This window comes from Salvia splendens, chromosome 1 (assembly GCF_004379255.2).
Source record: "Salvia splendens isolate huo1 chromosome 1, SspV2, whole genome shotgun sequence".
NCBI lineage: Eukaryota > Viridiplantae > Streptophyta > Magnoliopsida > Lamiales > Lamiaceae > Salvia > Salvia splendens.
The window spans coordinates 20,096,247-20,168,335 of record NC_056032.1 but is presented as its reverse complement, the minus strand read 5'-3'; the positions used below and the strand labels follow the sequence as shown (position 1 = coordinate 20,168,335).

General features: G+C 39.4%; 2 protein-coding genes and 1 long non-coding RNA gene across 3 annotated transcripts; 1 reads left to right on the top strand and 2 right to left on the bottom strand.

Moving 5' to 3' along the window:
* Positions 1–29,317: 29,317 nt before the first annotated feature.
* Positions 29,318–30,887, top strand: LOC121804335. The gene is made up of 3 exons (XR_006051122.1): positions 29,318–29,554; positions 30,664–30,727; positions 30,849–30,887. It is a non-coding gene; the product is annotated as an uncharacterized LOC121804335 (long non-coding RNA).
* A 17,641-nt stretch (positions 30,888–48,528) lies between these two features.
* Positions 48,529–51,777, bottom strand: LOC121745600 (myb-related protein 2-like). Its single transcript, XM_042139602.1, has 6 exons — positions 51,540–51,777; positions 51,173–51,249; positions 50,992–51,055; positions 50,524–50,605; positions 49,732–49,783; positions 48,529–48,771 (listed from the first exon to the last, which is right to left on the bottom strand). Exons 1-6 carry the CDS (start codon positions 51,775–51,777, stop codon positions 48,529–48,531), a joined length of 756 nt encoding a protein of 251 aa, XP_041995536.1.
* Positions 51,778–55,527: 3,750 nt separating this feature from the next.
* On the bottom strand, positions 55,528–56,016 carry LOC121745513 (uncharacterized mitochondrial protein AtMg00810-like). Its single transcript, XM_042139493.1, has one exon. It carries the CDS (start codon positions 56,014–56,016, stop codon positions 55,528–55,530), a length of 489 nt encoding a protein of 162 aa, XP_041995427.1.
* Positions 56,017–72,089: the final 16,073 nt, after the last annotated feature.

Here is a 72,089-nt window from a genome sequence, read left to right as displayed (position 1 = left end):
CACCACCACTCGTCCCCGCCCAACCACGAAGAATGAGGTAACAAATATGTTGATCGATTTTGATATGAACTGTGAAATATTTGGGAATATCGATGGGAATATTACTCTTGCATGCGTGAAAATACTCCTATGGGATCTTTAAAAAAATTATGTGGCACTGTTGAAAATATTTGCTGAAATATGAATTGTTGGATATGAGATTAGGTATTTGCGCTTATGCCGGGATGGTAAATGTTGTGATGAAAATGAACTTGTTGCTCGAATATATGTTAAACCTAAGAGTTGGGTGAAATTATATGATGACGCATACGCGATTACATTGTGACATGATATCGATAGTGGTGAATTTTAGCATGCTACTTTTATGTGATGAATGTAAACTTTATGAAAATAATAAACTGTGGAGATGCGAAATACTTAGTGCAAGGCGAGTAGCCTATGGGGAAGTCGACATGCTACGACTCGACGAAACACGAAAACTGCACGAACCAACGACTTTAGAACATTCAAAACTTTGACATGATGCTTAAACCTTTCGATATATATATAGCCATCTTCATAGGCATCATGATCTCAGCATCACTTTTTAGAAACGTAAACCCGTTGTTTCCCTCTATCCTTGGACTGATGCTGAGTTTTCTTTGTTTCCTTTTAGATGGCCCATCATTACTATGGCCCGATGCGTAATCGCTATTCCAGCAATAGGGACCATCCTGTTGAGCGTTATCAAGACTATAGGTGGAATGGGAGGCAGTTCCTTATGTCCTACGTCACCGGATTTTATGATAAATGGATGAACGCTTATGCGTATGGGGGAGCCACCCACCACGAAGGGATCCAAAGGCTCATCCATACTTTACCACCGCCTTGGGACGAGTGGACCACTCAGGCATCTCGGTTTTTCATATGGTATAGCCCACCTGATTACGATGCGCGGGACGATTTTGTTGGCCTTATGAAGGTGTTACTTTCAGCCATGACGGCTGCTGCTAACGGACCGCCACGTAGTCCGCCCCCACCTATCTACCCGCCGAGTCAAGCCCGCCAGCGAAGATATCGCTACGACGAGGAACCGCATGTCTCCCGTGTTCCCAAGAGGGCGAGACTCGAGTTGCGTGTCCCGGCACCACCAAGAATCGGCGAGGAAGTCGATGGGATGCCCAGAATATTACCTCCACCCGAGGGTGCCGAGGATGAAAGCGAGGGAGAGGATCCCGAGGAAGAGAATCCCGAAGAGGAGGATCCCGAGGAGGAGGATCCCGAAGAAGAAGACCCGCATGAGGATCCCGAGGAGGAGGACCCCGAAGAGGACCGAAATGCGGATCGGCAGGATTAGACACAATGGTTCTAGGACATTTTATTTCGAATTCCCACAGTTTTTGATACCTATCATTTTGCTTGACTCTAGTTTTCTCTTTCCGGCGTTGATTCACTCTTTTGTTTTGATGTTGATGGGACAAAGACCTCTTGGAGGCGACGTTTGATAATTCTATGGGAATTTTTGTCTTTAACTATCTTATTGTGCAATAACTTGACATCCCTTCTTATTACTCAAATGTGCAATTGTCTTTTGCTACGCTATATTGTAAATGTCTCTTCTTGATTGCACAACTACTCTTGACATACTATTGCACAACAGTCTTTGCTACTCGATTACCCAATTGCTCCTTGCCACGATTTGAAATCATCTTAACTAATTCATTATGCAACTGCCTTTTGTTGTCCTATTGCACAATCATATCCTACTATCGTTGTCTTTTATCTTTCTATTGGATATCTATGGTTGCCACTCCATTGTACCACTTGCCTTCTATCCTCTATCTTGTTGAGCAATCACCCTTTCTCAATTGTTTCTTGCTATACTTTCCTATGATTGCTCCTTTACTATCGTTTGTGCAGCTATATTTCGATATCTTGTTTTGCAAAAGCTCCTTGTTATGCTATGATATAATTGTCCCATGGTTTGATTCTCCTCGCATACCACACAACTATTTTGGGATTTCGAATAAATGTAGTAATATTAGTTCTTGTGATAAATCAGAATGCCGCCAAGATGCAACGTAAGACGTGCGAACCCGGAACCTACCCCTCAGACGGTAGAAGAAAGTGTGACACAACCCAATCATCCACCTTCTCCGCCACCACCTCCTCCACCTCAGGTTGACCGCGAGATCATAAAGTTGTTCTTAAGTCAGAAACCTCCCATCTTTGACGGAATGGGGGAGCCAAGCCACGGACGAATCTTGGATACGCTCTTTGGAGCGCATTTTCAAAATCTTAGGGTGCAACGATAGGGAACGAATGACTTGCGTGACCTATCAACTTACCGAGGCCGCCGACTTTTGGTGGGATACACGAATGAAGACAATGCCCCGAGAGCAAGCAGCGAGGATGACATGGGAGGGTTTCAAGACGGAGATATACAACAAGTATGTCCCCAAAAGCTATCGGAAGGCGAAGGCGTCTGAATTCTACAATCTAACCCAGGGACGCATGACTGTGACCGAGTATGATCGTGCGCTTAGCAGTATGACTCGATACGCACCGGATCAGGCCGACACTGACGAGAAACTGGCCGAGAAGTTCCGTGGGGGACTAAGGCCTGAGATAAGAATGTCATTGGCTAGTCGTGGGAAGCTACCCTACGTAGAGGCTTTGGCCCTTGCACTTGACATCGAGGCAGCTATGCCCCAGGAGAGGGCGAAGGATAACACCGCATTAGCACCACCTCCACCACACCACTCCCGAGAGAAGAGGAAGTGGGAGGGAAACAGAATTCCATATGACAACAAGAGGTATCAGCACACCTCGAACCACCCGCCGTATGGGAGAGGTCAAAACTCATCCAACCAGAGAGGCGACTTTCGACCCAAGCCACCTCAATGCAACGTGTGCTTCAAGTACCACTTTAGAGAGTGTAGGATGCAGGGCACCACTAAGTGCTTTAACTGCGGGGGAAGCAGCCACTTCTCTAGAGAGTGCCCAAGTAAGAGGATGACAATGGAGTCGAGGCAGAACACTCAAGGACCCCGCATGCAGCCAAGGGCGCCGCAGATAGAATGAAGGGGAAATCGCGACCAACCTCGGCAACCCTACCGCCAAGGACTTCCCTCTCAGGCTAGAGCATATGCCTTGAGTCGGAAACAACCCAAGATCGAGCAGGGGAAACAGGAAAACGGAAATTTGGCAGGTATGGGTAAAATACTCGACACTCCTATCGTTGTGTTGTTTGATACGGGCGCATCGCATTCATTCATTTCTGACTTGTGTGTGGATACTTTGAGCTTGCCTGTTAACAAATCTGAACATAAGATGGTAGTGTCTTCACCAGTGGGTGGGACAATAGAGATCTCATGAACATGTCCGAACGTAGAAATTGTTATGGGAGACCTTAAGATAGTCGCTCGTGATCTGCAAGTTATGGCGATCGGAGACATCGACGTAATTTTAGGAATGGACTGGTTAACTTTGAATTTTGCGACGATTCGTTGCAAGGAGAGACAGATATCTCTACAAGCCCCGGGAAAGGAACCCATCGTATACCATGGAATCTCGATGAACCGGCGAACCTCTATCATTTTCCGCGCTTCAAGCTAGTGCGATGGTGAGGAAGGGACGACCTGCTTATCTCGTATATCTATAAGGATAAGAGAAAGGAGAAAGGAAATTGGAAGACGTAGCCGTCGTACGAGAATTTCCAGACATTTTTCCCGAAGCTTTGCCTGGGCCGCCGCCAGATCGGCAATTGGAGTTCGCAATCGACCTAGCACCAGGGTCGGCACCTGTGTCCAAGGCACCATACAGAATGGCGCCTAAAGAGTTAGAAGAGCTCAAGATACAGCTGCAAGAGCTTATGGACCTAGGTTTCATTAGACCTAGTGTTTCACCGTGGGGCGCGCCGGTGCTTTTTGTAAAGAAGAAGGATGGATCGATGAGAATGTGTATCGATTATAGGGAGCTAAACAAGATGACTCTCAAGAACAAATATCCACTGCCAAGGATAGATGACCTATTCGATCAGCTTCAAGGAGCCGGGGTGTTCTCGAAGATGGACTTGAGGTCCGGGTACCATCAGTTGAGAGTTCGACGAGAGGATATACCAAAGACAGCCTTTCGGACGAGATATGGTCACTATGAGTTCGTCGTGATGCCATTTGGTTTGACGAACGCACCTGCGGTATTCATGGACTTGATGAATCGAGTGTTTCATCAGCATTTGGATAAGTTCGTTTTGGTGTTCATAGATGACGTACTTGTTTATTCGAAGAATGAGAAGGAACACGAGGAACATCTGCGAATTACCTTGGAGACCTTGAGGAGAGAGAGATTGTACGCAAAATTCAGCAAGTGCGAGTTTTGGCTTAAGGAAGTAAATTTCCTTGGTCACATCGTGTCGGCAGAAGGAATTCGAGTAGATCCCGCTAAGGTTGAGGCGGTGCAACAGTGGAAGGCACCCTCAACACCAAACGAGATTCGGAGTTTCCTAGGTTTGGCGGGATACTACCGAAGATTCATAGAAGGGTTCTCCAAGATAGCGAGACCTATGACGCAACAACTCAAGAAGGGAGTGAAAGTAAATTGGACTTCCGAGTGTGAAGCAAGCTTTCAACTCTTGAAGGAGAAGCTAACTAGTGCACCGATCTTAGCTGTGCCAGAACCAGAGGTGAACTACGTAGTATACACGGACTCCTCAAAAGTAGGACTTGGCTGTGTGTTGATGCAAAACGACAAGGTGATTGCTTACGCATCCCGACAATTGAGGCCACACGAGTTGAACTATCCAACCCACGATTTGGAGTTAGCAGCAGTGGTACACGCCTTAAAAATTTGGAGACATCATCTCTACGGAGTTCGATGTGAGATCTTTACGGACCACAAAAGCCTGAAGTATTTCTTCGAGCAGAAGGATTTAAACATGCGACAACGAAGATGGCTTGAATTGGTGAAGGACTACGATTGTGGCATCAACTACCACCCCGGCAAGGCAAATGTAGTGGCAGATGCCTTGAGCCGGAGAGGTCATTCCCAACTGGCCACTTTTCTCACCAACGAAGAAAGCCTAGTCCGCGAGTTTAGTAAGATGCGATTGGAGGTAGTGAGAGCACCTGAAACGGTGGAAGCGCGAATCGCCACTTTAGTTGTTGAACCTGACCTAAGGTCAAGAATTGTAGAAGCTCAACGGAAGGATGCAAAATTGGAGGAAATTCGAGTCGAAGTAAGAACTGGCGAATCGGGGGATTTCCACGAGGAACCCGACAATGCCCTTACCTTCAAGGGAAGACTTTGCATACCAAGTGACGAAGAACTCAAGAACGAATTGATGAGTGAAGCACATGAGACTCCTTACACCGCCCACCCAGGGAGTACGAAGATGTACCAAGACTTGAAGAAGACCTTTTGGTGGAATGGTATGAAGAGAGATATAGTGACCTTTGTGGAGCGTTGCTTAGCCTGCCAACAAGTGAAGGCTCTACATCAACGACCATACGGGAAGTTGCAACCACTAGAAATACCCGAGTGGAAATGGGAGCACATCGCTATGGACTTCGTGACGGCATTGCCAAAGACGCAAAGGGGAAATACTGCCATATGGGTAATTGTAGATCGACTCACCAAGAGTGCACACTTCATACCGATACCCATAACTTATGGATCAAACAAGCTAGCTCAAGTGTATGTAAAAGAAATAGTGCGACTACATGGAGTCCCAGTGACGATCACGTCTGACCGCGACCCGAAGTTCACATCAAGATTTTGGATCAGCCTACAACGTGAGCTCGGCACTAGGTTGAATTTTAGCACCGCATTTCACCCGCAGACAGACGGGCAATCCGAGAGGACGATCCAAACCCTTAAGGATATGTTGAGAGCTGTAGTATTGGAAGTTGGGAGTCCGCATTACCTTTGATCGAGTTTGCCTACAACAACAGCTTCCAGGCAACGATAAACATGGCGCCGTATGAAGCTCTGTATGGGAGAAAGTGTAGATCCCCGCTCTATTGGGACGAAGTTGGCGAGAGAAGAGTACTTTGACCGATGCTGTGGAAGAAATGGTTGGAATCGTCCGACAAATTCACGAAAGGATAAAAGAAGCTCAAGACAGACAAAAGTCCTACGCGGATGTACGACGAACCGACATACAATTTCAAGCTGGCGACAAAGTTTTTCTCAAAGTATCCCCGTCGAAAGGGATAACGCGTTTTGGTGTCAAGGGAAAGCTGAAGCCGCGATTTATTCGGCCTTACGAAATCCTTGAAGGAGTTGGTCCTGTTGCTTACCGTTTAGCGTTACCCCCGAACCTTGGGAACGTACACAACGTCTTTCATGTGTCGCAATTACGGAAATATGTGTTCGACCCGAAGCACGTGATTCACTACGAGGAGGTCGCGTTGAATTCGGACCTGAGCTATGAGGAGAGACCCCAAACGATTTTAGACCGAAAAGTCCAGAACGTGAGAAATAAGCAAGTTGCCTACGTGAAAGTACATTGGAGGAACCACGGGCACGAGGAAGCCACGTGGGAGCTTGAGGACAAGATGATGGGGTTATACCCCGAACTTTTTCCATGAGAGTGCCAAAATTTCGGGACGAAATTTCTTTTAAGGGTGGTAGGATGTGACGCCCCAATTTTCGAAACCCTAATTTTCGAACCCTAGATCGATTTCATTTATTTTCTTTAATTGTCGAATTAATTGACGATTGAATATGTGATTGAATTGGTGACCTAGCTTTGAATTGACCGAGTCAATTGCGTTGAATTTTGTGACGTGGCTTTAATTAATTGATGTGAAATGAAATATATATCATGGTGAATTATATTTTATGGGGAGTGAGATTTAATTAGGATCATAAATAATTACCTTGCCCTTTTATTGAGGGAATTTTCGATTATTATTATTATTTGGAGAGGAATTATTTTTCTTGGATTTAATTATTTGTTTTGGGATAATTATCCAAATTAAATCCTAAAGCCCAATTATCTTATTTATTTCTTGATGAAAATCGGCCCTATTGTTTTTAGTTAAGGAGATTTCGAAATCTCCTATTTTGGGGGAGAAGGAAAATTATTCAATTCTTATTTTGATCCCTTAATTATTTCTTTCCATTTTTTAATTGGAATATCCTAGCAAATCTTGCCTTATCTTATTCTATTAAAGATTTAGAAATTATTCCTTGTGGGAATAATATTTCCACACGCCTACTACCATATTTTGTGGGAGGATTTTATTTATTTTCTTGCTCCGTATTATATTATTCTGCTCCGTGAAAATACCAAATTAAATTAGAGGCTAATTAAATAGCCTTAATTTTTGAAAAAATCCTCCTTATTTCTTCCCCCTATTTACGCCAACTCCATCCCCCTCAAATCTCTCAACCCTTATTTGAATTATTTCTCATATCTTGTAATTTAATTGTTGAATAATTATTTTTCTATCTCTATAAATAGAGATAACACTAAAACCTAACCCTAGCCACCTCTCCCTCACGCCTCTCTCCTCTCCCACTCGCCCCACCCCCTTTTTCATCTCTTCTCCCACTTGTTCATCCATTCCACTCAAGATCCTATCAATTTTCCAAGAGATTGTTGAAGAACCAAGGTTTTAATTGCTTCCTACCGATTATTTCGTCCAAGAAAAGGTAAATTCAAACCCATATTCTTCAATACTCTCCATCTAGACTTTCTTTGACTCCCTCATGCATGTAGAGAGTGTAGGGAATGAAGATCTAAGGGTTTAATCGGTGGGAATGTGAAATCATATGTGTGAGTGCGTTTTGATTGCAATTGCTTGTTGATTTATTGAATCCTCGGTGATTGATGTGCGATTTCATGAAAATATGTGTTTAAGGACTCTTTTGAGCATGATTGTATATCAAAACCATGAAAAGATTGATTTTGAATGAGTAGGGATAAACCCTAATTCGAATTGCTATCAGTATGAAAATCTGTGATTTCCGAACAGTGTGTTCTGATGTGTTTTTGACCAACCAAACGAACTCCGATTTGACCGATTCTTTTTCCTGTGTAAACTTCGTGATGTCTTATATATTGTGTGTAAATTTCGACCCATTTGGTTAAACTATGAATTTATGGTGAATTTTTAAAGTTGACTGCGCGATTCTGCCAAAAACGTGTTTTCTCGACCAGTAGGTTACGCCTTTGGTTTGCCCGACTTAAAAGTGGTATTTTGACATGAAATTTAAACTGAATGTTATTTGATGAGTCTACTGCCTTGTCATAGAGTTTTAGCCCCATCGGAGGTCGGATGATTTTTAAATAATTTTTATAAAAAGGTTGCGCAGAGCTGCCAGATCTCTACTTTGGTTAAACAACTATATTTGTATGCTTGAATGACATACATGAGTTTACATATGTGATGAGGTGATGTGATATGCAAAGATGTGTGATATGATGTGATTCCTATTGTTGATTGGGAAAGGGGAATGATCTAGGACATGCATGATTTTAGTCCATGTTAGTGACTAATCGGGGACACATTATCCAAAGGTGAAATTTCGTGCGAGACGCGTGATGTCAAAGGAAAAGCGAAACTTGAAAACTAAAGGATCGAGGTGGGCTCTCTTTTTAAATAAGGACCATGTCCTAATGTTTTATCAATGAGAATAAATGTGATTTCATGCCTTGTTTTGGTTTTTACGTGCCTATCTGATGTGGTTTTTGCCACTATTTATAAATCGAATTCGGGTCCTCGTAGGGCAGCAAACCCTACTTGGATTAGTGTACACCTATGGTAGACTGTGTGCTAGCGTACGGGCTGGCCGGTCTAGTGACCTGGTTTGCGGCCGCATTCCTTGTCATGTATTGGCAGATATGGCTAATGTCTATGGGAAAATGACTGATCAGTCGATGTTTGAAATGGAAAAATGATTTTGAGTGCCTCGGGCCTTTCTAAAGTAAAACCCCGATGGTTACTTACGTATGGCATGATATCATAAACTGTATTTAAAATGTTTTCGGGCATGAGCCACTGAGTATTATTTCATAGTACTCAGCCCTGCATATGTTTTTCCTATATGTAGGTTGAGCGGCGACGAGCGGTTGGCGGTGTTGAGCAGGAACTAATAATGAACTGTGGTTGTTTTGGTTTTGAAATTCCGAGTGTCGTTGTGTCTTCACACATGACGTCACTCTTCTCTTGGATGCTTCCGCTGTGATATTTTTCTTAAAATACTTTTCATTTAAATTCTGAAACTATTTTATGATGGGATGTTTGAAACTCGTTACACTTTTTGAATAAATGCTAAACCCTAGTCTTTATTTATTAAACCTAAATACTCTTGGTCGTATTATTTATTAGACTTAAATTTTTAGTCAAACTTTTATTGAAAACCCTAGCCTTCTTTGAATGTCCTTTGAAACCCCCTTTAATCACGATCACCCGCTTTCATTAACCCTAAGGGGCGGTCGTGACAAGAACACCAACTCACAACCTAACCTGGGAGATTACAGAAGCGATGGCGGGAGCAGCTGTGAAGCAAAAAAACAACTTTTAAAGGATCTTCTAGGAAGGGCAAAAATGACAAATCAACAAGGAAGAGTGCCCTAGAAATATGAGCCTCAACTATAAATAGAGACCACTATCATGACGAGAGGCAGCTCCATCTTAGGTTTTGCTCTTAGCTCATTCTCTTCACAATTCACCTCACAATTCTCTGCGCACTTAGCATAATGGGTTGATAATTTGGGGGCTTTTGGGTGGTTTAGTTTCATTCAGTAGTGCAACACCGTCCTCACGAAGGGCGAAGAAACAATCTATTTATATTTCTGTTGTTTTAGCCGTGAACTTCATTGCTTTGGAAGCTCGGCGCTAAATATTTTGTTAACTCTATATTTCTGATGTTATGCAATGTTCGGTTCATGTTTTTATCTGGTTATGATGTTTGATTGTTGGTTTTTACTGATTTGGATGCTTTTCGCAACTGATTGTTGATTTGGAGTTGAAATCGGGTTGATCGGAGTAGTATTGTGGTTGAATTTGTTGGATCTGAATTGTGGAGTTACGGATCTGAACGTAGCAGGGTTGGGATTGGTTTGATCTGAGTTGAATTATTGTTCGGAGTTATGGATCTGAGACGTGGTGTTCTAATTCTGCATGATTATGGATGTTTACTGTTGTTTCCTTAGTTTGCTCGACCTAGTAGTTTACATTTGGTAGTTTTATGCTTAATTGTCATGTTTGAAGTCGGATATGAGATTGCTTTATTTTGATATGTTTGATGCTCTGTCTCGTCTGTGTTTATTTAGTTTACTGAAGAAGATGAAGTCGGAAGTTAGTTAGAGTCTGATCTGTTGTCAGTTGTTTGGTTAGTTTTTGCAGCTTTTACTGTCACCGTAGCTAAATCAGGAAATTGGTTCCCACTGTTGTTTACGCGTTGTTTAGCTATTTTCGGGAAGTTGTCAATCTGACCCAGTAGTTTAGTTATTTGAATTTCTCTAGTTAAATTTCATTTCCCTTAGTCATGCATGCGTACGTATTTTTCCTGTTTCCTAGGTCCAGTAGATAGATTAGTTGTGTTTCAATTCCTCTGAGTCTATGATGAGGCTCGTTTCACGCATGTGTTCTGTCATAAAACTACATCAAATTCTGTGAACTAACGTCTAATTTTTAGCCATGTATGTATGAAAGTCCGCCATTTTCAGAAAACGAATTGATCAACTGGGCGGACGAATGGATCAGGAGAAGGAGTCAAATTTGATGCGCAAACGGATTAAGTTGGATAAAATGGCATGCAGCAGGAGCACCCAATTAGAAGACCGATGCGTCACACAAGATAGATCCCCAAGGGTAAAGGGTAAAACAGACTTTTCAGGGAACAAATGCCCCAAGGATCAAGACCTCACACCTTCCTATAAATGGAAATAGAGAATGAGGAAAAAAAGCTTCCAACCCGTGACGCTCATTAGTTTTCAGCTCTCTTCCAGAGCTGAAATGGGAGCTCCCAACACTTCATCTTCTTGAATTCCTTCACACACACACTTGGTTCCTGTTCTAGTTTAGTTTAGTATGGTTTGGTGTTGGTTTTATTCACTCTAAGCTTTTGGTTCTGTAATTCCGCTTTGAGAAGAGGCGATGAAACAATTTCAATTTTTTGTTTCTCTGTTTTCAGTTTATGCTTAATGTTGCAGACTATGGATGCTTTTTGATTTAGTAAATTTAGTGCTATGATTCGATCTTTGTTGAGGTATTTGTTTACCATGCATGAATGTTCTGATCTACTTTCGGTTTCAGTTTTATGATGCATATCTTAGCTCAAGTGTTTTGTTATGTTTTGGGTTTGGTCAGATCTATGTTTTTAAGTTATGTTTCATCATGTTGCAAAGAAAATTACGAATAAATTGTTTTAGGATGTTTAGATCTGATAGCTGTTTGCGGTTTCTGCATGGTTATGCCTCATGTTTTCTTAATTACGTAGGCGTAGTTTAAATCTCAGAAGTAGATTTAAGTTTACAAGTTCTTATGATGTTTTGTTGTTCATAATTGCTCAGATCTGCTTTTACTCTGCTTTTCATCTTGATTTAGTTAAAAAGATGAAGTTGTTAGAAAAGTTTTACTTTCTCGTATATTTTGCAGGAGACTGTTAATCGCCCACTTTATTCTATTTGTCCATTTCAGGAAAGTTTCAATATGAGTTGATCAAGTAGATTTTAGTTAAGCTTTAGCAAGTTGATCAGTTTAGTTAGTTTAGTCTCTCAAGTCAAGTAGCTTAACTTAACCCACCCCTTGGAAAGCGTGGCCGCATCCATTCCCATTCGTGTCCACAACAAATGTAAAACACATAATCTCTGTGGTATCGATCCTTACTTTCCTATACTAGTTAATAGTATTGTGGGTTAAGGTTTTGAAAACGCTCTCGAGTCCTTCCATACACCTCACTTAAGTCAAATCTAAGTCAAAACCAGCCTGAGTCCCCACTAGATCTACTCATCGACATTTTGTAGGTAGAAGGCACACATAGGCCAGTTGGATCAGTTTGACGATTCAACTTGAGCAGTTCACAATGATACAAAGAGGAGAAAAGAGACGAAAGACAACAGAGAAATGTCTTTTCAAATGGCGCCGTTGCCGGGGATGATAGCGTTTATCCTACATTTGTTGCAAGAGACCTTGGTGTAAATATTGTTAATATTTTATGCTTTTTTTCTTTTGATTTCAGTTGAGAGACAGCTTGGGGAGACAACAGTGCGAAATCAATGTCTTCATCTATGTGGATCAATTGCTTAACTCGCTGGCATGGACCAAGGGGACTATTGGAGCAAGAGAACACATAGATGGGCGGAGCGTCTCAGGTTTCGTTTAAAAAACTTAGTGTAAATCTTGTAAATAAACTTTTTATTATTTTTTGTTTTCCCTAGTTGGTGAACACCGAGTTCAAGAAGCAAACAGAAGAGGGGGTGGAGCCAAGCACTATCCAAGATGAATCACCTCCCACTTCACCAATTGACTCAGATGCTAGCAGCAAGGAGAGTGAGGGCATCACCCTTGTGAGTCCGCTGGAATCAGTGGCTACCCCAGGCAAGGAGGAAACCACCATGGCATGAGACCAAGGAGATGATCTGGAGATAGGGTCACTCTATGCCCACGTTGAGAACGAGTCAATCCATGTTATCCCCAACACCTCTGGGCAAGAAGCAATATATGTGAAACCAGATCTACTAACCATCTAACCTGTGTTTTTGGGAGCTAGTGCTGAAAGCCCAGTTGAATTCCTCTATGAGTTCAGTAAAATCTGCACAGTGCAGAAAACACCAAATGGGTCTAGTGAGGAGGATTTCAAGTTAAAAGCTATCCCCCTCTCTTTGAAAGGCGAAACTGATGCTTGGTTCGAGGATTGGAACCTAACACCATCAAGACATGGCCAGATTTCAAGGAGGAGTTCCTAAACCAATTCTTTCCAGCAGCAAAGACAAATGCACTTCGAAGGGAAATCAGAGAAGCTACCCAAGGGTATGATGAAAGCCTGAGAAAATTTTGGAAGTGGAAGTCTACTCGAGGTTCTATGAGGGAATGGATGCAAGGAGTAAGGATCTGGTGAACTCATCAAGTGGGGGAAGTTTCTCCAAACTCGGGTTGAGTAAGGCTAAGATTGTCATTGAGAAACTTCTAAGTGCAAAAAGAGAGTACGATGATACATCGATCACCACATCCCAAGGGAATGAGATGAATACCCTTACGATGGATGACAACAATCAGATGAAGAACCGGATCGACAAACTGGAGGAAGCGTTTAGTTCAGTGATTGAGTCAAGACATCTGCAAGTTCCTTCAATCAAACCCCACTTCCACACTGATCAAGTGAGTCATCGCCAGATACGGGAGAAATCTGGAGTTCAAACAGGAGTTGGAATCCTGGGGGGCAAGCAGAGGTGTACCAACATGAATAACCACACTGTGGAGAATGGTGCTGGTCAGAAGAGTACCCACCTTTCCCTTATCTACCCTTCCAAGATCAAATCTATCCACCATGGTCTTACGATGCTGAAGAACACTTACCAGCATGGCAAGGTGAAAACTGGCAAGCTCAGAATCCCCAGTTTCACTAAGGCCAAGTCCACCTCGATCAACATCAATACCACTCGCATCCCCAACAAAGCTTTGAACTACCTTTGGACAAGGAGTGGAATGCAAACTCTACAGAAGAAAGAATCAAGAGAGTGATTGTATCCCATACGATGCTTGAAATCAAATGATGAACTAACACTGGAAATGCAGCACACATTTGATGAGCAGAAATCCAGCATGGGCGAAATGATTAAGCAAGTCGCCCTACTGACTGATATTATAAAGGGGATACAAGAGGGCAGAGCTGAAGCCAGGGTGAATGAGAAAATGATAGATGAGGGAGATGCGGGTGAGTCCGAGGAAAAAGAACCATCAAATGCGGAGCAAAAGTCGGAGGGACCACTGGAGAAGTAAGGAGAGGTAGCAACTATTGAGGTAGAATCAACATAGGGAAAACTCCAAGCTGAAGAAGAGTCGACCGCAGTACTTCTCAAGGACGAAATGTTACAGAAAATTCAAGAGGAAACAAAGGATGAACCTCAGGAGAAAGAAAGGGATGCCATCAAGCGTAGTATGGAATTCAACAATTCACTATTCTACCTCCAGACAAGAAAGGTGCATGTGCTCGGTGAGAAGGTGGAGAAATTCGCAGCTGCGGTGGAACGAGAGAATGCACCTTCAGAGAGACTACCTCCAGTGATCGTCAAGCCTGGTGGGTGTTGCGAAGAAGAATGAAAGCCAGGACTGAAGGAGGAGAGACCCAAAAGAAGAGCTACAAGATTTATCTACAAGATGCAGCTACAACCATGGCCTGAGCCGTTTAAGGTAGAGAAGCCTCCTGACCCTGGACTACGTCCTTAAGAGAAGAAAAAGATTCAGGGGACTTACAAGAATCACAAGAAAAAGCGGGCAGACATGTTGGTGATGTATCTCCAGAAAAATCAATGGATAGAAAGAAGAAGAGTTAATTCAGGGGCTCTAGTCGATGATCATTCCCATAATGGTTTCCCTACTTCTGAACTGATCAAGTTGAAGGGGAATTCAAAACCTCTTAATGTTAATTGCAAAGGTGGCAACGGAAACCAGAGAATGGATGACTATGAGGAGGAAAGTAAGCTGCCAAACCAAAAGCACAAAGATGCTGAGATGATCAACTGGGCAGAAAGTACTACTTCTCAAGTCTCGGTGGAAATTGAAGCGAGTCAAACTCAGTTAGGGACTCAATTGATCCGCCACATCCAGAGAATTGAAAAGTTTCAGGGAGTATCCTGCTTTATAAGTTTCTCTTTGTTAATCCACATAAACAAAAGTGATAATAGTAAATAAATTGGCAGTATGTGTGGCATGGGAAATCCCACTACGCATATTCAGCCTGATCAAGTTAATAAATAGTCGTTGGACAGTCCTCGACGATTCACTTACTCAGCTCAGTTCAAATATAGGAGCAAAACACTTGATCAAGTGAACTTCGAGAATTCCCCACGACTTGTAATAAATGTTTTATTTTTGCATTTCAGCCTATTTTTAAGAAAATTTCCAAAACAAATTAATTTCAGAAAATATCAAAAATATTTTTAGAGCTTTGAATGTATCTGGAGGGGATTTTAATTTCAACGTAATACTTTTCAGAATCATGAAAACCCTCTGCTAGTACTCTAGAGAATCTTTTATTTTGTTTTTGGGTGCTTTATTTTAAAATAAGGATTTGACTGAATAGGTAAGAGAGAGAGAATTACTGTGATTTTGTTTTAAACCGAAAGAGGTAAAATGAGGGGGAAGCTGGAAAAGTTTAAAACTCAAAATCTGGCGCAGAAGTCGAACGGTCGCTGACATCATAGAAATCGTTCCCTCTTCCCCTTTACCTCTATTTATCAAAGTTCCTCCTCTCTCTCCTTTTCACATTTCAGCAAACCTTTAGCTTTCTCCAACCTCCGAAAATTCTTAATTTTTTGGCTCTCAGTTTCAGGCGAAGTAATCCCACACCATCACCTGTGGAAAAATCATCCGCATCCAGCCAAACCCAGAAGCCATCCACAGAGCGACGAGCATGGTTAATTCCGTCGACTCTCATCCCAGGAATCATGACACCGCCAACTCCCCAGTCAATGGAATCACCGACCTTCGGTACATCTCAGCCAACGAAGACGTCCGTGGGCAGCACGTACATTAAGATTCTTGAAGACGTAATGGGAAAGTTCAGCCCGAGCAGCAAAATGAGTGAAGTTTGCTCCAAGATGGCTGAGAAATTTAAGGAGGAAGAAGAACAACCAACACCTATTCCCATCAGATTTCCAATCGGAGAACTAGTCCCGATGGAACCAGCCGAGCAACCCCTCAGCGCACCAACTACCTCTCAGACTCATACCCTTGTGTCAAGAACCACCAGATCTGCCGATATTCTTGAACCAAATGAGAAGATCGAAGAGGGGGTGGAGTCTGGCGAGGAAGGAAACAACCGAGAAAACAATGAGACCGGTGGAGAAAAAGAAGAAGAGATTCGGAAGTCAGTTGGGTAAGAATCAACAAGGAGGGCACTAGAAGTGGTAAATGTGGAAGAAGGAGAGTCAGACGATGACAGGGAAACCCTAAATGAGAGAGAGATTAGGAGGAGCTTCCGTACATAGAGGGGGCTAGACAGAGAGGAACTCAAAAGCATGCGGGAAGAGGCTGCAGTCTTGGCAGCCGCAAAGAGAGAAGCAGGTGGCGACCCCAAGAAACAGTAGGAAATCAAGACCGGCATCACTAGAGGTAGTGATCCGAGAAGTTGCTACCAATCCTGCCCAAACAACCCACGATCAAGAAGAAGGGCAGATGACCGGGGCATTTGAGAGGATGGAGATTGACTTAGACCAGAAGCTGCTGGAGGCTATGGTTTATTTCGAAGACCCAAAGCTGAGAAAAAATTGTGCAGAGAGGATATCAACGACGAGACAAACACAATAGGGAGGAAGGAGCACTATCTGTCTCTGCGAATGATAGGAGTTAAAGGTCAATTCCTTAGATACATCAGGGCCATTGGTTTTGATTGGCTGCTGGAACACGCACCCTCTGAGGTGCCGTTGAATCTTGCGAATGAGTTCTTTACATCCTTCCATTTCGAGTACACTACTGATTTGGATAAAGAGTCCATCTATTTCAGAGTTTTCAATCAAGAGATGGCTATGAATCTCAGGGAGTGGTCGTTGAGATTGGGACTGTTAAGTCCCGAGGAGGATAGGAGAGGGGTTTGGTCCTTGAGGGAAATTGGCCAACCCAAATGTACTGAGGCTTTCAACGCTGAGGAGGCATGGAATTTGGTCGGAGCCATAGGTGCAGGCCCTTTCAAACCTAGTGTGTCAACAGGGGTGGAGATTGCAAACCCTGTTCTAAGGATGACATATTTCTTCGTGGCCTACAATCTTCTCGGTTAGTCAAACACCACAATTACCACAACCGAAATATATTTCATGTGGTGCATGATCAAGAATGTTAGGGTGCATTTAGGCTACTAGTTGGCTCATTCATGCCACAAAATAGCCCACTACCCTGTCCACCACCTATATGCCTGCCATCTTCTGGGAGTGATAGAAATCCATGGGTTCCATCTTAAAACCAATTGGTGATAAGAGGAGTGGCCCATGAGACTTATATAGTGGATTAAGCTCTTTGTGTACACCAATGTGAGATATTATTATATTCATTTTTATGTTTCAATTGTCAACACCCTCCCTCAAACCCTTCAAGGTGAATCTTGGAGGGGTTGGACTTTTTTATGATCGATTGGACAATCAGTCCAATTTTTTTTTTCATCGGTTGGACCACTGGCCCAAATTTTCAGCCCAGATATACTGCTGGATCAGTCATTTTTTCCGATTTCAGCCCAGATATACTGCCGGGTCAGTTAAATATCGGTTGGACCACTGGCCCAAATTTTCAGCCCAGTTATACTGCTGGGTCAGTCATTTTTTTTGGTTTCAGCCCAGATATACTGCTGGGTCAGTTAAATATGACCCACAGTCGGTGACCCGCTCTGATACCATGATAGAAATCCATGGGTTCCATCTTAAAACCAATTGGTGATAAGAGGAGAGGCCCATGAGACTTATATAGTGGATTAAGCTCTTTGTGTACACCGATGTGAGATATTATTATATTCATTTTTATGTTTCAATTGTCAACAGGGAGCATATCTAATCAGGAACATAATGCCAAGCATGAGGATTCCCAATCCTCTATTGTGATGTGTGAAGATCCAGAATGGTTGGATATAACCTATCTCATCAGCATGGGGATTATCAAGAAGAAGGGGGTGTAGTGGTATTTTGTGAGGCTTAGCAATCAGAAGAAGGAAATGAGGAAGGGGAGAGTAATGAGCATATCGAACTTGTGGAGGCGGAAAAAGAGAAGACTCTTTCAGAGGAGAAACCACCTCCTATCCAGACAAAGCCAGATATTCTTGAGTGAAAGCACACTCAACCGAGAAGAGGTCAGAAGGCACTGAAGAAAAATGGCAGTGGCTAATAGAGTTCGTGATGAACAAATTTAGCGAGGTCAATGAAAAGAAACAGGCGTTCCTCGAGCTTCAGAATGAGAACATGACCAAAGCCCTCCCTGTGATTGAGTGGATGACCACTCTGGCAGAGCAAAATAATAAAATGGCCCTTCAACTTCTATCTGCCATCTCTACCTCGAAAGGAAGCCAACCAAAAGAAGCCACTCCAGACACGAGCTCTACCAGAACATTAAGTAAAAGGAAGACCACCACCACCAGCAACCAACCACCCAATGAGATGCCTACCTCGTCATCTCGAAGTTGCTTCTTTCTGCTTGAGCATGCTTCTTTGAGCATGTTTTCAAGAAGGAGAACTACACTTTCTTCCTTGAGAACAACTTCAGGGATTGGAAAGTCGTGGACAACTTCGAGATGATCGAAAATAGTCGGATGCTTCTTATTTGGAATCCAAGCAAAGTGGAACTCGAGCCGATCATAGTGGAAGAACCAGCCATCTATGCCAAAATCAGGTGCTTGACTTCCAATAATACGTTCTATTTTGTTTTGGTCTATGGTTTGCATACTATACCGGATAGACGGCCACTTTGGGACTCGTTAGTTGAGCATGTGATGCAGGACGAGCCGACACTCGTTAGCGGTGACTTCTACAACGTGCTTGCCGAGGATGAGAGAGTAGGGGGCTCTATTCCAACAGAATATGAGATAAAGAATATGGTGGACACGTGTGCTTTGCTCGGGCTAGAAGATATCATGTCTACGGGATGCAAGTACACTTAGACGAACCATGCTATCTCGACCAAGATCGATAGGGCCATGATCAACGACTCTTGGTTCACTAAAGGGTACTTGGCTAGTACAAAGTTTCTACCATCGGTACCGTACACGGACCACTCTCCGGCCGTCACTACTCTCTTTGGTAACATTGTCTCGTACCCAAAGCCATTTAAATTCTTTAACTTTTGGCTCAAGCATGCAGGCTTCAATAAGCTCGTGGAGGATAATTGGGCCTCCAACATCCGAGGGAAGGCTCAATATGTGCTCGCCGAACGAGGGAAAGAATTCAAGAAGCATCTCAAGGAGTTCAACTTCAAGGAATTCAGTGAGCTCTCAAAGAGGGCCAAGGAGGCCGGGGAAAAGCTTGAGGCACTGCAAAAACAGGCGGACAGGGACACATCAGACCTTGCCCTTCGGGTCCAGATCATCAATCAGAAGAAGAAGACTGCCTACCTTAAGAATTCTGAAAGGGAGTATTATAAGATTAAAGCTAAATTCAAGCATTTACTCCTTAGTGACCGCAATACTTCTTTCTTCCACTCTCTTGTTAATAGGAACAACTCACGCAATTATATTGCATTCCTCTACAGGAGAGATGGCACAATCACAAGGGATCAGGAGGAAATAATCAGTGAGTTCGTGGAGTTCTACTCGACTCTCTTGGGTACCAAGAAGGTGCCGGAGCCTATCAACATGGACATCATTAGGCAAGGCCCTCTTGTGAGTGAAGAGGACAATAGGGACTTGGTGCAAGCCATCACGGTTGAGGAGATCAAAGAGGCCCTGTTTGACATCGGGAACGACAAGGCACCGGGGCCCGATGGCTACTCCTCGGCATTCTTCAAGAAGCAATGGGAGAGAGTCGGTAATGACGTGGTTGAGGCAGTTAAGGAATTCTTTGAAACGGGCCAACTATTGAAGAACTTCAACACGACGATTATTTCTCTTATTCCGAAGACGTCAATCAACCCAACAGTGGGTGACTACAGGCCTATCTCCTGCTGCAAAGTCTTCTACAAGATCATCACGAAGATCCTTTCGAGAAGGATGGCACTGCTACTGAACAAGCTCGTGGACAAGGCATAATCGGCGTTCATACCGGGGAGACACATCATGGACAACATGCACTCGCTCAAGAGCTCATGCGAGGGTATGCGGACAAGAAGAATGCTCCCAAGTGTACAGTCAAGATTGATCTCCGAAAGGCGTACGACACTGTGGACTGGGACTTCCTTAGATCCATCCTACATGGGCTGAACTTCCACCCGAAGTTCGTCTATTGGGTGATGTAGTGTGTCACGACGCTTAGGTTCTCGATCGAGATCAACGGGAGCCAGCACGGATTCTTCCCCGGCAAAACGGGACTTCAACAGGGAGATCCTATGTCTCCTACTCTTTTTATCTTTTGCATGGATTACTTATCTCGTTTGCTTGCAGCCCGAACGACGAATTCCAATTTTAATTTCCATGCAAAATGCGCAAGAGAGAAGATTACTCACCTAGCCTTCGCAGATGACCTTATGCTTTCTAGTAGGGGCGACTACATGTCCATGGAGATCTTGGCGGATGCTATGGAGGAATTCTCGAGCTGTTCGAGCTTGGAGATCAACAAGGATAAGTCTAACCTTTTTTCAGGAGGCAAGCTGCCAACCCGGGACTTGGTGGAGATCAAGAGCATTTTCGGATTCCCGTTGGGTTCCCTGCCGGTAAAGTACTTTGGAGTACCCCTCGCGTCGAGCAAGCTCAACATCATGCACTACTCGCCGTTGATTGACAAGATCGTTTCCCTCACCAAAAAATGGATAGGTAAGAACCTTTCATATGCCGGTAAATCTGAACTTGTGCGCTTTTTTTTGCAGGGAGTCGAGTGCTACTGTCTACAAGTCTCTTCCCTGCCAGCGAACGTGAGGGACCGGATCATCTCTATCAGCCGTGAGTTCCTTTAGGGTACAAAATACCCCCCCGGTGTCTTGGAAGGATCTCTGCCTACTAAAAGATGAAGGGGGACTTGGCTTTCGGGACCTTGGGGGCGTTGAACAAGGCTCTACTTGCACGGAACTTGTAGAACATTCACGTGAAGAAGGATTCACTGTGGATTAAATGGATCCATAGTGAGTTTCTCAAGAATCAGATGCTTTGGGAATGGAAGGCAAGATCGCGGGACTCACCACTCTTCAAGAGACTGCTCGAAATTCGAGACAAGTTACTGACCGACCGGCCAAGAAGAGAAGTGGAGAAGATGCTGGGACAGTGGTATAGGAGCAAGGGAGCGGTCGAGGCGTACGAGTGGTTCAAGCCGAAAGGTGAAAGGTGACTATGGCACCGGTTCGTGTGGAAGGACTTTGTCCCGCCAAAGTACTCCTTCACTACTTGGCAAGCTCTCAGAGGACGACTTCCAACAAGGGACAGACTGGGCTACAAGAACATCGACCAATGTTGCCTCCTGTGCATGGCACATACGGAGTCCGTGTACCACATTTTCTTCAAATGCCACAAGACTTTGGCAGTTTGGAAGGAGATCAAATCCTAGCTGGGACTGAGGAGGAACATCACTACTATCCCAAGCGCCATCAAGTGGATGCTCAAGGAAAGAAGCGGCGCGGCAGTTATGCGCAGGGCTAGAAGACTAGCCCTCATTGCAATGGCCAGCCTGATTTGGCGAGGCAGGAATGCCTTCATATTCGATGGATCAACATTTGAACCCAAGCACCTGGTGTTTGAAGTGAAGAAGGTAACATATGCAGTCTTATACTCCCTTTATCCGCATGATCAAGTGACCGAGCACTTGGGAGTCTAGCGTTGCTCTCGGCCACAGGGGGTTCTCTTTTTGTCCCTAGGGACTTTTTCTCACTGGGTTTTATCTCTAGAAAGTTTTAACGAGGCCCTGCCCCTACCTCCATTGGGGTAACGTGGACGGAAGTAACGAGTACAAGCACACATTCATGGAAGGAATTACCGGAGCATGTTGTGAGGATCCCATCGTGAAGACTTCTACCGATGTGAAGTGTCTATTTTTTATCTTACTCATGTGTTATCATTGTACGATTTCTAGATTGTAATACCGACTCTAAGGGTACGTTCTCCCTTGAGTTACTTCCCCCCCCATCGGCCTACATAGCTTCGGCTTCTAGGCATGTATCCCTCGGGTATGCCCGTGTCCTGCTTGTACTTTACTTTATGTCGTTTTATTCCATTCATTGATTCATCAAAAAAAACAAAGTTCACTTCTTCGGTGACCACACCAATGATGCTGCTTTAATCCTAGTCCTTGAAGTCCTTCTCAACGACATGGGCAGCCAGCTTCTTCCTTTTGCTGTGACTATCCTTGACAAAGTGGCCAGCTTTGCCACATTTGTTGAAGTCACCTTCAAACTTCCTTGCGGGCTGCTTCCCCTTCTCTTTGTCCTTTTCATTTGGATGAGTAGGGCGAGGGCGTTTGTTGGAGGGACCGCCCCACTCCAACAAGTTGGATTTTGCATCAAGTGGGCCATGGCCCTTTGTCTTTTGATCGATTTTGCGCACATCTGCTTCAGTGCGCGGTTTTATGATCAAGTCTTCAAGAGTCATTCTCTTTCGCTTGTACTTGAAGTAGCTCTTGATGTCCTTCCAACTAGGAGGAAGCTTCTCAATGATCATTCAAGTTGTTGTCTGGCAAGACCATCCCTCCAGCCACGAGTTCGTGGATGATCAGTTGAAACTCTTGAACTTGTTCCATGACAGGTCGAGAGTCGACCATTTTGTAGTCCAAGTATTTGGCTACTACAAAATTCTTCGTACCTACACTATCAGTATGGTACTTCTTCTCTAGGTTTTCCCACTTTTATTTATATATGATTACAATGGAGTACACATTGTACAAACTATCATCTAATGCACTTAGAATGAAATTTTATAAAGATAATCTCCTTTTCGCCAAGCTTCATAGTCGGCCATGATCACGATCATTGTCTCTTGATCACTTGGCGCAGGCGGCTCGTTTTCCGTGAGGAAATTAACAATGCCCAAAATTGTTAAGTAAAACGTCTTTTGGTGCCACCTCTTGAAGTCTGATCCTCCAAACTTTGGTGGGTTCACGGTGGGTGGCATCATTCTTGGTGCCATATGTCCCCAGCGTGGTCCATGAAATACCATTTCGTTGCCCCCGAAGGAGCCAACACTTTGGTTGGGCATAGAGTCCCCACCATACATGTTGGGCATAGTGCCCGCCATGTTTGTACCGACACCGAAGGAACCAGCACCCCTGTTGAACTTGAATGCCCCAACACTCAATCCAATAAAATATCCAATGGAATCACTAAAAGTGGAACCAACCGATCCACTAGAGGTGGATCTACCAGTGGGCCCAAAGGGGTTAACAAACTCCCAATGGGTTGTTGTTGAAGATGTAGTGAACACGGGTGGCATTATCGTCGGGATCGACGACGTGTTGACCGATGCCGAAGTGTACATGGTGGAAGGAGTTGCAGTGGCGGTGGTGGCAACATTGATGTTGAATTCAGTCGACATCTCCAAGCATAGGTTTTAGGTTTCGAAAATAAATAATTTCAGTTAAGTCCAAATCCCTTCAAAGGCAAGTTTTATCTCGTCTTGCGATTGTTGGTTTTGGATTACAAGAGATGAACCAAGCGTAATACGTCTCAAAAGAGGGAATACAAAATGCGAACTGAAACGAAATTACAATGACAAAAATGAAACGGTAAACCGTAAAAGTGGAAATAAGCCGAGTCGAGGACGTCCCTTTCCAAAAAATTAGATGCGCCCCAGTAGTGCTCTCGAATTGGCATGTCGTCCCCAATGATAAAACAACTTACGTCTCTGATGAAGCAGCACCACTATCAGCAGAACTCCGGCGAACTGGATGGAGGTAAGGGCAGAGCTTCGATAGAAAGACAATGTAGAAAAGGGAGAGAGCTTATGTTGGTGTCATCCCACTTGGCTCACTACCGTGGAAGCATTGGTGGTCTAAAAAGAGTTAGACTAGCCCCAGGTCAAGCCCAAGCATCGAGTCTAATGCCCAGGCCCAAAGAACAGTCCAAATACCACCCAAAGACCAATTGCCAATTCCAAATATATGGACACGAGCACGTGGCACGTGGCTTGCGGCGGCTGTGGGGCGGTGATGCACTTTTTATTAACACTAAATAAACCTGCAAGTATACAAAGTATATATAGTATAGCTAAAGGTCAGTACCGGATATTGAACACATGGAAAACAATCACAAATTGGCTACATTCTACTATGCTTCTTTCACTATTTGGAAAACCAAAGGATTTTGGAATTTTAAAACTAAAAACAGTTTGAGAGCAAATAAACAACTAGTTGCAAGTAATTAAAGAGGTAAAATTTGAGAGATAAAAGAATTCCAGGGATGTGCGTTCACAGTTATGGTTATACAAATTCCAACTACAATACCCTAGTACAGTTTATACTTCGATAGAACGACTCACATAGGTTTTGCCCATGCGGCACAAGCGTAGATTACTAACACTAGGGTTGTTAATCCTAGATTCGTAACTCCCAAAAGCTCCTTAGACCCTTATAAAGTCCTCACTCTCAATTAATAGTGTCGTTTTTAGGGAAGCTAATTGTAGTGTCTATTAAGTAGACCTAACTCACCAACCTCCTCTCACGATAATGTAGCAAGTTATATTAATTCGTCACAGAATGTATCACTCAAACGTGAAGCATTATCCAACAACTTAGGGAAAAAACGAAATAAAAACAAATCGGATATTAAATAAAAAACAAAATTGTATAACCGAAGTTGTTACTAACACATCCCTAGAATCTTATGGATTTAGTTACACATGATAAAATTATCTAAAAACATAGATTGTAGGGAAAACAAAATGAACATAAGTGCTAAAGAAAATAAAACCCAAAGGTTAAATCCTTTTAGCTCTCTGATGATCTCTTGATTCCCTCTTCAACTTCTTGCACTTTATGCTCTAGAATTAAATGGAAAAAAGAGGATCTATTTTTGATGAAGCTTAAGGGGGTATTTTTAGGCTTGAAAAAGATTTAAACACGGTAAAAGGTTTCCTCCAAGTAATAGGAAATATGGAATTTTCGTGTCTCATAGGTTAAGGAAAAGATTTGCTTAACAAGGTAATAGTTTCTTTCCTTCCTTAAATTCTCTCCAGCATTTGACAGCATTGTGCAGTATTCGTAGAATGGCCATAACTTTCACCACAAACTCCGATTGATATGATCTTGATACCAACGCGAAGCTCTTTCAAATACGGACAAAATGGTATGTAGTACGCCCTTATCGAACTACAGAACCACCAGATATTTGAACTGTGACTGCTGTGCGCGAACAGGTCCAGCGGCCGCTAGCATGGGTCCAGCGACCGCTGGACAGCTCCAAAACTCTCTGGACTCGTTTCCAGTGACCGCTACATAGTGTCTAGCAGACCGCTGGGTTGCGCTTCAGTTCCAGCTTCTAGAATTTTACGTTTTCATGCTCTTTTTCAGCTTTATTTTGCACATTTCTCACAAAACACGTCAAAATAACAAAATGGATAAAATATACAAAATATGGACATGAAATGTGATTTTGACATTAAAAACGGATCAAATAAAGGCCTTAAAATAGTGCAATATCCGAGCGTATCAACTCCCCCAAAACTTACATTTTTGTTTGTCCCCAAACAAAACAATAAAGACACAAAATAGACGCATGGAATGCATAAGGACTAGACGTCATAATTGCCTCAAAGTATGAAAAGATAGACTAAGCATAAATTAACGCAATCAAATCAAACATGGCTTATTAGTGCACTTTCATTACTAACTCGTGGAACACCTGGAAATCATGCGCTTTCATGTTGCAAACTTCCAAAGATGGGAGGTGATTTATCTCTTACTCTCAAAGTGTATAAAGGTAATGTATATAAGCACTCAAATCAAGCATCATGCAAAGCTTACCATAGGCTTGCTCAAAGTTTAATCTGTAACACCCGTACTTTTTAATTACTAAATTAATATATGTCATGAAATAATTAATAAAATTTAAGTCCAAATGTTTATATAAAATGGCTTTGGGCCACAACAAATAAAAGTCTAACCAATAAAGAATTATACAAGTGTGGGCTTTACAACTAATTGAGCCCAACACCATTTAATTAATTTAGAAGCCCAAATCTCTCCAAACAAATGGGAGGAAGCCAATAAACTCTCCTTCTTCTTCTTCTTCTTCTTCTTCTTCTTCTTCTTCTTCTTCTTCTTCTTCCTTCCTTCATGGTCGACGGTGCTTCACCAAGAGACCCTCCAATTTCCACTCCTTCACCTTCCCTCTTCCACCATCAATTCTCCCACCCAAGAGTCACACAAATTATTACTTTAACCCTTCAATCTCTTCCTCACATTACACTACACCAAAGAAAAAAAAAGAGAGAGTGAGAGAGAGACGAAGAGAGAGCCGAGAGAGAGCAAGAGGAGGAAATTCCCACCATTCTTGTCCATCCACCACCAAGTCCAACCATTCTTGAGGTATAATCCCTTTCCCAAAGCATGAAATTTTAGTAGCTAAATTTCATACGTTGATTTCATACATCCACTCTCATAAACAATTCAAACAATTTAACAACAAAGAACTAATCGAACATCGCCGAACTTGATCGAACACGCGAAAGAACTTAACTTTGTGATAAAAACGTATCCTGCGGGTTGAATCGGGGTTGTTCGGAGTGGTTTCGGGGAGGGGGAAGCTGCCAGCAGCGGCGGACAGCCGCACCCCGACAGCTGCCGGCGGCAGCAGCAACAGCCAGACACGGCGGCTGAGAGGCGGCGACATGCAGCAGCAGCAGTGTCACTTGCACCGCAGCGGCGGCATTTCGTCTTCCCGATGAGCAGCAGCAGCAGTCGAGGCGATTCGGCGCAGAATTTCGGTTCAAGAGCAGACCGGGGGTAACGGTGACTGCTCAGTAGCGGCGATGGCTGCTCGGAACAGCGACAACAGCGACGGAGGAACGATGTCGGAGATTTTAGAACTCCAGATTTGGGCGAGGGAGAAGAGAGAAAGAAGAAGATAGAGGGAGGGAGGGAGAGAGAAACGTGGGGTTAAGGAAAAATGGACTTGGGCCTCTTGTGTTTTCTTTGATTGGGCCTTTTTAATTTATTGGGAGGCTATTGTTTTTAAAGTTGGGCCTTTTTAACTATATGGGGCTTATAAATTTAATTGGAAGTAAGAGGTGAGGTAAATAATTAAGTCTTGGGCCGATGATTTAATCGTAAAGAATGATTTAATTTAATCGTGGGAAATTTTAATTAATTTCTGGAATATTTCAAATTATGAATAATTTATCCCAAGTCCGAAATAATATGATTTCGAAGAGAAATAATTGCGATAATTTAATTATGCGCTTAAATAATTTTTGGAAGTTTATTTCGACGTCGTGGAAAAATGCGAGGAGCCAACGGAGGAAAGAATTAGCGCAAGCGGCTGACCGGCGTCACGTGCGACGCCGTGGGCGGCCGCCGAATAATAAAAAATGCACGGAAAACCGAGAAAATGAAATAAAAGACGTTAATTAGAGTGCATGCATTCTAAATATCCTCGTTATTAAGATTGATGGGTACTTTATGTATTTTCCGTGGAGGTGGTTCGCACGGCCGCTAAAGACGGAACGAGAAGCTACTTAAGGAAAACTCTAAGCTTTTGTGGTGGGCTCTATTACTTAAACTCTTTTATTGCAATGATATGTAAATGGAGAGATAAGGGTGGTTTAAATGTTATGTCATGTCGTATTTTATGTTTTGAATTGCCTATCTGATTGTCTACTAGGATAATGTCCTACTAGACTTTGATGGTTACCGAATTCGGTTCTGACTAGGGAGTGAGTCCCTACTCAGACTAGTGCACTAATGGGGATCGTGAGCCGTCCTTTGTGGTCGGCCGGTCCAGTGATCGAGTTTGTAGCCACATTCTCGCTTCACATGATGGTTCAGATATGGTACACGATGGGGGATGATGATGATGATGGGCTGTACAGCCATGTTTTACGATGGAAATGATTTTAGTGTTTCTCGGTATTTTTTTAAAAGTAAAACCCGAGTTTCACTCAACGGTGGCTTGGCATAACTTTATTGATGAAATGTATTTTGGGCATGAGTTCACTGAGTGCATCAAGTACTCAGCCCCTGCATTTGTTTTCCCTATATGCATATTGAGCGTGGACGGGAGACGAAGGATGTTGAGCATTGGACCGAGACCATATTCAATAAACGTTCCGGTTGCTATTGTGTCTTCATACATAGTAGTATCCAACTCTCAAATGCTTCCGCTATGCCAAGTTTTAAAACTCTGATGTTTCTGTATTCTGTTGGACTATTTTCATATGAACTTGATACTTCGTGATTTCAACTATTAGCTGGTAATAAAGTTTCACCTTTTGATCTACATGTCGTACCCCTTGATTGTTTTCCCCTTTCTTCCCCGCTTCTTTATCCCTCCCCTAGTCGCGATCAACCGTGTTTTCTATCCTTAGAAAATGCGGTCGTGACAGAATGGTATCAGAGCAATTTTTCTTTCCGCTCTGGACCGATAGTCTTTTATTCAATCTAGTCTAGACTCATTTCGCTAGACTAAAAGATTATTCATTGAAGGCTCAACATTCCGTCTCGCCGCACTCAACAAAAGAGAAGGTAAAATGTTTTGAAATGAGAAATGTTTTTGCAATTGATGTTGGACGTGATAATGAATGGAGCATGATTGATAATATTACGAGATGTAGACTTCAAAGGCCTTAGATGTAGGCTAATCGTATACACGTAGACTATACTTTCTTTTAAGGCAATATATTTATCGATGGAATGAATGAGGCTTGAAAAAGAGCGAATTCCAGGGGATGATGAGACGACGAGACAATAGCGACCCTGTGAAGCACGACTTGTTCTATTTCAAGAGATTGACGAGATTGCAAGTTACTACGTTTCTTCATGACAGGGCGAAATGCTCGAAAGAAAATAACGCACGAAACATCTATCCTTAGATGATAACTTTAAAAGAAAGAATCATTTGGGTGAATGCAGAATTGAGACTAGGATGTGCTACAAATGTGGTGGAGTTGAACACTTTGCCAAAGAGTGCCCGAGCAACGACAATCCTGGTTATGAGGAGGCTACATGAGAACTCGAGGAAAAAAATGAAGGAGAAGTACTCGGAGTTGTTCGTTAGAAATGAGCAAATTTCAGGACGAAATTTCTGTTAAGGTGGATAGAATGTAACACCCGTACTTTTTATGTACTAAATTAATAAATGTCATGAAATAATTAATAAAAGTCCAAATGTTTATATAAAATGGCTTTCAGCCACAACAATTAAAAGTCTAACCAATAAAGAATTATACAAGTGTGGGCCTTACAACTAATTGAGCCCAACACCATTTAATTAATTTAGAAGCCCAAATCTCTCCAAACAAATGGGAGCAATCCAATAAACTCTCCTTCTTCTTCTTCTTCTTCTTCTTCTTCTTCTTCTTCTTCTTCTTCTTCTTCTTCCTCCTTCCTTCATGGTCGACGGTTCTTCACCAAGAGACCCTCCAATTTCCACTCCTTCACCTTTCCTCTTCCACCATCAATTCTCCCACCCAAGAGTCACACAAATTATTACTTTAGCCCTTCAATCTCTTCCTCACATTACACTACACCAAAGAAAAAAAAAAAAGAGAGTGAGAGAGAGACGAAGAGAGAGCCGAGAGAGAGCAAGAGGAGGAAATTCCCACCATTCTTGTCCATCCACCACCAAGTCCAACCATTCTTGAGGTATAATCCCTTTCCCAAAGCATGAAATTTTAGTAGCTAAATTTCATACGTTAATTTCATACATCCACTCTCATAAACAATTCAAACAATTTAACAACAAAGAACTAATCGAACATCGCCGTACTTGATCGAACACGCGAAAGAACTTAACTTTGTGATAAAAACGTATCCTGCGGGTTGAATCGGGGTTGTTCGGAGTGGTTTCGGGGAGGGGGAAGCTGCCAGCAGCGGCGGACAGCCGCACCCCGACGGCTGCCGGCGGCAGCAGCAACAGCCAGACACGGCGGCTGAGAGGCGGCGACATGCAGCAGCAGCAGTGTCACTTGCACCGCAGCGGCGGCATTTCGTCTTCCCGATGAGCAGCAGCAGCAGTCGAGGCGATTCGGCGCAGAATTTCGGTTCAAGAGCAGACCGGGGGTAGCGGTGACTGCTCAGTAGCGGCGATGGCTGCTCGGAACAGCGACAACAGCGACAGAGGAACGATGTCGGAGATTTTAGAACTCCAGATTTGGGCGAGGGAGAAGAGAGAAAGAAGAAGATAGAGGGAGGGAGGGAGAGAGAAGCGTGGGGTTAAGGAAAAATGGACTTGGGCCTCTTGTGTTTTCTTTGATTGGGCCTTTTTAATTTATTGGGAGGCTATTGTTTTTAAAGTTGAGCCTTTTTAACTATATGGGGCTTATAAATTTAATTGGAAGTAAGAGGTGAGGTAAATAATTAAGTCTTGGGCCGATGATTTAATCGTAAAGAATGATTTAATTTAATCGTGGGAAATTTTAATTAATTTCTGAAATATTTCAAATTATGAATAATTTATCCCAAGTCCGAAATAATATGATTTCGAAGAGAAATAATTGCTATAATTTAATTATGCGCTTAAAAAATTATTAGAAGTTTATTTCGACGTCGTGGAAAAATGCGAGGAGCCAACGGAGGAAAGAATTGGCGTAAGCGGCTGACCGGCGTCGCACGCGACTCCTGGGACGGCCGCCGAATAATAAAAAATGCACGAAAAACCGAGAAAATGAAATAAAAGACGCTAATTAGAGTGCATGCATTCTAAATATCCTCGTTATTAAGATTGATGGGTACTTTATGTATTTTCTGAAAAGATGGTTCGCACGGCCGCTAAAGACGGAACGAGAAGCTACTTAAGGAAAACTCTAAGCTTTTGAGGTGGACTCTATTACTTAAACTCTTTTATTGCAATGATATGTAAATGGAGAGATAAGGGTGGTTTAAATGTTATGTCATGTCGTATTTTATGTTTTGAATTGCCTATCTGATTGTCTACTAGGATAATGTCCTACTAGACCTTGATGGTTAACGAATTCGGGTCTGACTAGGGAGTGAGTCCCTACTCAGACTAGTGCACTAATGGGGATCGTGAGCCGTCCTTTGTGGTCGGCCGGTCCAGTGATCGAGTTTGTGGCCACATTCTCGCTTCACATGATGGTTCAGATATGGTACACGATGGGGGATGATGATGATGATGGGCTGTACAACCATGTTTTACGATGGAAATGATTTTAGTGTTTCTCGGTATTTTTTTTTAAGTAAAACCCGAGTTTCACTCAACGGTGGCTTGACATAACTTTATTGATGAAATGTATTTTGGGCCTGAGTTCACTGAGTGCATCAAGTACTCAGCCCCTGCATATGTTTTCCCTATATGCATATTGAGCGTGGACGGGAGACGAAGGATGTTGAGCATTGGACCGAGACCATATTCAATAAACGTTCCGGTTGCTATTGTGTCTTCATACATAGTAGTATCCAACTCTCAAATGCTTCCGCTATGCCAAGTTTTAAAACTCTGATGTTTCTGTATTCTGTTGGACTATTTTCATATGAACTTGATACTTCGTGATTTCAACTATTAGCTGGTAATAAAGTTTCACCTTTTGATCTACATGTCGTACCCCTTGATTGTTTTCCCCTTTCTTCCCCGCTTCTTTATCCATCCCCTAGTCACGATCAACCGTGTTTTCTATCCTTAGAAAATGCGGTCGTGACATAATCCCTCCTCTACTAGATGTGATTAAGCATCAACAATCCGAAAGGTCTTTATTTTTTGTTGTAATGTAGGCTCTTTGGTAGGTGAGGAATATTTGGCTAAAAAGTGACTCAAAATAAAAAATATCCCAAGTAGAGTTAAAATGATTCCACTTTTCTAAACACCTAAGACACTTCTAACACTTTATTTTTCCTTCAACTCACTTTTCTAGCCTTTTATTTTTCTTTCTTTTCTTCACAACCTTTCTTTCTTTTTTTCTTTTCTTTTCTTTTTCTTTTTCATAAGCATAAGATAAGCATCCTTTCTGGATCAAACACACATTTTTAATTTTTACTATTTCACAACTTGCACTTTTCTATATTAAGCACACTACTTTTTATACTTTCCTCCTTATCTCTCTAATTCCTTTACAAAAGATATTAAAAACTATACTAACCCAAGGAATTGTCCCCATTGATTTGGCTTCCAAAGAATAGGCCTAAAGGCTTAAAATTGGCTCCAAGGGGATAAAGAATTTTTGAAAAGGGTCGAAAATTTTGGATTTAAATGTAGCTATGAATGGATGGCCTAACATCCTCCTAAATCAACTTAAACACTATGTAAACTTAGGCAGACGATGAGCAAGTTCTAGAAACATATACATGAATGCAGATAAATCATACATGAAAGAAATTAAGGCTCAAATTTCACAAGGAATAAACATGATTCAAGACGAACAAGCAATTCACTAAGTATGCACCTTTTTACCAAACCATCAAATTAAAACGCCAAGTCATACTTAATCAAAGATGAAAAGAACATCATATCATTTGCAACTCGGTCTAATGTGTCCCTATACATGCGTGTTTCTATGTTCTTCATGCTATGTTTATGACATGGATTCACCTTCGAGATTTTAAAAACAAAACAAAAATAAAAATAAAAACAAACCTAAACTCACGGTCCACCACTTCATCCCCCCAAACTTATTTACAACAAAGTGTAATATAAGTTTGTAGAGTTGGTAGGGATGTGAGGAAATTAAGAAATTTTTGCGTTGAGGTTGGACGGTCAGAAAAATTCAAAAAAATTTGGCTGGAGTGCGGTGAATGGCCAGTGGACCGCTGGAGGTGTGCAGCGGTCACTAGGTAGGGGTTAGAACTGTTCCAGTGCGTTCCCAGTGAGTCGTTGCGCAAGCGACAACGGTCACTGGGAAGAGTCCAAAACCTGCGAAAAATTCAATAAATACAACAAACGATAATTAAACATAAAAACATTGCAAAACTGAAAATAAATGGTTGGATTGCCTCCCAACAAGCGCTTATTTTTTGTCTTTAGCTTGACGTTCTTTGAAGTTCATGAGTTATCCCCCATCGTCGGAATTCCTTTGGGATTGCCTTTGTACCAACACTCTTAGTCTCTCTCACCGCGAATGGTACAAACTTGTTGAGAACTTTCTTCCACCATTTGTACTTCTCGTTCGAGGTTTTGATCACATAGACCTCAGAGTCGACTAGATGATGTGGCTTCTTCTTCTTCTTCTTCTTCTTCTTCTTCTTCTTCTTCTTCTTGGTTCGTTCCTACAAAGGAGGCTTATCATGCTTAGGCTTGCCCTTTTTGGGAGCTTGAGGTAAAGGGTTAACCATAAAAATAGAAGGTTGAGAAAGATCCTCCCCTTCTAATGGCCTAAAAGGCTTGGACTTGTCCCACGTCATGACCACCTTGCATTCATGCTCCAACTTGACTCTTTGCGCCCCTTCATACTTGAGCATTTCACTTTCGATTCGGTAGGTGGACTTACTGTAGTTGTCACTAATTGTAATCTCGCCCCTACCTACATCAATGAGAGCTTTGCAAGTGGCTAGAAAATCTCTGCACAAGATTAGAGGTACATTTTTGTCTACTTTCATGTCAAGTATAATAAAATCGGCAGGGAAAATAAAATCATCAAACTTTACCAAGATATCTTCAATCATTCTCACTGTTTTGCTCGCTGAGTTGTCGGCCAACCTTATGATCACATCCGACGTCTTGAGTGGTTCGATGTTTAGCTTCTCATAGTACTTTAGTGCCATGATGTTGACGCTTGCTCCTAAGTCGCAAAGGGCTTTGTCCGCCTTGCCATTCCCAATAGAGCACCAAACGATGACCTGAGCGAAATCTCTTTGCTTCACGACCTTCTCCTTTTGAATGATCTCGCTGCAATGAAAAGGCAACTTGAGGTCGGCCTTTGTGAGCCTTTTCTTCTTCATCACAGTCTCCCTTAGTAGCCTAGCATATCTAGGAATTTCCTGCAATGAGTCGGGATGTTACTATGAAATTTATAGAACATATTCATGAAACGTCGAAATTGTTTTTCTAGCTTGAATTTTTTTTTGGGTTGTAAAGGCAGGATGATTCCATTGTGTCGCACAAGCCGATCAGGCGCTGTCTCTTTCTCGGCGGCCCGCTGAGTTGCGCATTCTACTTGGTTTTCGTGCTCGAGGTACTGGCTTCGGACAGTGAATTCTTTACCTCCCAATTCTGATTTATATTAGCAAACTTGGCAGCGGCCTTAGCTTTATCCTCTTCCGCCTTCTTTTGAACTTGATCCATTTGCATCTTAATGATAGACACACTGGTGGCAACAGTGTTTAATCCAATTTCGAGCTTGTTCAGTCTTTCCTCTACAATTCCAATCTTGGCTTCATTGTTCTTTCTATCCTCAAGCAGTACCTCTATGATCTTTTGGATGCCAATCTAATATTGTTCCAATGCATGTTGGAAAGGTATCCAAGTAATTGTTGTTTCAATGCATGTTGGAAAGGAGAGTACTGAGGTATGTTTTAAGGTTGAGTACTGAGGTATGTTTTAAGGTTGTCCCAAACGAGGTAAGGTTATAAGTTCTGTAATCTTCAAAAATGGATTTCTTGTATGAAGACCAAGAGATGAACTACAAGCCTAATAACATGATAACTCTCAAGATAAAGAGGGAGATATCGGATTTTCCACATTACCAAAGAGTCATACCATTAGAAACTTTTGCACTAATAAAATCAACTTCAGTACCTAAGATTGTAAGAACCATGTCGTAGTGGGAGCGTTTCTTGGAACATAACAAGTTCATGGGTCTAAGAGTGTCGTAAGACTCGGTCTTAGATTAACTTGAACATAATCCCATTAACTACAATGTAGCATTAGTTCATTTGGATATTCATCCTTAAAAAGGTGATAGATTCCAAACTACAATCTAAGATAGACAACATGTTTTACAAGACTTGCAATACTACCTACAGGCTATGTCAGTCAGTGGGAGCTAGTATATTTGCAAGTGTCAATGTGAATCTCAAATGGCTAGAGAATGACAATGGGTTATGCCCAAAGAGAAACATCATCTTCTAGTCTGTCGTTGCAAGTGTAAATGTGGATCTCAAATGGACTGGAACTACCTCTCTTGCAAGTTTTACTTTTTCAGCCTTTGCCCGAGCTCTTTCGGCTCGGACCTCTTCCCCCTCTTTTCGGAGGGCAATGATAAGATCGCGGTTGGTAGGTTCTCCCATCTTGTTTACACCACAACTTGTTTCCAAAAAACGTTCAAGTATGCACAACCTGTGGAAACTAAAAAAAGAAAAAAAAAATAAAAAAAAAAATTGAAAGTAATTAAATCCAAAGTAGTAAAATAGTCTGTTTGAAGATATCAACCACAAAGTGAATGTATTCCCCGGCAACGGCGCCAAAAACTTGATGCACTTTTTATTAGCACTAAAAAACCTGCACGTATACAGAGTATATATAGTATAGCTAAAGGTCAGTACCGGATATCGAACACAGGGAAAACAATCACAAATTGACTACCTTCTACTAAGCTTCTTTCACTATTTGGAAAACCAAAGGATTTTCAAATTTTAAAACTAAAAACAGTTTAAAAGCAAATAAACAACTAATTGCAAGTAATTAAAGAGGTCAAATTTGAGAGATAAGAGAATTCCAGGGATGTGCGTTCACACTTATGGTTATACAAATTCCAAACACAATGCCCTAGCACATTCAATAGAACGAGTCAAATAAGTTTTGCCCATGCGGCACAAGCGTAGATTACTAACACTAGGGTTGTCAATCCTAGATCCGTAACTCCCAAAATATCCTAAGACCCTTATAAATAGAGGTGCTTAACGGTTCTCCGGTTCTCGGTTAATCGGAATCGGAACCGGATTTTTCAGTTCCGGTTCTGGTACCGGTTCCAACTTTTTAAATAAAACCGGTTCCGGTTCGGAATCGTACCAGATGCGGTTCCTAATCGGGAACCAGATTATAATTCAATTTTATTTTTTAATAATTTAATGTACTAATAAATCAATGTAATTGAATTAATTTTGAATTAAAGTAAACTAATTTGAAATATTGAATGATTTTTATATTTAAACAGTGTTAGAGCTCTGTTTTCTGAAGTATTTAAAACGTTTAAACCGTGATACTTTGAATCTACAATTATTTCCCCCAATCCATTTTTTATGAACTAACTACAATGAGTAGGACATCATAAGTTTGTTTTAATTTCCAAAAGAACTTATACAAAAACAATATCATTTCATATGATAGAAATTTTACTTTATAACAAATTTATGTATCAATTCATTTAACATACGATTTTAACCTGTTTGTCAATAATTTATTATATGTTCCGTTATAAACCAAACAGTCACAACAAGATCAATTAATATTGGAAATTTCAACGAATATTTGTTTAGCCAAAAAAGGGAAAATGGAATTCAATTTTAAAACTCATTTTTAAAAAAGTTTGCTATAGGTTAGAACTCCTATTTTTGTATTAAAAATTTGCTAACATAAACTAGTCCGACCTACTACACTTGACATCAATCTTATCCATATATGAATATTATTGTATTGTTGGTTTGTATTTTTTGTGTATTTATTTGAATTTTTAGTTATTATTTGTTATATTTCTAGATGTTGGATTATTATTTTTTTAGTATTAAACTATTTAAAATTATAAATAGCGGATTAAAATTACACATCAATTCCGGTTCGAAACCGGAATCGATCGGTTCTTAACCGGCCGGTTCCAAACCAGAACCGATCGGTTCCGATTCTAGGATTTAGGAAAATTTAAAACCGGTCAACCGGTCTGGTAAGAACCGGAACCGGCCGAATAAGCAGACCTACTTATAAAGTTCTCACTCTCAATTAACAGTGTCGTTTTAACAGAAGTTAGGAGGTTGGACCTAACTCGCCAACCTCCTCTCATGATTATGTAGCAAGTTATATTAATTCATCACAGAATGTGTCATTCAAACGTGAAGCATTATCCAACAACTTAGGGAAGAAACGAAGTAAAAACAAAACGGATATTAAATAGAAAACGGAATTGTATAACCAAAGTCGTTACTAACACATCCCTAGAATCCTATGAATTTAGTTACACATGATAGAATAATCTAAAAGCATGGATTGTAGGGAAAACAAAATGAACATAAGTGCTAAAGTAAATAAAACCCAAAGGTCGAATCCTTGTAGATCTTTGATGATCTCTTGATTCTTTTTTCAACCTCTTGCAAAATGAAGAACTCTCAAATTTATGCTCTAGAATTAAATGGCAAAAAGAGGATCTATTTTTGATGGAGCTTGAGGAAGTATTTATAGGCTTGAAAAAGGTTTAAACATGGTAAAAGGTATCCTCCAACTAATAGGAAGGATGGAATTTTCGTGCCCCATAGGCTAAGAAAAAGATTTGGCTTAACAAAGTAATAGTTTTTTTCCTTCCTTAAATTCCCGCCAATACTTGACAGCATTGCGCAGTCTTCGTAGAATGGTCATAACTTTCACCAAAAAACTCCGATTGATATGATCATGGTACCAACGTGAAGCTCTTTCAAATACGAAGAGAATGGTATATGGTACGCCCTTATCGGACTACAGAATCGCCAGAAATTTGAACTGTGACTATTGTGCGCGAACAGGTCCAGCGGCCCCTGGCATGGGTCCAGCGACCGCTGGACAGCTCCGAACTCTCTAGACTCATTTCCAGCGACCGCTACATTGTGTCCACTGGACCGCTGGGTTGCGCTTCAGTTCCAGCTTCCAGAATTTGACGTTTTCATGCCATTTTTCAGCTCTATTTTGCACATTTCTCACAAAACACGTCAAAATACCAAAATGAATAAAATATACAAAATATGGACATGAAATGTGATTTTGACATTAAAAACGGACCAAATAAAGACCTTAAAATAGTGCAAAATCCGAGCGTATCAGGCGGGCAGCTGTGGCGCGCTCGTTTGCGCATGTGGACTCTACAGCCCATTTTAGTCTACTATAATTTTATATGTAATAAATCTTCTTATTAGATACTACTCCCTCCGTCCCCAAAGAGTATGAACTTTGGGTTCGGCACGAGTTTTAATAAATAAGGAGAAAAGTAAGAGAGAGAGAGAGAGAAAGGGTAGTGGAAATAACGTTAGTGGAGAATGGGGTCTACATTATTGTAATGGTATAACTGTTAATAGTAATGGTATAAGTTATAAATAAAATGATGTGTAGGAGTAGTATGTTATTTGAATTTTTCAAAATTAGAAAGTTCATACTCTTTGGAGATGGATGGAGTAGTTTAATAAGGTTGTTACTTCTAGTGTGGGGTAATTAACTGTCTTAATCGCATGGCTTCTCTCATAGCTCTTTTAATTAGCTCGCAATTTTTACCAACTTTAATCCATTATTTTTCACTCACCGGGAATCGGATATGAGAAAATGAATATACCACGATCATCTACTCTGAACGTAGATCAATGCTATATCATTTAATTTTATAAATAATATGTCTCGTTAAATTAATTCTTGGTCAAAACCCTTTGATCGGGCACATGATTCTAACAGTAGAAGGAGTGGAAGCAGCCTTCACAATAAAAGAAAGCATTCTCGGCGAGTGGAGAGGCCTGGCTGTGGCACCGGGAATTTGTGAAGAGTGCTTAGCGGAGGAGGAGATAGATGAAGAAGAGACCAATGCTTGTGTAGCCATTTTTGGGGTTTAGATAATTGATAAAGAAACACCAACAACAAGCAAAGACAATTTAGTATAACAAACACAAGCATCACAAACTTCAAATTATGACCACCAAGATTTTTGTGAGCCATACAAGATGTGGTTGCTATAGCCAGCACATCAGTTGTGATTTTGGAATCAAATGGGAGAGTCACAATTGTTTTGGGGTTTTGATAGTAGTTATGGAGTACTTGGCTTACACCGTCAATTTTTTTTATCATAGTATATTTTTAGTACGAGTACGTCTGATGAGTTAGTATGCCACATGATACGATCACGGCCCCGTTGAAGGCCTTAGGTAGTCCGATGACCCGTTCGATGTCCAAGAAGATGCTCGAGGGCATGTTCTTTTTTGTCAAGAGGTTTTAGATCAAAGAGGAAGCAAGGATGAGGCTCGAGAATGGATTCTAAGGATGGATGATGTCGAAGCTCAAGACGGGGCGAGAGGCAGGGGCTTGGAGTGGGCCGCTCGGGAGTTCCGCGAAGCAGCTGGAACCAAGGAGTTTGGAGCAGACCGCTTGAGGATGCGTGAGTGAGGACCGAGAGACAGAAAGTCTAAGCGAACCTCTCATCTCCCACGCCAAGTCCAAGCAGCCCGCTTCATGGAGTCCGAGACTTAATGGATTTTTCCAATTTTGTTATGTTTTACGACTTCAAAAGTGATCCTAAATATATGGTCGAAATATGAAGTTGGTCCAAAACATTCATTTTTTGAAAATCGACTCTTAAACAAATGAAATTGTCGTCGAAGTGGTCCTTTTTTTGAACAGTTCCATAAAAAACAGACGGTCAACACCCGATTAGTGATATTATAACCCCAATTACTGTACTAATACATAGTTAATTAAAATCAAATAAAATAAAAAAAAATCCAAAATAGACTTTATTTTTGTGCCGCTTTTACCCTTTCCGCCCCGCCACCGTCCTTCCCCTCATCTCCTCCTCCGTTCGTCGTGCCCTCGACCAGCTCCGCAACAACCTCCCTGACCTCCTTCCGCTGCATCATCTACCTTGACTCCGACCTCATCGTCGTCGACGACATCGCCAAGCTCTGGTAAATCAACCTAGATTCCTACGTTCTCGGCGCCCCGGAATACAACCACGCCAACTTCAGCCACCACTGGATGAGGATCCAGAAGTGCTACAGAATCTACAAGCTTGGATCTCTCCCGTCGTTAGTCCTCATGTTCGCCAGAAGCGTCACCCTCTGCCGGGACATCCACCCTAGTCCAGTAAACTTGTTGCACTAGAGCGAAAAGGGGTTAGGGTTTAGTGGCGCCGCTGTGGGAGGGGTGGTAGAAATTGCATTGCCATTGCTCGAATGATGTGGTTGGACTGGATCAGGACACTTGAAATTAATACTCTCTCCGTCCAATAAAAATATATGCACTTTCCATTTTCATCTGTCCCATAAAAATATGAGCATTCTCATTTATGGGAATCCCAATTTATTACTCTTATACATCAAGTTATTTTAACTACCCTTCACCCCATCTCTCTTACTTTACCAATTTTTGTCTTAATTCTCATACCATATCATATGCCCATATTTTTATGGGATGGAAGGAGTAAGGCATTGTTATTTCCAATTTTGGGAAGAAGGAATGAGAGGAGAGAGATGGGAGAGAAGAAGAGAGAGAAATTCTATTTTGGAATTTTTTATTTTATTTATTTCAATTAATTATGTATAAGTATACTAATTAGATCAAAATATCACTAATCGGGCGACGACCGTTAGCTTTTAACGAAACCGTCAAAAATAGGATCACTCCAACGGCGCTTTAATTTGTTTAGAAGTCGATTATCAAAAAATGAATATTTTAGATCAATTTCGTATTTTGGCTACATGTTTAGGACCAATTTTTACCTTTATTCTTTTTTCTACTACAGTTACTGAAGGGGTTGGCAGCGGAGGCGTGCATAAAAACCGATCACATGAATTTGATCTCTTTAGCTGATTATTTAGACAAATTCTATTCGCGTAATTTTCTCACGTATTATGCTCATAACTTGAATTATAATCATGCATTAGATCAAACAATCCCTAAAACATGCATACTACGGAGTTAGCCAATTTACCTCGTTGATTCACTTAAGAATAGAAGATGGCTTGCGTCTTCTCCACGTAATGATCTTCAGAACTCGACCTCAGATCTTCTGACTGGTGTCCCGGACTATAGACTGATATTTGTGAGGGCGAATCTCACCAGTGTACTAGGACTTAAATAACGAAGACAAAAATCTGTTCACGGAAGGAGAAGAATTTCGATCCTCTCTCAAATCTGAGGTGGACGAAATTTTGTTATGAAAAAAGTGTGTTTCCTGTCTCCTTTATTCTCCTATTTATATTAAGTCACATATTGGGCCCAGTCAGGGATCTAAGGAAGAATTTGGACATGGCCTCACCCAATTAGCTTTTTACTAATTAAATTGAACCCACAATTTAATACAAGCTCATATTGGAATATTACAAGCAGCCACTACAGAAGTAATATTGCACTGCCTTTCCAAATCCGAAATTACAAGTATTACGGGTTTCCTTTTATTTGTTTAATTCATATCCCGCTCTTAGTATAGAAACATCCATTGATTAATGTCTGCTATGGACTTAATTAATTAACATATTTTAATTTCCAATAGTGGACTTAGCAAGAAACTCTTATTTATTATTCATAGAGTAATTAAACTCCAACAAGCTAGGTTCCGAATAATAAAACCTTGTTTCGAGCTCCTCTTGTGGATGTTATCAAACGAGACTCTCCTCGCGCACGATTCAATATAATAGCAATCCTAGCACCGCCAGATAATGATCACCACTACCCAATATACCTGGATCGTTGGGTGACGAAAAACCCGCAACTTTGGTAAGTCAAAGTAGTAGATACTCAATATCATATGCTCAATGCTAACGTACATTGATTAAGAAATTAATTATCAAGACCTCGTCTTTCAGTAGATAGCATAAAGACTTGTCTTGTTGTTAGATCCATTCAGTGTTACACCACACCAACATCATCATATTTCAATAAAGCTTAGAAATAATCAGACTAACATTGCAACCTTTCACGATAGGCATCACCGTTTAGTGTGACAATTCTGGTGTTGTGGCAAATTCGAAAGAACCAAGAGCTCATAAAGCGAGCAAACACATAGAGCAGAAGTATCATATCATCAGGGATATAGTGCAGAGAGGAGACATAGAAGTGGTCAAGATTGCGTCAGAGAACAACCTGGCAGATCCTTTTGACAGAAGTTAGCTCTTCAAGAGCCACTTCATTGCTGGGTTTATGATTCATTACATAGTCTTCCTCTAAGAATGTGGCATGAGTGCTCACAACAACTTTCTTATCTCGGAGACTAAAGAATTCATGACCTTTCGTCCCTTTGGAGTACCCTATAAACATACATACCTTTGTCCTAGATCCTAGCTTAGTTGGATCATTTTCCAACATATGAGCCGGGCAACCCCAAATCTTGAGATGTGCTAGATTGGGCTTGCGCCCCGTCCACAACTCATAAGGAGTAGTAGGTACGGATTTTGACGGTAAATTTTCTAATATATGGCTTGCCGATAACAAGGCATATCCCCAAAACAAAGTAGGTAGACGTGCATAACTTATCATCAATCGGACCATGTTTAATAAGGTCATGTTCCATCTTTCAGCCACGCCGTTCTGCTGGGGCGTGTCCGACGCAGTCAGTTGGGATTGAATTCCCGACTCCGATAAGTAGTCCAAAAACTCAGCACTGAGGTACTCACCTCCACGATCAGATCGCAGGCATTTGATACTCTTACCATGATACTTCTCCACTTGAGCCTTAAAGTCCTTGAACTTGTTAAAAGACTCTGACGTGTGGGTCATCAAATAGACGTATCCAATTTTCGAGAAGTCATCAATGAAAGTGATGAAATATCGAAAACCACCTCTTGCTTCAGTAGACATTGGTCCACATACATCGGAATGAACGAGCTCAAGTACTTCCTTGGCCCTATTGCCCTTAGCCTGAAAAGGCCTCTTGGTCATCTTGCCTTCTAAGCATGACTCACACTTATGAAAAGGTTCCTCCTTTAGACCTTTAATAAGATCTTTTTGAACAAGAGAATGGATCCTCCTTTCATTGGCATGACCAAGTCTAAGGTGCCATAAGTACGTTTCGTTCATTGAACTTGAAGGTTCTTTTCGTTTCTTTGAAATTTTCGATGTTGTATTGAGTTCTGATTTGCGATTATTAAACTGTGTAGATGTGATTGTGTACAGATCGTTTTCCTTGATACCACGACAGATATAAGAGCCATCTTTCTTAATAACGCAGTTGTCATTAAAAGAAATTGAATATCCATCAAAAACTAATTTAGAAACTGAAATTAAATTTCTTCTAAAAGAATGTATCAACAAAACACTCTTCAAAATCAAAAATTTATCACTACTAAAATGCAAATAAACGTCTCCCACTGCAACGGCCGCCACTTTTGTAGCGTCGTCCAGCTGGACTTCGATCTCATGATCACGCAACCGTCTTGTCACCTGCATTAAGTCAGGATCAAAACAAATATGATTAGTAGCTCCTGTGTAAATAACCCAAGTGCAAGTAGACTTCGAAGCCAAACATGACTCGACTACTAAAGCTTGGTGTATACTTGTAGCCTTGCCCTTTTTAGGGCTGTCTAGCTTCCAATGCCCCATTTCACCACACTTGAAACACTTCCCCGTGAGCTTCTTGTTTGCCCTCTTATTTCCCTTAGCCACTTTGCCCGATTCTGAGTTCGGTGCCTGCCTTTTTCCTTTGCTAGGCTTGAAGCCAGAGGAACGAGGTGCCGAAGTCATCATGGCCGCCTTAGCCTGGACCATAAGGTCCTCTGCCGACTGAAGTTCAGTCAACAGCTCTGCCAAGGTGTAGTTCCTTTTGTTCTTCTCGAAGTTGAGTTTGAACTGTTGGAAGCTAGGGGGAAGACTCTGAAGGATGATTGTCACCTGGGACTCGAGATCGATCGTCCCTCCCAAGACCTCAATCTGGTTGAGGTGGCCCATCATCTCGAGGACATGGTCCCTCACAGACGTGCCTTCCTTCATAGTCTTCGGCATGATACTCTGAAAGGCTTGTGACTTAGCCGTTCGATTCTGAGTACCAAAAAGATTCATGAGATTCTGCATGATCTCGGCGGCAGTTTCCATGGCTGAATGCTGATGCTTGAGCACTGATAACATAGATGCCAACATATAGCAATTAGCCATCTCATTCGTCTTATGCCACCGTCTATGTGCATCTCTGACTCCTGCCGCTGCGTTGGCCGGCGGCACTGGAGGTCGCGGGGTTGTGAGTACGAAATTGTACTCTTCTGCTGTAAGAGCGATGTCCAAGTTTTGCTTCCATTCTATATAATTTTGGCCCTCGAGTTTGTTTTCTTTAAGAATTGCAGAAAGAGGATTGAATGATATATTGACAATTTGAATTGCACTGCAAAACAGAGTATTTACCATTTGTCCTAAACTTATGTAAGAAGTTTGATTAGATTAACCATAAAACTTTTCAAAATCTTACAACTGCAAAATTAAAATTTTGTATCCTCCAGAGGAGGTCAATACGCATTAAAATCTTACAATTTCACTGGTCACAATCATCAACGAATAGTCCAGAGACCACAGAGTGGCATGGCCGTCTAATGTTGCCTAAGCAAGAACACCGAATTTAGCATTACAGAGTCTCATTCCTACAACACACTCCCATAACAATGTTCATGTGCTGCTAAGAAGATCAAGTTATCTCATAAATCCTGTGTGAACTTCTGAATCTCGTAGTTTCTTAGGATTATTGTCCCCACAGAGCAGGTGGCAATAATATTGGAATCCACATTCCAGTTCATACTATTTATATTTGAGAAGTCCTCCCTTACGAACTCGCTATTTCTTAGGATTATTGTCCCCACAGAGCAGGTGGCGATAATATTAGAAAAAAGCTTCATAAATTGCAGACCAATCGATGGAGACCATATACAAACGTTGAGTTCGTAATTACAGCTTAGATATTTTGTGTTATGGTTTTTATTCAATTATCCTTAGCCTTGAGGCGGATTAAGACTTGATTAAATTCTGTTGGTATTTAATATGCTGGATAATTAAATCTTTTGTTCATAATTGGAGTCTTCCTTTAGGAAAATAATGTTCTAGTATTTAATTCTTATTCATGTCTACTATAAGCTATATCTAAAATAATTAAGTTATTTAATTCTTAATAATACATGAAAAATTAAATTCGAATTATTTCCATGTTCAAGATTAGGAAGATTAGATTTATTATTTAATGTATTCTTACATATGTATCCTAATTAGGATTCTAGATATATAAATATTAGGAAACTATTAAATTATTCTCATATATATCATCTAGGAATAAAATAATATTATTTATTTCCATAGATATAGATAATAATAAAAATATTCCTAAAATTTAGGTAAATCTTCCAAAAAGATTTTATTTCCATTAAATATTAATATTTCAATGATATCTTTTAATTAAAAATTAAATAATCATTAAAATAATCTTTCATCGATATCCCATCGCCCGAGGTTCGCACGAACGATGATTGACGAAGATCCGACGAGTTCGTCGTCGGATCATGACGCGCACGACGTCTCGGCCAGCAGCGCACGTCGCGCGCCAGCGTCTCGGCCGACTGGTTCGTCAGGCTTCGCGAGCGTCTCGGCCAGGAGTTCACGTGGTGGCGCAACTCCTCTCGGCCAACTGCGATGGCTTGTCTCGACCCATCCGAGACTCCCTGCTCCCACTGCTCCGGCAGACGTCGCGCTACGTGGTGCGCACGCCTCGGCCAGAAGCTTGGAGCTTCGTCTCGGTCCTTCCGCCTAGGGTTTGGGCTATCGGCGTCTCGGTGTCTCGGCGAGTTCTCGGTTGAACCGCCGCACCGCGCCAGCCACCGTGTCGACCTTGGTGTGGGCGCCGCCTAGGGATAGGTCTCGGTTGGTGGCGCGCACGAGCCCACGCTCGTCTGCGCGTCCCCCCGTGACCCTCGATCCCTCGGCTCCCACTGATTCGACCACCCTGCATCGATCGCGCGTGGTGCGATCCGTCTCGGCGCGAGCGCCGACGGATCGCACGTCTTGTACAATCGAAAAATTTAAGTTTTTTGATTCGATTGTTCTTAAGTTCAACATGCATAAAATTAAACAAAAACCAACAAGAACATGCTTCGAAATCAAATAACACATGCATACATGAATTTCGCGAAATTTAAATCCAAATAATCAGAGCCAAAGACTGGCTCTGATACCAATTGAAGGGGTTGGCAGCGGAGGCGTGCATAAAAACCGATCACATGAATTTGATCTATTTAGCTGATTATTTAGACAAATTCTATTCGCGTAATTTTCTCACGTATCATGCTCATATCTTGAAATATAATCATGCTTTAGATCAAACAATCCCTAAAACATGCATACTACGGAGTTAGCCAATTTACCTCGTTGATTCACTTAAGAATCGAAGATGGCTTGCGTCTTCTCCACGTGAAGATCTTCAGAACTCGACCTCAGATCTTCTGACTGGTGTCCCGGACTGTAGACTGATATTTGTGTGGGCAAATCTCACCAGTGTACTAGGACTTAAATAACGAAGACAGAAATCTGCTCACGGAAGGAGAAGAATTTCGATCCTCTCTCAAATCTGAGGTGGACGAAATTTTGTTATGAAAAAAGTGTGTTTTCTGTCTCCTTTATTCTCCTATTTATATTAAGTCACATATTGGGCCCAGTCAGGGATCTAAGGAAGAATTTGGACATGGCCTCACCCAATTAGCTTTTTACTAATTAAATTAAACCCACAATTTAATACAAGCTCATATTGGAATATTACAAGCAGCCACTACAGAAGTAATATTGCACTGCCTTTCCAAATCCGAAATTACAAGTATTTCGGGTTTCCTTTTATTTGTTTAATTCATTTCCCGCGCTTAAGATAGAAACATCCATTGATTAATGTCTGCTATGGACTTAATTAATTAACATATTTTAATTTCCAAGAGTGGACTTAGCAATAAACTCTTATTTATTATTCATAGAGTAATCAAACTCCAACTAGCTAGGTTCCGAATAATAAAACCTTGTTTCGAGCTCCTCTTGTGGATGTTATCAAACGAGACTCTCCTCGCGCACGATTCAATATAATAGCAATCCTAGCACCGCCAGATAATGATCACCACTACCCAATATACCTGGATCGTTGGGTGACGAAAAAACCCGCACCTTTGGTAAGTCAAAGTAGTAGATACTCAATATCGTATGCTCAATGCTAACGTACATTGATTAAGAAGTTAATTATCAAGAACTCGTCTTTCAGTAGATAGCATAAAGACTTGTCTTGCTGTTAGATCCATTCAGTGATATACCACACCAACGTCATCATATTTCAATAAGGCTTAGAAATAATCGGACTGACATTGCAACCATTCACGATAGGTAGTCTAGGCCTATCTAAGTTGTGAAATTCTTATTTTTCTTTGTTCAGGACTGACCGCGTACCTTAAATTGAGCGCAGCACACAACCGGTCTACTAAAACAAAGACTTAGACTCTGTTATGTTCACTTATACATTTAAATATGTAATAAACAACATTATGACAAAAATAATCTATTGCGTTTATTGGAAAATAATAATTAGAGTTTTACAATGTTCAATCACTCGAAAGGTGATTTCTAGTATACAAACCCTAACGGTTACAAATCTATATCATATTCTTGTGTCAGTTATAACCTCAATTTACAATTTGCAACTCCAATACCCACAAATAAATAAATAAGATTAATTACCGATAGATGTTAAATGATGTGGAAGATCCCTTAGTTCTTTGGTACTTTGGTGGCAAGAGGTATGATCAATTGGTAACTTTCTTAAGTTATTAACTCAGCTAACTCATCAATGCATTGTATTAAAAATGTTAAAACAATGATATTAATATGTTAACACATAATTTTGTTGACATTTTAATATATTGTGTTGACATTGTGTGTTGATATTTTAATTTCATCGTTTTGACATTTTCAATACACTGAGTTGATAAGTTAGCAGAGTTAGCAACTTCCCGCGGTGGCAATATATCATTTTTTTCGTGTCTAAAGTGTCCAACAAATAATATTCGTTCATATTTCCAATTATGTATGAAATAATAATGCTACACAATCAAACTCATTTTTACAATTTTCAATTTAATTATAACATTTATGTGGTTTACAATATTTCTGAAATGAGGAAAATTAAAGGAGGTGTTTTCGGAAAAGTAAACGTACACTAGCTGTGAATCACCTTAAACTAGGGGTGGCAAAATGGGTAGCGTGGGTTATTCCCATCTCGTCTCGATCCGCTACCCGCTAGGTATTGGGTAGCGAGTAAGGCTTAAACTATAGTTTTGTAATTATTACTTTTCCTCATATGTTTTTCATTTTCTCTTATTTGAATGGTAACCTATTCATATTATGCACTTTACTGTAAGTAATATTTTTTATATAGAAATTAACAATCATATTATAAATGGAGAATGAGAAAAAATTATTTTATTACCCGCTTATATTAATAATAATAATAATAATAATAATAATAATAATAATAAACATCATATTCTTTTGCAAACAAGATTTAAGAAATTGATTTGTTAAAGGTTAAAGTGGAGAAAGTAAAATAAGAGAGAGTAAAGTAAAAGAGAGAATGGATTTTTTACTAAAAGGGAAATGACTCAACTAGTTTGGGATAACAAAAAATGAATACGACTCAACTACATTGGGACGGAGTGAGTATATAAGAGCATAATTAAACAAATATATGCACAAAAAAAACTATGAATTACAAGAACGCTTTATAAAAACCTTGACAATATAATGCTTTGTTATTTTGAGTTTAATCCCATAAGTTCATGACCACAATAAAAGTAGGATTAAATCATTAAGGATGATGATACTGTGGGGCGGAGAGGTGGAGGTTGGGCGTATTGTCTGAGTCCATGGAAATATTCTGGCTTCTCGCAGGGAGATATTCTGGCCATTCGCATGTCGGGAACAACGACAACAGAGTAGGTTTTGCTGCCTCCGGCGATTTAGAACCACCAGCTGTAGATGCTGCTTCTTTTATATTTTGGCCAGAAATTTTCTCTGGCGTTTCAAACTTCTCAGCCGCAGCCTGAGGGTTCTTGACGGTCAACCATGCAAGTAGTTAGATATATGATGGCCATCACGGTATTTTGATTTACTTACGTGACATTCTGAATATCAACAGAATCTCACGTAAGTAACATTAAAATCTGAATATTGATTTGTTATAATTTTGCACTCAATCAAGATTTTGGTATTGACATTGTTTGTTGACTTACTTACATGACATTCTGAACATCAACAGAAACAATGCAATATTGTAGGCAGCAAACTATCGTCATATTATTTTTATATATTAATTAATATCAAATGTTTAGTATTATCTCCGTCTACAAAAAATAGACAAGTTTTACCATATTGGGCCCGTCCATCAAAATTAGACTAATTCTAAAAATGGAAAGTTCTAAACCAATACTAACCTCACACAACATTCTTAATGTGGATCCCACATCCACTAACACTACTTCCACCACATTTTCTCTCCCTCTCTCTTACCTTATTAATTACTCCCTCCTTCCACCAATTAGAAGTGTCATTTCTTGGCGGCGTGAATTTTAAGAAATGTTAAAAAAAGTGGGTGAAAAAAAGTTAGTAGAATAGGGTCCCACTTGTATGTATTAGTTTTAAATGAAATGTTAGTGGAATGAGTTAGTGGAAGATGAGACCCTATTACCATTTATGGTAAAAGTGAACCGGGACTCCTATTCTCGGACAGACTAAAATGCAAAAGCGAGACTCTTATTCGAGGACGGAGGGAGTATGTATTAAAACCTGTGCCATTTATAACTTTGTCTATTTTTTTGGACGGATGTAGTATAATTCGTCGCGTTTCTACGTATACCTCTCTATAAAAATCAAACGCTTTATTGGTTGCAAAATCAAACAAAGAAATAATTTGACATTTTCTAAACCAATTTTAAATTTTTTATAAAATTTAAAACATATAAGAAAGTACCTCTCTATAAAATAAAATAATTAAATCAAATTCTACATATACCTCAACTAGTAGATGGAGATTGCCATACGCCTCAGCTCCAGCTATATTGCTTCTGCATTCAGGAAACAGGGGTTTGATAGTTTATTGTTCATGAAACAGGAGTAACATTATAGACTAAATCATAAACTTGTAGTTGGAAAATATCTTTCAGTCTATTTCTTAAAAGTATTCTAAAAATGAGGGAATGAGAATAAGATCACACAGTATCAGTATTAAACGATAAAATCTTTGCTACCTACACTGTGATTTTCGAATACACTGTTCTATCTCCATGCGTAATATTTTATCTTTCCTAAATTTGGGGTTTGATAGTTTATTGTTCATGCAATAATCAAAATTTGAATAAGGGAATCCGATTACAAGATTTAAAGTTCAAATTCATCGTAGGGGTATGTAAAGAGCGTTGCGCATGAATACGAAATATCTCTTTATTTTAAAGTCTTGTGCCGATTTGTGTTCCATTTTAAATTTATTTTGGGAATTTACATGTATATTTCGGAAAATCTTTCTATGAGATCTTCCAAAATCGTGAATCTTCAATATATTCCTAGCAGATACTAACAACGTTGGATTCACCTGTATGATTCGATTAGTGGTGATAAGTAATTATTCAATAAGTAGGTATTTTTTTATGCCATGTAATTAAATGCTTAAAATGAAATTCAGTTACAAATCTAAATCATATTATTGCGTCATTGTGTCAGTTGTAGCTTCAATTCTCCATTTGCAACTCCAATACACATAAATAAATAAATAAATAAATAAATAAATAAATACTGTAAGATATATTACCCATTAATGTTAAATTCACTTGGGGCAGAAGATTCCTCGGCTCTCTGGTTCACTGGCGGCAATATATCATCTCCTTTTCGGTCTAAAATGGCCCACAAACAAATGTCGTTCAAATTCCCAATAATGTATAAGAAATAATAAAAATACTATCCAATACAACTCAATTTTACAATTTACAAATCATCTTCAATGGAAAATGAGAATATTTTAATGTGCACATCTAATCCGCATTTACTTTTTCATATATTATAATATGACTGGGAATCTTTTGTCAGTTATGCTATAAGTAATATTTCCTATTTTATATCGACTCTAAAAATCATAATATAAAATATAAGTAATATTTATTTTATATCGATTCTATAAGTCATAATATAAAATAGGAAATGAGAAAAGTTAGTTTTATTACACGCCATTACTTCCTTTTAATAACAAATAATAATATTAAAAGTTTAAAGAAGAACTTACAATAGTTGAGCGGTATGAAATCCTTTTTCCTCATCTCTGATCCAGTCTTCCCAAGCCTGAATTTCTTTTGCAATTTAAAAAATAAAAATCATGAAATAATTCAAACTAATGGTACTCAATAATTTTTTGAAGCGCGCACCAAAATACAGTGAAAATAAAATAAAAAGAACATATATAAAACCTGCAAATGACTCTTGATATGAAAGAGAGTTATTCCTTCTATTCCCATCAATTTTGAAATTGATTTAGGCGTTGCCTCTGCAACCATACAATTAACCAAAAACCAAATTATGCAAAACAAAAAAAAATAGTGTTTCAAATTAAATCAACATTATTCTAATAAGTTTTAAAAGTAAGCTAGTCATAATAGCGAGCGTGACAACCATAGGTATCGCCATCGAATTTTTGGTCTTCAGTGTGACGATTTATGCAAAAACATATTTCATCGCATTTAAAAATAGGAAATTTTTTTTACCTTCAACTTTAGAATATACCGTGCTTATCAAAACAAATAAAATTTCGTGAAAAAGGTAAAAAAGTAAAATTACTATATCGGCCACCGAGTTCGGCGACGGCCTCAATGAACTTTTCGTGCATCTCCGGGGTCCACCGTAGGCGCTGCTTCGGAGACAACAGCCGGAAGTCCGAATCAGTTTTAAGATTATTTTGCGGCGGCGCCAGTTCAAGGGGGTGATGCTCATTCTCATCTTCAGATACACTATCCTCGGCACCAAAAGGGGTTGCTGCCCACCCGGAAGAGCCACTGGGATCTCTTGTTGTTTCCATTAGGGAGAGAGAGAAAGAGAGAGAGTGAGTGAGTGAGTGAGCGAGCGAGCGAGTAAGTGAAGAAGTGAGTGCACCGTGCATATATATATGCGATGCGAGTGTAAATGCCTTTGGTGGGAGTGATGCATGCGAGTATATAACAAGGCTTTGCATCTTAGATTTTGGGATGATATCGATTTTAATGAGTAATTGGTAAAATATGAGAGAATAAGAAAAAATAGTTGAAATAATGTACTTGACTTTGGGGCATAGAAATGATAAAGCAACAAAAGATGAATTTTTTTCATAAATGGTTATAAACTATTTCTATAGGACAGATGAGAGAAAGAAATTGAGCTTATTTATATGGGACGGATAGAATATCATTTATGGATCTTTTCCTCATAAATTATCTCTTTTGTGGGACCTACCCATGCCTCATTTTCAACTTATATTTACTTCGGTGTCAACGTAGAATTTATGATTCTTGTGTGTAGGATATGCTTTAACATATCATATAATTTGTGGTTGACTATCAAGAAGATCATAATGCAAGTCATTGTTGATTCTTGGTGAATAAAAAAATGGTTAACCATTTAAACATAAAAATCATGTCTAGGATTTATTTTAATTCATGAAACAATTGCGTTCTTAGTACATTATTATTTGAATCATCATGAAAGAAATTAATCATATAATTATCTTTATAGATTCTTTTACAAATTTTTTAATTTATTATTCATATTACCCCTTCTTTATAAAAGAATACTATTATTTAATAACATTATATATAATTATATGTGTGAAATAAGTCAAGTAAGATACTCTTCTCTCTCTATTTTCCGTTTTTAGAGTAATACCATTGAAGGAAAAAAAATATGAATGTATATTATTCTCTTTATTAAATGCAGTTGGTGAAGATGCTACAACAAAAAATTATAGTTTTATTATTTTAACCTCGTTGACATCTTTTAAATTCGATGAGCAACACGGTTAAATAATTGCGAACATAAAATAGTAGGAAAGAATGTTTTCTACATTATTTTATTTCTTATTTTACTTTTTCTTCACTTTAACTACTCTCTATCCTAAGATTAGCGAGTCACTTTTCATTTTGGGATGTCCCACCATAAGTGAGTAATTTTCTTTTTAGCAAAAAATTTTCTCTCTTACTTTATTCTTCACCTACTTTATTCTCTCTTCGCTCATCTACTTTTCTCTCTCTCATATTTTACTCTCTTCACTTTAACTTTTTAAATATCAACTCCTTAAATCTCGTGCCCAAAAGAAGTGTTTCGCTTATCTTGGGACGAAGAGAGTATTTATTATTATTTTTCTAAAACGAGTGCACATAATGAAACGTCTCTATTAATATGGAACGGATGAGTACTAATTAGAAATTTATTTGGGGCACTTCTTTATGCTTGTACCCCTTTCCTTTGCTCTTATTTGGATCCGCTGGTGATCAAATTCATTGTATATTGTTATTTCAATCATGACAAAGGAAAATGATCATATATTTATCTAAATAGATTATTTTGTAATTTTTTTTAATTTGGGAATCATCTTACCCATGCTTTATAAAAAAAATATACTAATATTTAATAACACTATATATAATTATATATGTGATACTTGTCTGATTTGACGATGCAGACTATCAAGTAAGGATACTCTTTTTTTTATCTTTATTTCCCGTTTTTAGAGGAATGCCATAATAGGGATAATAATATGAATGTGTATTATTCTCTTTATTAAATGCAGTTGGTGAAGATGCTACAACTAAAAACTCTTGTTTTAAACTTTTAATCCGGTTGTCATGTTTTAAATTCGATGCATCAGTGGGGGCATCCGAGTGTATCAGGGGGAGACGCTCATTCTCGGCCCCAAATTCGACATCTTCGGCACCAGTGGGGGCATCAGCCCACAAGGAGTGGGGGAGTGAATATTTGACCTCGGTGGCGTAAATAGTAATTTTATTTTCGAATTTTATTTGTTTTGGTAGAAGCGGTACATTCTAAAGTTGAAGATAAAAAATTACTCTCCATGTTCTTCATAGTTGAGTCATTTTTCTATTTCGGAAAGTTCCCTCAAAGTTGAGTCATTTTCATATATAGTAACTTTTTTCTCTTTCTTACTTTACTCTCTCTTACTTCATTCTTTCTACTTTATTACTTTTTACTTTATTCTCTTTACTTTTTTCTCTTTTTTACTTTTTTTTTCTATGTATTTAACACACTCAACATTCTTTTCTTACTTTTTGCCTCAACTATGAGAGATTGGAGGGAGTAGCTTTTTTTTTTCAGTGTGATGAAATTGGCTTTGCATAAATGTTCGCACAGAATCATACTTATAAATATATTGCATGTTTGAATCTGTATCCTATTTTTCCCAAAATAAATTAGTGATAAAAAGATAAAAAACAAACAAACGATAAGCTAGTAGTATAAAAACACATCATATAAATCTTCCATAAGAGAACAACAAAAGGCTTTATTAATTTGAGATTAATCCATCAATTTCATAAACATAATTTATACGTGGGGTGTTGTCTAAGGTGGCGCCTTGGTCGGAGAAGCATTCGAAGATGTTGTCGGACTGATGAGAGTTGTCTAAGGAGATATTCCGACCACTCGCATGTTGGAAATTGCTGCAGCAAAGTAGGTTTCGCAACTTCCGCAGTTTAGAACCACCTTTAGATGCTTCTGTATTTGTTACTTGGCCTGATGAAATTTTCACCGACTCTTCAAACTACATTGCCGCAACCTGAGGATTCTTGACTGTCAACCATGCAAGTAGTCAGATGCACAATTAGCATTCGCGGAATTCTGATTTTGCATACTAACTTTAAAATTTGATAATTAATTATCAAAATATTGTCTTGTTTTAATTTTGCAGCCAATCAAGATTTTGGCAATACGAACATCAACCAAAATGATGTCATATTGTAGGCACTGAATCATGTCGTATTGTATTAAATTAAATAATTTTATGTATAAAAATTGGATATATATTAAGAAAGAAAAAAAGAGATTAAAGGGAGTAAAACAAATAAAATTATTTAATTTAGTATAATACGGTGCCGTTTCGCTATTTTTTGCATGTTTTGTGCGAATATTTACTCAAAAGAATATTTCATAGCATTGAAAAATAGGAATTTTTTGTCTCCAACATTGGAATATATAGCGCTTACCAAAACAAACAAAATCACGTAGAGAAAAGTTGCATGTTTAAATCACCGTGCATTAATTGTGCATGTTTAAATCTGTACCTCTAATATCACCGCAGAATCAGCTGGAAACTAATTTAGACTTCTTTCAGTTGTATCTGAGGCAGCAACTACGCTGGACGACAAAGTTGCACGAAAAGTTTGGTAAGGCCGTCGTAATACTTGGTGGTGAAAATAGTAATTTTACTTTTTCCCTTTTTCTCCACGAAATTTTATTTATTTTGGTAGGCGTTGTATGATTGATGCACTATTTTTTAGCACTACAATTACTTGCAAGTATAATGTAGAAACGTGAAGGATGAGATAATTTGTGATATATTCATTCACAATGATTTATACATCTTATATAGGCTAAGGAATATCAATTCAAGGAAACATAGAATAAGGTAAAAGATATCAATTATCTTCCTAATATCTCGTGATTGATTTCGAGCGATCTTTTCCTTGATTTCTTCCAATCTCCTTCGATTGTGCAAAATCTTCTTCCAACACTCCCCCTCGAGTTAAGTGACGGGATTCCCGAAGCTTAACTTGCCCAATACTTATTGAATATTTTTCGCCGATACCGCCTTGGTAAAAATGTCGGCCAATTGGTCTTCAGACTTCACATATGGGATCTCCACTATCTTCTCTTCAAGGTGTCTGTGCATAAATTGGCTAAGTATCCCCACAACATAGACAATATTTGGTCTGGTGTGGCAAAGATATATGAGTTTCCCAACCAATCTCTGGTATCTTATTCGATCAATGGTTGCTGGCCCTTTTACAACTTGAGGACCATGATTCTGAACAATTGGAGTGTTTGTCAGTTTGCAGTCTAACATGCCTGTCTCTGTCAAAAGATCAAGGATGTACTTCATTTGGCAAATGAAGATTCCTTTGCTTGATCTCAACAGTTCAATTCCTAAAAAATATTTGAGGTCTCCAAGATTTTTCATTTCAAATTCAGCTGCCAGAGGCTCCTTAAGTTTCTCTATTTCTTCCTTGTCATCTCCCGTGATTATCATATCATCCACGTAAGTTTCAAGCATGTGATCTTCTTGCCAACTCTCTTGACGAAGAGGGTGTGATCTGAGTTACTCTACCGATATCCATATTTCTTCATCACATCAGTGAATCTTCCAAACCACACCCTAGGAGACTGTTTAAGTCCATAGAGGATCTTTCTCAGTCTGTATACTTTCTCTTGTCCAAATTCCTCAGTGAATCCCGATGGTGCTGCCATATATATAGGATCCTCTAGTTCCCCATGACGGTGGAGTGGCCAATCTTTATTGGCGGAAATATAGAGTAGCACACAGACGGTGTTCATCTTGGCAACTAGAGATAAGGTTTCAGAATAATCAATCCCTAAGTTTGTGTGTATCAATTTGCTACGAGTCGAGCCTTGTGCCTCTCAATGCTTTCGTCTAGTCTCTGTTTAATTGTGAAGACCCAACAACATCCCACTATGTGCTTCCCTTCAGGCAGTGGGCTAATCTCCCACGTGTCGTTTTGTTTCTAGACCTTCATCTCGACTAGCATGCGACCCTCCAATGTTTTAGTTTTATGGCTTCTTCAAAAGTTCGAGGAATCTCCTCCTCGTACATGTTGTATCGAATGCTTTCGCCATTTTTGAGATGTTTGCTTTGGCAAAATTCGCCACAGAGTATCTTCTTTGTCTTCCAATCCTCTTAGGTGGGATGCCTCTTGTGCTTCTTAGGGGAAGTACATATTGACCAGTGTCTTGATCAATAGTTTTGTCTTCTTCTGTTTCTGCCCTAGAGGGGTCAGGAGTAATGGTTGTATCCTCAAAGTGTGGATTAGGGATTAGTCGAGAGAATGACTCCCTTTGATGTTATGTGCCAAGTACCTTTGACGTGGGACTAACAAAGAAAGTTGGCACTATCCATGAGGTGATCCCATCCACAGATGCGATCCAAACGCTTCCGCCGTGTACCACGGATTACGACCCGGTGGGATCAAAGAACACGGCGGAAGCATCTGGATCGCATCTATGGATGGGATCGGCTCATGGATAGTGCCAACTTGCTCTGTTGGCCCGATGTCAAAGGTACTTGGCACATAACATCTAACGAATTCATTCTCTAGACTTTCCCCTGACTCCCAAGGTGTTTGTGATAGTAAAATTCAGACTCGAGAAAATTACAGTTTATGGTTCTAATTACTCATTTTGTTTTGGGAGCATAAGGTAGCCGTTTTGATTTATACCAAACCCAACAAACACACATTAATTGCACATAGTTCAAGTTTAGATCTTTTGTGCTTAGGAATATGGATGCATACCGAACAACCAAAGATTTTGGATGGTAGAGATAGTAAGGATGGTACTTGGGTTACAGTGGATAGGTGGTCCAAAGGTGTTTTATGATTCAAGGTTTTTGTAGGAAGGCGGTTTATGAGGTATAAAATGTGGCGATAGCTTCAGGCCAGAAAAAATGTGGTGTTTTGGAGTCAATGAGAAGTGCCTGAGTCATATCAAGAATAATCCTATTTTTCTTTTTGCTACCCCGTTCTTTTCATGTGCATGAGGACAAAAAGTTTGATGTATTAACCCATTTTCAGTAAAAAAATCAAGACATAGAACTATTGACAAATTCCCCCTCATTATCAGATCGTAAGATTTTAATTGAGGTTTGGAATTAGGTCTGAATCATTTTATAGATGATGACAAATTTATCTAAAACTTTGGACTTATGTTTCAAAAAGTAAACCCAAGTAGTTCTGGTACAATCATCAACAAACAAAGCAAAATACTTAAAACCCAAGTTGGTACTAATGGGTGCAGGACCCCACACATCAGAATGCACAAGTGAAGAAGCAATTTTAACTCGACTATCAAGAAAAATGTCTAGGTAAGATTCGAAAAAAAAGAGATTTCAAATAACCCGGAGAAGGATGGCTCATTCTTCGGTGCCAGAGCCAAGCATCTTGATTTGTGGATCCGTGAGCAAGCATCGCCGCACCATCTTGTTGAGCAATCTCATCCACAAAGTAGAGTACTCGGAGCTCAGTGCCAGGTCCATAATCTTCCCAACCCGGATATCCTGTAATAGGCAGAAGTTTGGATGCATGAGTAAAATACAATTTAAATCCTTCGTCACATGACTAATAGACATCAATTTCTGAGACAGATTTGGAACATATAGACAGTTCGAGATGCGCAAATCTGGCAAAATTTCTATAGTTCCTGCCCTTTAACCGGAATTTACTCCCATCCACAGTCTGGATATGAGATTTAGGGGTTTTATGGAGGCTCGCATAATCATTTTTATCATAGGTTATGGTATCAGTTGCCCTACAATCAAAAATCCATCTTGTATCATCAATTTCCAGTGATATAATAAGCAGTTGTAGGGTGGATACTGATACTATTATCATGACGGGGTAAAAAAAAGATTAATCATACATAAATAGCAAACAGGATGTTATTAGGGTTAGGGTTCTCAATCCCTAACCCTTCACCTCATTTCGCGCCGCCACCCGCTAATGCACTATTTATTAGCACTAAAAATACCTGCAAGTATACATGGTAGATCTAGTATAGCTAAAGATCAGTACTGGGATATCGAACACAGGGAATAAGATTGCAACTGACTACCATATACTAAGCATCATATACTATTTAGAGACACAGGGTTTTGGTTTGATTTATTAAACTAGACAGAAATAAATAACCAAATAAAATAAAGCATAGAAACAAATAATACAATGCAGACTAACAAATGTAGAATGTTAGGATCCAAAAACATAGTCACGAGCTATTATTCAATCGACTTCCTTGAATTACGGTCTCTAGAGCTATTAAGTCGGTCACTTAACTAGATTAAACCACCTCCCGAGGTGAGAAATCTGTAGATTAGATGTTGAAACCAAAGTCCCCTTTAAATCTATAACGTCTAACTCCCAAAAGTTAGTTAAGACCAATGACCTCACGTGAAACATCAACTCTTTCGAGTTCTATTGAATTAAAGTGTGAAAGATCCCTTTTCCAAGTCAATTATTTCGTCTCCCGAGTACACTATTCAACTCTAACATGTATTCCAGAGGTAGTTAATCAATTGAATATAGAAGGCATAAGGATAAATCAAATAATTGCAAGAGCCAACAAGGAAAATCAATTGAATATCTTCACTAAAAATTCCACAAAAAGATGTTCTACTCATAGATAAATAAAAACAACATTTAAAGTACGAGACATAAAAGAAATTGATAAAACCCAAGGTTGAATCTTCAAGCTTCAGTCTTCTCTTGCCTGGATTACAGAGCTCCGCTCCAATGGAAGATGGATGAATTATGTATGGAATGTGGGATGGAAGAAGGGGTAGAGAGGGAGAAAGATTGGAGGTTTTGAGATGAAGATTATGAATTAGGTTAAGAGGTATTTATAGGTTGGAAAAAGATTTATTTTTGATAATTTTCGTCCCCTATAAGAAATGGGAGAGATTTGGGAAACAATTTATTTTCTTCCCTGAATTTCCGCCTAAATTCCGCCTAATTTCCGCCAACTTTTACTGCACTGCGCAATGTTCGTAGAATAGTTATAACTTTCTCCCCAGAACTCCTGTCAAGTCGTGCAAGGTATCCACGCGAAGCTATTTCAAAGAAGAAGAGAATGATATGAATTAATCATTGAGAGGACTTCAACAGCGCTGCAAAAATTGGCTTGAACTGAGGCTGCTGCACCTTTGCCTTTTTTGTACTTTTTTCCGTCTTTTTCTTTCATGTATCAACAAACATGTCAAAAATACCAATTGTATAACATATGTAATTTAAGAACATAATTTTCATAATTAACATTTAAAACGAGTCAAATCTTGCCCTTAAAAACATGCAAAATCTGCGTTTGTCACCCTCCACCCAATGTGACGATGTTGTCATTGCTCCGACAATCTTCCCTGCTCTGCCGTTGTCGCCTCGCTGGCCACCGCCGGCCTGGAAACCTTTTGGTCTTTGGTCCTTTCCCTTGGGTCTGAGATATCTTGAAACGAGCAAGAATTGTCGAAAGTGTGTACTTCACACAATTTTAACACAAAAGGAATAACACAAACTGACCAAGAGACGTCGATCAACGGATCAAGACAACCCCCTAGACAACCTGCCTGTCGTTGGATACGCAAAACAGAATGAAACTCGCCTTTTCAAGACTTTAACTCACAATACTATTAACTAGTAAAGGGAAGTAAGGGTCGAATCCCATAGGGATGAAGTGTTTTCACATTTGTTGTTGACATTTAGGAGTTAGCTGCTGCCACGCTTCAAAGTGGGTTAAGATTTGATTTACTGAACTGAGCGACTTAAACTTACTCCTATCTGACAGATCAACTTAACTAGGCTGCTTCTTAAACTGATTGTTTACTCTAAACTGATCAATTTAGAAATCAACTGAGTTAAACTGAAAGACTCATACTAGACTTTCCCGAAATAGCTAAACAAGAGTAACAATGAAGGTGGGGACCAGATCCCTTAATTAACAAACATCAAAAAAGCTGCAGAAAGTAAAACTTGGACGTAATATAAAACTTAAACATTCAGATATATTTAATGACCGGAAAAATGGATCTAAAATCTAACGCAACTACATCTACCACTTCTACCTAAATGGATAAACTAAAACAGAGTGTAAATCGGCAGAAACCATGATCCATGCAGATGTTAGGATTGGTATACTGAAAAGCATATTTCGAGCATGTTGTACGGATAGAATTGTTTGTATACAATAAACTCTACAATCCACTTTTAACCCAAGGCAAGAAGAAGTAATTTTATCGCATTGGTGTGTGCTTGTGCATTTATAAGATGCTTCTTAAACATTTAAATGTATAAGAAGCAAACAAGTCTGATTCTTCTACATAGTAGACTGGTCATGAATGATGTTCAGAGAAGGTGACACAGTCAGTCCTATGTAAAAGAGAAATAGAATTGCACAACCTAGATAGGCTTTGCCTACCTATCGTGAAAGGTTGCAGTGTCAGTCCGCATGTTTCCTTACCTTAGGAAATAAACGACACTGGTGTGGTATAGCACTGAATGATCTAACATTTGAGATAAGTCTTTCTTGCTATTTACTGAAAGACGAGGTCTTGGTGATTATTATTTCTTAATCATTGTTGACATAGCATTGAGCATACGATATTGATTATGCACTACTTTGATTTATAAAATGGTGTGGATTTTTCACAATCCAATCATCCTCATATCTTGGGTAGTGGTGATCAATATCTAGAGGTGCTAGTATTGTTATTGCAATAAATTGTGTTTTGGGTGAGTTCAGTTTGATAATATCCTCAAGAGGTCTTCGAAAAAGGTTTTATTATTCAGAAACCCGGCCGGTTGGAATTTATTCCAGAATAATAAATAAAGATTTTGAACTAGACAACTCTTGGAAAAAGATATTAATTAATCAAAGTCAAATACAAGATTTAAATTAATTAATTGATATTTATATCTTAAACATGAGAAATAATAAATTAAAGAGGTAAAGCCCGGATTACTCGTAATTTGGGATTGGACGGGCAATCAATATTATTATACTATAGTGGATGATAATAATATTCTATATGGACTTGTATTAAATTGGGGCTCAATTTAATTAGTAAAACTCCAACAGGTTTGGCCCAAGTCCAACCTCCATGGATCCCTGATCTGGCCAATTATAAATCTATATAAAGGAGATTAGACAGAAGACAAATTAATTAATTCAATCATTAATTCATTCTCTCTCTATGAGATTGAGCTTTTTTTAAGTTCTATGCAGAACTGAATTTTTGTCTTCTTCTCTAATCAAACTCTTTTCGATTCTGATAAGCTTTGCCCATCCAAATGTCATAATCTGGGTTCGGGATACAGATTAGAAGATTCTTGGTTGATTACGAAGATCATCTCGTGGAGAAGGCACAAGCAATCATCGATTCTTTGGAGAATCAGATCGGTAATTCTAAACCATAGGAAATTCATGTTTTAGGTTTTAATTCCTTTCACATGAATTATGTGTGTTCTAGTATGCAATTCAAGGTTTAACATGTGATTAATTGATCTCATAATCTATCAAATAGATTTGTATGCATGATTTATTTGTTTATGCATGACTTCCGCTGTGCAAGGGGCACCAAACCACAACAGCAGAATCAAAACACAAGACTCCAGATCTACGTAATCTAACTCCGTGAAAACATTCATGACTTAAACATCAATGATTTTCAAACAGATTCAGCTCAAACAAAGAGAACACACGTAAAATAACAGAATAGTAAAATACCTAAAAACATCAGATGCAGATCAACAGATTAAGAAATTGCTTCACAAATACGAAGTTCTAAGCTAAGAAATACTTCAAAATGACATTGTAGCAAACAGAAATTTAAAATAATTGTTTCTTCGCCCTTCTCGGATGGTGGAACACAGACACAACAAACTTAAAATGAAACACCCCCACATCCAACTTCTAAACCCCTCTTCCAAGTGTGTAGGATGAGAATTTGAGGAATGGAGAGTAAATTGCGAGCTCGAGACTCAGCTCGGGAGATGACAAACACGGATTTTGCATGTTTTTAAGGCTAGATTTGACTAGTTTTAAATGTCAATCATTCAAATTATGTTCTTAAATTGCATATGTTATACATTTGATATTTTTGATGTATTTGTTGATAAAAGATATAAAAAGATAGAAAAAGGTGCAAAAAGGCCAAGGTGCAGCAGCCTCTGTTCAATCCCATTCTGCTAGCAAGTTTGAAGTCCAATCAGTGCTTACTATATGTAATTCTCTTCGTCTTCGAAAGAGCTTCGCGTGGATATATTGAACGTCTCAATCTGAGTTTTTTAGAGAAAGTTATGACCATTCTACGAACATTGCGCAGTGCAGTCAAAGCTGACGAAAATATAAGCGGAAATTCAAGGAATAAAATAAATAGTTGCCCAAATCTCTCCCATTTATTGTAGGGAACGAAAATCATTAAAAATAAACCTTTCTCCGCCTATAAATACCCAAACCTAATTCATAATCATCATCTCAGAGCCTTCAATCCTTCTCCGTCTCTACACCTTCCATCTTGGATCTCAGAGCCTCCAATCCTTCTCCCCCTCTACACATTCCTCAATTCCATATTCCACAAATAATTCATCCATTTTCCATTAGAGCGGAGCTCTGCAGATTCTGGCTAGAGACGACTGAAGATTGATGATTCAACCTTGGGTTTTATCAATTTCTTTCATGTCTCGTACTTTTATTATTTTTGCTACTTGTCTATGAGTAATTAAACATCATTTGTAGTTTTCTTTGTGAAGACTATTATGAATATGTTTTTATTTATTGAATTGAACATTTTCCTAGCTCTTCTGATTGTTTTGCTTGTTCTTGTGCTTTTATTGTTCTTTTGTCCGGCCAACTTTAGTATTATGTCCGTTTAACTAGATTAATCGAGAGATAGCTAGTTTTACGTGGTAAAAGGAACGAGTACAACACATAGGTTTATCTGCACTCGAGAGAGGGGACCCTTTGTGAGGACTTGAGTCTTAGGAACTTAAGGAGTTAGAATATAATCTATTGGAAGGAGACTTTGATAGTTAGAGTCTAATCTACTAGATAGGTGCACTCGAGAGAGGGCTTATCCTAGAATCGTGACTTTCCTAATAATCCTAGAGACACATAAAGGTAACGGTTCTGTGAGATTAATCGTCACTAGGTCGTAGTAGTTGGATACTAAAACTCTACACTCTTTAACCTGCTTTTTATTTTCTTTTGTTTGTTTATATTTATGTCTAGTTTATAAAACCAAAACCCAAAACTCTGTCCCTAAATAGTATACGACGCTTAGTATATGATAGCCAGTTGAAATCTTATTCCATGTGTTCAATATCCCCGGTACTGACCTTTAAACTTTCAGGTAATTTTTAGTGCTAATAAATAGTGCATCAAGTTTTTGGCGCCGTTGCCGGGGAATATTGTTGCTTTAAGCTGATATTGTAAAACAGTTGATAATACTAATTTAGAGTGTAATATTTTATATAGTCTGATTTTTTTTCTTTCTTTTGTTTTGCAAGGGTTGGTATTTGAGAAGTGTGTGAATCACAACAATGGATTATTCTACGCTCCGACGCAAGATACAATCATCTGCTACAACACTAGATATGCTCCCCTGTTTATATTTCATTTTCTCCAAATAAGTCACACACATTCTTCAAATTCACATTACTTGATCAAAATCTTTGGATTCTACCAATTATTCTTGTGCTCTACTGTCAACCAACACAAGGTATGTTCTTCCTGTAATTTATGAGCTTTGAACTTGAATTCTTTCGTTGAATGACTTTGTTGTTGATATGTATTGGTAGTTTAGATTAGAGTTTGATGGGGAATGATGAATTCGTATGTTTTGGATGTTTAGAATTAATTATTGTTGGGTGTGATTGAGTATATTTGACCTCATGTGGGTGAAAATTGAATATCATTTTGGCTTGATTGTTGATACACATAGTTCATGTTCATAGGATTGTGAGCCTATTTTATCTTGCATGAGTTGTATATATTTAGAGCTTAATTGTTTTGCTTGATCTTGTTCTATGGTTGAAAATTCTTGCAATTAATTGGGAGATAGAGAAGACAATGGGGGATTGAAAATTGATCACGTTAAGGAAGATAATTTGATTTGCATATTTTATGTCTTGATATGATTAAAGTTTGGGAAATTGCCAAATATTATGCGTTGTACTCTACTATAATTTTCTTCATTCTATGCTTATATTGCAAAATTGTAGGTACAAAAGGCATCCCAAAGGAAATCCCGAGAATGGGAGATAACTTGAGCTTTAAAGAACGTTAAGCTAAAGACATTAACCAAGAGCTTGTTGGGAGGCAACCCAACATTGGTATCATTTTTTTTATTTAATTTGTTTTCTTAGTTTACTCACGTCCCTACCTAGTTTTCAAACTTATTCTTAACGTAGTTTTGAATAAGATTGAGGGGATGAAGTGGTGGACCGTGAGTTTAGTAGTTTTTGTTAGTTTTTTTAATAAACCCGAGGTGAATTTTATCGTGAGCATAATATAGAAAACTTAGAAATACTCATGTTTGGGGACATCAGACCGAGTTGCCTATGATAAAAATTTCGTTTATCTATTGGTGAGTTGACTTGATACATTGATTTGAGAGTTTTGTGAAAAAGTGCATAGTTAATGAATTGCTTGTTTGTCTTGAATCATGCTTATACCTTGTGAGATTTGAGCCATACATTTCTTTCTTGTGTGATTTATCTGCATTCATGTATTTATTTCTAGAATTTGCTCCTAGTCTGCCTGAGTCTACATAGTGTTTAAATGATAAAAGAGGACGTTAGGCCATCCTTCATAGCTACATTATATAGCCATATTTATGATCTTATTCAAAATATTTTTCCATAGCTAGCCACTTTGAGCCTTTAAAGCCTTTTTCTTTAGAAGCTAAATAAAGGGGAATATCCATACACTCTTGGTGAATTTTAGTTTATATTTTGTCAAAATAGTTGGAGTGATAAGGTAGAAAGAAAAGTAGTGTGCTTACTTGTGAAAAGTGCATAGACATTTGTGGTTTAAATGAGATATTTCGTTGTGCATAAAAGGGAAAAAGAAAAAAAAGGATGTACAAAAGAAAAAAATGAAAAGAAAAGAAAACAAATCAAAGGAATTTGGGAAGTGAGAAGAAATTTAGACAAAGTCTAGAATTTACTGAGATTTGAATTGTTGGTGGAGTGCTAAGTTTGATGTAGTGGAAATTGATCACTTTTGCTATGTTTGGGTTAGTAACTTTTTAGCAATATTTCCTCACCTTACCAAAGAGCCTACATTATAACCTAAAATAAAGACCTTTCGGATTTTTGATATTAATCACATAAAGCAGATGAGAGATTAGACTTTGAGCAAGCCTATGGTAAACTTTGCATATTGCATGATCTAAGAGCATATATTATTTACCTTATACACTTTGAGAGCGAGTGATAAACACACTTCTAAACACTTGTGAGCGCATGTACTTCAAGGTGATCAACGAGCTAGTAATGAAAGTGCACTAATAAGCTTTGCTTTATTTGATTTGTATTCTTGTCAAACTCTTTATTTCTTGTTACAATTTTTGAGGCAACTATGAAGTCTAGTTCTTAGTATCAGCGTTTCTTTATTAGTTTTTCTCTTGTTTTGTTTGAGGACAAACAAATACTTCCTCCGTCCCCCTTTAGCAGTTCCAGTCACTTTTGAGCACTCGTTTAGTAAAAATGATAATAAATACTTAAAGTGTCATTTCTTCACTTTAACTATTTATTATCATTTTTACAAAACGAGTGCTCAAAATTGACTGGGACTGCTAAAGTGAGACGGAGGGAGTAATTAAGTTTGGGGGAGTTGACAAACATGGATTTTGCATGTTTTTAAGGGCTAGATTTGACTAGTTTTAAATGTCATTCATGAAAATTATGTTCTTGAATTGCATATGTTATACATTTTGTATTTTTGATGTGCTTGTTGATAAATGATAGAAAAAAGGTGCAAAAAGGCCAAGGTGCAGCAGCCTCTATTCAAGCCTAATCTGCCAGCAAGTTTGAAGTTCAATCAGTGCTTACTACATGCCATTCTCTTCGTCTTCGAAAGATCTTTGCTAGGACACATTGAACGTCTCAATCGGAGTTCTGTAGAAAAAGGTATGACCATTCAATGAACATTCCGCAGTACAGTCAAAGCTGACGAAAATATAGGCGAAAATTCAAGGAATAAAATAAATTGTTGCCCAAATCTCTCCAACTTATTGTAGGGTACGAAAATCATTAAAAATAAACCTTTCTCCACCTATAAATATCCAAACCTAATTCATAATCATCATCTCAGAGCCTCCAATCCTTCTCCCTCTATACACCTTCTTCTATCTCGGATCTCAGAGCCTCCAATCCTTCTCCCCCTCTACACATTCCTCCATTCCATATTCCACAAATAATTCATCCATCTTCCATTGGAGCGGAGCTCTGCAGATCCAGACAAGAGAAGACTGAAGATTGAAGATTCAACCTTGGTTTTATCAATTTCTTTCATGTCTCGTACTTTTATTGTTCATTTATAAATTTTTTGTGAAGACTATTATGAATATGTTTTTATTTATTGAATTGAACATTTTCCTAGCTCTTGTGATTGTTTTGCTTGTTCTTGTGCTTTTATTATTCTTTTGTCTAGTGAACTTTAGAACTATGTCCATTTAACTAGATTAATCGAGATATAGCTAGTTTTACGTGGAAAAAGGAATGAGTACAACACACATGTTTATTTGCACTCGAGAGAAGGGACCCTTTGTGAGGACTTGAGTATGTTCTGGCGAATTCTCTACACACCTGGCTGAAAATCACTTGTTATTTTCCAAAAAATCATAAAAATTCACCCCAGAATAGATGCATGAAATGAGCATTATCATATCTCCTGAACTCTGGCCCATGTTCCAGTCAGATTTTTCATTTCGCCTTCGATTCTGATGGTAACTTTCCCTTTCGCCGCTTTCTCCTTCTCCCACTAGTCGGGATATCCGACCAATTGGAAGCATGTCTCTCTCGTGTGCTTGTTCATCCTACAGTGGGAGCACCAAAGCTTTGATTCATCGGGCGGTTAGTTTTCCTGGCGATTGGAGGCGGCGAAACGCGACGACGATTGTCTGTTTGGCGGTTGCGGTGGCGGTACGCTTGGCCTCCAAATCCAAACCCGACTCCCAATGATGAGTTGATTCTAGAGGCCGTGGGTGGTGATTCGAACGCCGGTGACATGATCTTGAATCGAGTTGCCTTCCGTTTCACCCACCCATATGCCTCGATGGCTGAGGGATAGGGTTCCCTCGTATCGTTCATTAAGTCTGGTGAGGAATTTGAACAATCTATTCTTTGAACTGTGCATTATGTATTCCCCGACTCCCTTGTCTCAACTAATAATCAGACTGTCTTTGGATCGACCGATATTGATCCACATTCCATGGAGGTCAATCTAATATGCCTCTAGGCTTAACTCTCCTTGAGTAATTTGTCCGGATTTTTCTTCCAAGTCATAGACGATAAATACGGAGCTGCTGAACTTTCAAACATGACGGCAAGGTTGTCCCACAGCGATTTCGCCATCTGTTGATGCGCGAAGTCCGCAATGATATTTTTCTCCGGGTTATCCACGATCCACGAGAAGATGATTAGGTCCATCTCTATCCACTCGGAGCACCCCGCTTCCCCCGGCGTTGGCGGAGTTGGTACCCTAGATATGTCGATATGCACCTCTGCCACCAATGGACACTTTCATCAAGCTTGCCCATATTGAGTAGTCTCAGCCATTCAATTTGAAGTCCATGGTAACACTCTTACTTGATCGAATCTTGTTGACCACTAGTTCTATATCTTCTTTATTTTTTGTCATCTTGTTTGAATTGATTTGGCAGCTAGGTGTTCTCGCCTTCTAGGTCGAGAAAGGTATTTTAGGGCTATGATGATTTTTCGTTGAGCCTAACCTGCTCGGATTCCATCTAGAAACGTAAATGATGGGATAGTTTCTTATATATTCATTCACAGTGATTTGGTCTGTTTTTTAGTGTCAAAGTTGTATTACATGTCCATTATTTGCATATTTTATCCATTTTGGTATTTTGATGTGTTTTATGATACATGTGCAAAATAGAGCTGAAAAATGGCATAAAAACGTCAAAATTTGGAAGCTAAAGCTGAAGCCAAGCCAGCGGTCACTGGACCCATGCCAGCGGTCGCTGAAACGAGTCCCAGTTCAAACCCATTTTTCTGGAGATTCTGAAGTCCGATCAGAGCGTGCTATATACCATTCTCTTTATATTTAAAATATCTTCATGTTGGTACTTTGATCATATCAATGGGAGTTCTGTGGAAACAGTTATGGCCATTCTACCAAAGTCGTGCAAAGCTATCAAGTGCTGAATTTAGGCGGAAATTCAAGGAATGAAAGAAAACATTACCTTGTGAAGCCAAATCATTTCCGTAACCCATGGGGCACGAAATTTTCATATTTGCTATTACTTGGAGGAAACTTTTTACCAAGTTTAAATCATTTTCAAGCCTATATACCCCATAACCTAATTCATATCCACCAAAATCTCCTCATCCACTCTTCAACCCTATTTCATTCATCAATCATTCCATCCACCATTCTTGGAGATTGGAGCAAGGCAAGAGAAGACTAAATATTGCACAACAATTCATCCTTGGGTTTTGTTTGCTCTTACTTTGTGTTTTGTAATTTCATTTGTAGTTTTTGCTATTTGTCTATGAGTAGCTAAACTATAAGAATTCTTTGGATGTGTTAGTAACTTTTATTGGTTTAAATAATTCCAGTTTTTGGTATTTGTTTTTGTTTATTGCATGCTTCTATTCTAAGTGTTGGATAATTGCTTCACGTTTGAGTGACACATTCTGTGATGATCTATTGACTTGCTATATAATCGTGAGAGGAGGTTGGCGAGTTAGAAGAGCTTAGTTGACACTACAATTAGCTTCCCTTAAAATGACATTGTTAATTGAGAGTGATGACATCTTGGGGTCTACTTGAGCTTTTAGGAGTTACAAATCTAGGATTGACGCCCTTAGTGTAATCTACGTTTGTGCCGCATGGACATAACTTGTGTGACTCGTTCTAGTAATGCATGAACTGTGCTAGGGTATCATAACTGTGTTTTTCGTAAACCATAATTGTGAAAGCTCTATCCTTAGAATTCCACTATTTGTCTGATTTTCTTTGGTTATATGAATGTTTTATTTTAGTTGCTTTATTTATTTTTGCTTAGTTAATTAATTTACCCCAAAACTCTTGTTTCTCTAGATAGTATTTGCAATTATATTCTCTGAGTTTGATATCCCGGTACTGACCTTTAGCTATACTATTTCTGTCTTATACGCTTACAACTTGCTATGCACACGGTTCAAAAACATATAGGAATAAAATGATAAAAAGTGCTATTTATAGTCTCTGCCAAAAATTCAAAAAAATGGCCCACAAAATCTAAGTCCGTGCGATTCGCCCGGTCGGGCGAATTGTAAGGCCCAAAACACCCGTCCGAGCAAACTTTCTGCCTCAACTCGCCAAAAACGTGCATGCCGCATTTCGCCCGGCCACGCATTTTCTCTGGACTTGCCCTCTCTTCTGCGCGGCTTTAGTAAATCAGCCATAACTCTCTCCACCGGACTCCGATTGTGGCGTGCAAGGTACCCACACAAAGCTCTTTCGAAGACAAAGACATTGGTTGCATTTGCAGAGCATTTGGACTTCAAATTGATAGGATGATCACTAGTTTAAAATCCTCCGGCTATATGTAATATCCTCGATGCACGGCTTCCATGATTGTATCATCCTCCCCTTCTTGGAAAAGATTTTCCCTCAAATCCGAGCCGTCTCTATTCCTTACATCCTCGGGAGGCCCTCTAGCTCTATTGGATCCTTGGCATGTCTTCTCTCTCATCCTTGGACCCCAATTAATCCATGGGTCACACCGAAGTGAAGACTTTTGACGTCTAACACTCGTGGTCATATCACCCTCCCCTCCTTGGAAAGGATTTACCCTCTAATCCAGATTCCGTACACCTATAAAATAATACGAGAGCAAATCAAATATCAAAGTATGATGAAAAAGGTTTGGACCACTAATGACTATAAGAGGCAAAACTACAACAAAGGCTTTGTATGAACCTCCAAATTCATGTTCCAACAAGCTCAAGGCCAAGTCACAATAAATATGCTAAAACAAATTCATGAATCCTTTCATGTCCAAATCCCACCCATAAGGAATCAAAACAAACTCATCAAGATATCCTTCATGCCAAAACTCAAATAACCTCACAATATAGGTACAAGATGTGGGTGCAAATAAACATAGGCATTCATTCACAATATAGTCCCAAACTAAGCCATTAGATATAAAGTTCTTAACAAAAAAAACCATAAAACATCCCAATTCCGTTGAACGGTTTGATTGACATGCAATGAAAGCAATTAACATGCCAAAACAGACATATGCCCCAACCACCTTGTCTCTATTTGGCTCAATCATCCTCGTACAAATGATGCTCAAATTCTTGAACATCTTCACAAAAGATTTGGCACTCTCATTAGAGACATAGGTACATAAGAAAGGGTCCTCATAGTGGGCAAAATGGAAAGCTATCAAGAGAGGTCTAAGCACAAAAATCTTATTCTCACGCTCATGCAACGAACAATCATTTTCAATCATTAACACATCATTGTTGCTCAAATAAGGAATACCCTTCCACAAATTGACAAACTCTTGTTCAAAATATAGAATAGGTTTATCACAATTCACATCAGGTTTGTAAGAAGGTGTATCAACCAACAAACTAAGTTCATCAAAATGGATTTCATTCCATTGCTCCAACAATTTCAAGAAGTGGTCAAAAGCATATGCACAATGTATCTCCAAACCTTTATGCTCAGCACGTATAATAAGCACAACATCATGCATATGTAACTTGCGCAAAGCCATAATAAGCATCCTAAGATTTTTATCAAAATAGGTCATACACAATTCCTCCAACAATTTTAAAACAAGACCACAACTATGGGAACAATGCAATTTTATACCAATAATCACAACACCATCTACTAGAGACATATGAGTTGAAAAATCCTTCACAAAACGGCCATAGAACACTCCAATCCCCTTGAAGGGTTTAATCACTTTGCAATGAAGATATAGCAAACACCAAGTTCTAAAGTCATTAACCATTTCACTCCTCTTGATCCACATACTCATGAAGTTCAAAATTATCAACAAACGAAAGCTTATGCATCTTAGCATGAAAGGAAGCCAATTTTATCAAGAAAATCCATGTTTATCAATGCTTGGATTTATCAAGAAAGGATCAACATATGATACAAAGATAAGCTTAGGCTTCAACAATTTAAGCTATTGATGCCACAACTCACACAAGTCAACAATGGTAAATCTATCAAAATGAATGGACTTCTCTAATACAATCCATATCTAAGGGAACATCACAAGGAGACAATGATAGTGCATTTGAACCTTGGGCATGGAGTTCATCCACTTGCCCTCGTTCCTCTTGATCCTTCTCCGGGGGCGTAGCTTCC

Excerpts from the sequence above, each read along its gene's own strand:
- LOC121745513 (XM_042139493.1), bottom strand. The coding sequence starts at position 56,016 with ATGCTTGAAACTTACGTGGATGATATGATAATCACGGGAGATGACAAG.
- LOC121745600 (XM_042139602.1), bottom strand. The coding sequence starts at position 51,777 with ATGGAAACAACAAGAGATCCCAGTGGCTCTTCCGGGTGGGCAGCAACC. Across the intron at positions 51,056-51,172 it reads ATATCAAGAGTCATTTGCAG|AAATTCAGGCTTGGGAAGAC; the intron begins GTTTTATATATG and ends AAATTGCAAAAG. Across the intron at positions 50,606-50,991 it reads TTTCATACCGCTCAACTATT|ACCGAAAAGGAGATGATATA; the intron begins GTAAGTTCTTCT and ends GGGCCATTTTAG.